Raw genomic sequence first — 72089 nt, 5'->3', positions numbered from 1 at the left:
AACAAATGTTTGAGGTTAAAAAAAAAAAAAAGATCAGAGATTTCCAGGATTTCAGGGGATGAGGGAGGGAGGAAAGAAGGGATGAGTAGGTGGAACACAGGATTGTTAAGGCAGCAAAACTGTTTTGTACAATACTCAAATGATTAATACTTGATAATATGCATTAGACAAAACCCACAGAACTTTGCATTACAAAGAGCAAACCCTAATATAAAATTAATTTAATAATAACATATCACTATCGATTAATAATTTTAACAAATGTGCCACACTAATGTCATGTCAGTAACAGGAGAAGCTGTGTATGTGGGTGGGGAAGAGGATGGAATCTATGTGTACTTCCGGCTCCTTTTCTCTGTAAAACTAAAACTGCTATAAAAATAAAGAAAAAATAAAAATAGCATTAAAAACCCCTCCAATTTCACTCAGAATAAAAACCAAATTCTCACAAAGGCCCACTGTTCCTCCAAAATTGGACCTCCAGTTACCTTTTGACATCCTCTCCTAAACACTGGCCTCTTCAATGTTCCAAAAACATGCCCCATCTTCCCCTTAACTTTGTTTTATAGACTTTTCAATACTCCTTACCTCACTGCCCTGTCAAGTTGTTCTGTTTTGTTAATCAACAACATATTCTCTATATTTTGCTTATTTGTTTTATCGTTTGTATCCTCCCACTATCTCTAACAGCAAACTGACTATCTGTAATTAACCATTGAGTGAATAGTTTTTACACTTTACTGTGTATTTGATATAAATCACATATGCCAGAGAATTTATATAATCACAAAGCCCATGTCTCACACGAATGTCTTTCCTGCATCAAATTTAAAATTGATTCTTGTTCCAAATTCAATTGAAAATCTTGGGACAATATTCCTCATGACAAAATGTCAAAAGAGATTGAGATTTGTTTGAATTCAATTCATCCCTCTACCTGCCTGCACTGAAAGCCTTCAGCTTCCTCAGATTCACTGCGTATTTAATATTTCTGTATCTAGAGCCTCCATACATCTCAACACAATTTACCCATAAAGATTTTAGGCCAAGCACATCCTTGCTCCTTCCATTAAATTGGTCCCTTTTCTTTCCTTATATCTGCTGCCACTATCTCAAGCAGAACCTGATGACTGAGACAGAAGAGGATGGAGGCAAAGTTCCATTCAGTCTGGTTCTCTGAGACCAGGCAATTGGCCCCAGAAAAGGCAAAAACCAAGCATTGCCCACCTCAACATGCATGACCTGTCTCATGCTGTCCCTATCTCTGTAGACTTGTTTAATGTACTAAAACAAAATGAAAACACGTGTAAATCCAAAGTCATCATCGTTCTGGAAACAGTGAAAGTAGGGTTTACACAATGTCAAACCATTCAATAAATTGAGTTAATCTAAAATAAGTACCACATTTGGGTGAACAGTTTTGCTAATGTCTACCGAGCTAGCTGTCTCTAAATTGAGAGATTCCATACGTGTAGAGAGTTAGAAAGTGGGAAATGTACATTACCCAAACATTATTTTAAGTCATGTTTCTGTTTATGTGGAAGCTTATAGCAACATCATGGGGCTCTAATAATCCTTTGTTTAATTACAAATTGAGCTGATATGAAATGATTTGAGGTATGTTTTATTCTAGTGTTTTGGCAATCTTATTGAAACTCACATGTATATGATGTTGTCTGAGCCTTACAAGTTGTAAAAATTGGACTCCAAGTCTCTCAAGTACAGCATTTGGCAAGTTTTATGAAGTTCTGGTTGAACTGTGAGTAAAGGGGTAGGTTTCCTCTATTGCCTCTAAAGAATTTGAACATCAAGCAAAATCTGTGTGTGTGTGTGTGTGTGTGTGTGTGTGTGCGCGTGTGCGTGTGCACATGTGCATATCTTGGTAACACTTTAGTAACTCCCATTGAAACTGTGTCACCAAAATTGGAATCAGCCACTTGACTTTCGCTATCTGGTCCAATATTATTTTCTTAGTAACATTAATCCTGAAGATGATCATTTTCTTAGTAACATTAATCCTGAAGATGAGGGATATGGATGTAAGATAGGGACACAGGCGAAAAACTTGAAAGATGTAATTTCTTGAATCTGCCCTCTCTCTCCTGAAAATAGAGCAAAGACAATAAGATATATAATCTTCCAAAGGACTTTACCAAAAATACCAAATAGAACTTTGGTAATTACGCCTTTTTAAATATGCTATCCAGTTTCAGAAGGACAAATACTGCACATGTCACCATCTAAAAGGTCAAACTCACACAAAGAAAGAGTAAAAGGGTAGTTGCCAGGGGCTGATGGGAAGAGAAAATGGGGAGCTGTTGTTCAATGGGAATAAAGTTTCAGTTACATGAGATGAATAAGTTCTACAGAATTACTGTACAATACTGTATTGCTAGTTAACAATACTCCATTGTACAGGTAAAAAGAGGGTAGGCCTCATGTTAAGTGTTGCAGCCACAATGAAAAAATTAATGATACTCTTTGACATCTGGTTTTGCACATTGTTGCTTAATAGCAAATCTGTTTCTTAACTGCAAATTAAAAATATTATCAAGTCAATATTAGCAGTCACCATGACAAGTAAACTAAATGGAATAAAGTGCTGCGACTTTAAGAAATTTGATGTAATATAGCCAAGAGCAAGGAAACCGGCTCATGCCACAGCGACGTTGCAATGAGAAACAGGTCAGTATCCTTTTCTAGCAAGATAAGACCCTCTTGAAGTCAGCAGAATATTTGATAATATGAATATTAAACTTGTAAACTATATGTTCCCCAATGCCTGGAACCATGTCTTACTTATTTTGTGTATAATGCTTTGTACAGTTATTGACATTCAAAAAACTTACTTGGAATAAAAAATAAATAATAAATAAAAATAATAAATTAAATATGCAATGTAAATGCCAGTCACTATTAAACATATATGCTTATTCTTTCCAAAAATAGTTTTATAGGAAAAGAATTATTGAATGGCTTTGATTGTGATAATATAATTTGATCACTAAGCGGATTATAATCTTAAATACGTGGAAAATTCAACAAATTGCAATCACTACATCCAGGTGGGGAAGCTTCTGAATTCCATTCTTTGTGCTTAAGAGGACAATAAAATAAGTAGCTCAGTGCTTTCATATGACACAGCTGGAAAAAAAAAAAAAAGGCAAAAAAGAGGATGATTCAATGGAGATGAAAAACTGCACCAGGGTAACAGAGTTTATTTTCCTTGGACTAACCCAGAATCGAGAAGTGAGCTTGGTCTTGTTTCTTTTCCTACTTTTGGTGTACATGACAACCCTGCTGGGAAACCTCCTCATCATGGTCACCGTGACCTGGGAATCTCGCCTTCACACACCCATGTATTTTTTGCTCCGTAATTTATCTGTTGCCGATATCTGCTTTTCCTCCATCACAGCTCCCAAGGTTCTGGTGGACCTTCTGTCCGAGACAAAGACCATCTCCCTCAATGGCTGCTTCACTTAGATGTTTTTCTTCCACCTTATTGGAGGGGTGGATGTATTTTCTTTGTCAGTGATGGCATTCGATCGATATGTGGCCATCTCCAAGCCTCTGCACTATGTGACCATCATGAGCAGAGACCGTTGCATTGGGTTAACAGTGGCTGCCTGGGTGGGGGGCTTTGTCCACTCCGTCGTGCAGATTTCCCTGTTGCTTCCTCTCCCCTTCTGTGGACCTAATGTCCTTGACACTTTCTACTGTGACGTCCCCCAGGTCCTCAAACTCGCCTGTACAGACATTTTTGTAGTTGAACTGTTGATGATTTCCAATAATGGGCTGCTCACCACTCTGTGGTTTTTCTTGCTTCTTGTGTCCTATTTGCTCATATTATTATTATAGGTCTCAATCAGAGACGAAAGGAGGAAAGCCATCTCCACCTGCACCTCCCACATTACTGTGGTGACCCTGCATTTTGTTCCCTTCATCTATGTCTACGTCTGGCCCTTCACTGCCCTCTGCACAGAAAAGGCCATCTCTGTCACCTTCACTGTCATCTCCCCTCTGCTGAACCCCTTGATCTACACTCTGGGGAATCGCGAGATGAAGTCAGCCGTGAGAAGATGCAGGAGAAGACTCCTGCCTTTGGAAAGGGAATAGACCAGTAGTTCCCTCCTTCTCACCACCTTTTAAAATATTTTCCTAGGAGGGATAAATGTATTTAGTAAGAGATTTGCAAATAATTTTTATGTTTCTACTTTTAAGACATAGAGAACTTTCAAAGAACCTGATCAACATGCCATAATAAGATAAAAAGATGGGTTTTGTGTCACAGAAGAAAGAAAATTGTTAGTAGAATATTTATATTGCTTTTGCAATACACTCTTGGAAGAAATAAAGGAAAAGGAATCAAAATACCCTCAGACATTCCCACTACTTTCCTGCACTGTTACCAGGAAGAGAGATGAGAAAGAAATGTGTATTAGATACTTAATGTTGCTTGGACATTGGGATTTCATTAAGGTCTTTCACAAACTAATTACGTCCTAATGAAGTAAACACACCCAAATTAAGTTCCTCCTCCAAATCTATAATATGAATAAATTCAATAACTATCACCTGGAAGTTTTTTTTTTTTTTTTTTTTTTTTTTTTTTTTTTTTTTACCTCAAGCCCACACTCCAGTGGTTTAGAGCAGGTACCTTAGAGTTAACACAGCTTCAGTTAGAATGTGGACCTCACCAGTTATGAGTTCTGAGACCTTGAGCAAGAACCCCAGGTCTACTAGCCATCCCTTCGATGTATTCCCTCAGCAGCATGTGCTTAGCTCTAGCATAGTACTCAAAATCCTGTTTCAAATTCCTTGTTATTTTTTTCTCCCATCTCCCCCAGTAGGATTATGCTTTATTTATTGTTTTATCCCCAGCACCTGGCACAAGTGGAATATAGGAGACATCACTAAAAATTGTTGAATTAAAACACTCAGTGAGTAAATATTTCCTCTCACTGATTTCTGCTCTTCAAATCATTGGAAAGGTATGGCTAAGAAAACAATTAATCCATTTTTATTCTCTGATGACATGACTTCCCTGATGATATGACAGAAGCTTCTTCAGACTATGCATATATATTCAGAGAGGCTGGAATAAAGTGAAAAACATTGTTCAATATGTCAACTTGATTTTTATTTGTTTGTTTATTATTCTATTTACAGCTGCTAGAAGTTTCCTCCCCATTTCTGAAGGTAGATTCTAAAAGTTATTAAAACTAGAAAAATGTTGGGGTACAAATCTCAGTCCTCAAAGCAGACATAAAAAGGCCGTGTGGTGGGGATATACTCAGAGGATTCAAGAAACAGCAAGGAGGCCATTGTAACTAAATGTGAGGAGTAGGGAGGAGAGATGTAGCAGCTGAGGTCAGAGAGATAACGTGACCCTGTAAGGAAGTCATTACACCTTGTAGACCATTGCAAAGCTTTTGGCTTTTACACTGAGTAAGATAGAATGCATTTGAAAGCCTTTGAAGAGCAGAATAACAATGCATATTTTAACAGGACTGCAGGAGCTACCACTATAAATAGACTGAAGAGGGATAAGTACAAAAAGAGGGAGACCAACTAAGAGCCTACTGCAATAGGCCCATGAAAGTAATAATGAATCCATGACCTATGGTACTAATGGCAGTGGTGGTGAGAAGTTTGAAAAGCTTTGAAGGTCAAGCTAGTGGGATTTGCTGATGGACCCCATGTGGGTTTCCTGCCTACATGTGTATCCTATGAGAACTTCATCATCTAGTTGGGTCATCAGCCCACTGAAAGCTCTGTCACTGTCATCTGCACCGCCCCTTCTGATCCAATGGCTCCTCCCAATACTTCTGTGTCACTCTTCAGAAATCACCCTGCATGGGTGAAACTGCCTAAGGCTGTTGTTCTGAATCCCCAAGAACATAAATTTATTTCCCGGCAGGAGCCAAATGTTAACCTCATTTAGCCACATTGTAGGCATCAGTGTAGCTGTGGAATTTTCCTAGGGACTTAAGCTACGCAGAAAGCATGCATATAGTCAAAGATGAAGGGGAAAAAACAGATGAAAAATAATAAAATGTATTTTTTTATATTTATTGGTAAATACTGTGCCTGAAAATGGTCAATCATATAAAATGTCAGTTTTTTGTTTTATTTTGGGTGTTATTTTTACCATTTATTTTTTTATTTATATTTCCAAATCACTAAATAAATATAATTTTTACTTAGATAAAACAGTTCCTTGGAAAAATAGCTGACTCTAGGGCTGGGACAAGGAATGTACAACCTGAGCCTGGAGCATCTTGTAGTACCAAAAAGCAAGAAAGAGTTCAAAGAATGAAACAGTGGAAGCATGTCAAAGAAACACAGGAGACAACTGAAAGAGCTCCCAAAGGCTGACGTTGGAACAACCCAAGCCACAAAATATATAATTTACTGTTGGATTATAACCCAAAGTATAAAATAAACATCCATGAGTCCGTACGGATATAAATAAATGATTGAATACATAAATAAATGGAGGATAATAGACAAGTCTCACATGCAGGGGAATTTCAAATAATTTATGTAGATTCTCCGCCCTCAAGAAGGTACAGCCTAACTTCCAGCTCCTGAAGTGTGACTTATGATTAGGGATCTCCTCCCAAATAATATACTACGGAAAGGAGGGGAAAATCCTCACAACTTTACAGTGGAGGAGCCTGACAAAGACCATCTCAGCCAGGTGTCCAAAGTTAACATCATCAGTGATAAATCATGTTAATGTTTGATATGATGTGGTGAAAATGGCATTTTCCCTCTGTGTTCTTTCTTCCAAAAACCTATAACCCCCGTCTAATTGTGAGAAAATCATCGGACTAACCCAAATTGAGGGATGTTCAATGAACTACGTAACCAGGACTCTTCGATACTGTCAAGACCATCATAAACAAGGGAAGTCTGGGAAATTGTTTGTGTAGAGGATCCTAGGGAGATGTGACGACTAAATGTAACGTGGTGTTCTGTGCGGGATCCTGGAACAGAAAAAGAACATGAAGTTAAAAATTAAGCAAATCCTAATAAAGTATGGACTTTATTTAATAATGATTTTTCAACTGTGTGACACGTGGACCATAGTAATGTTAACAGGGAAATTATGTGTAGTGTCTATAGAAACTGCAATATTCTTGCAAACTTTCTGTAAATATACCTTAAAATTAAAAGTTAATTTTTTTGAAGTGCCTGGGATACGGGAAGTCTCAATAAATGGAGTATTTCCTTCTGTATCAGGATGATTCTCTACACATTTTGTCTAAGTTTAGGATGTTTTTCTTCCTCTAAGGCCTTAGAGGGTGCGAAGAGGGTGGTTGTGGAGACTCTTGATTAATATCGCCAAGTAATATCCTGCCAAACTGTCACTGGGGGAACCTGAAGCAATTTCTACCTCACCATGTATTTATTTATTGAAGTTGGATGTTGGGATTTGTCATTTTGGAAGGGACCCCTTTACTTAGTCGTGCTGATATAAAGCAAATCCCTTCCTGTTGCAGCTGGGGAAGTTCTGAAGCAGCCATTCCAAACTAGTGCTGCATAGTTAAGTATTCTGTTTGGTAATCTTCACCAGGGACAGGGCTAGACATACTAGATTTTTAAAATGATTATTTAGATATACTAGATTAATTCTAGCTGTGGCTGGAGAGGAGCAGTTGGGTGTTGGTACTCAGTGAGGATGAGTTCGGGAAGATCCCTGCCCGCAGAAGGAAGCGGCACCATGATGCCTGCAGGCTGTCTGGGGTCCAAGGAGGGAGAAAGCCAACAGGCAGCCCTCTGTTGTTGAAGCATCTCAGAGAGACAGATGGAACCACTATAACCAATATTCAGTTTTAAAGGCCTTAAAGCTGTACATCTTAAAGATGGTCAAACAATATAGCTAGCTATCGGGTGGAATCACATTTCTCACCGTGTAGCCAACTTGGTGTCTTGTTTCATTTTACTTTAATTTTCTTGGTGTAGACAGCCCCAGTGCTGCTCCAAACTATGCCTGATTCAATCTCTTCCCAAACTGGGGGATTCCTTGTGAATACAGTGTTTGAGGTATGGAGAAGAAATCTGCCTTCCCCCAAAGTTTCATGCCCCTGGCATTTCCAGTTGTATCAGTTGTTAGACTTGGAAAGAGAATAGAGTGGAAGGATTTGGCAGGTATGTTCAGTTCCCTCATCAGCTGCAAGTCTGTCTGCATCACACGCATTCCCAGGAAAGGTGCCCTTTAATCACAGAAAACATCATTATTTGGGCTTTCTAAGAAATACACATGACCTATTTAAGCACAACCTTCCTTCCTATTGGGGCCAGAGGATGAAGGAATTCATTCTTTGTTTTACCTCTAGAAAATTTTAGACTCTAAACAAAATGTGTATTCCTAAGTGTATGTGCCTGAGTAATTTCTTAATTACTCCCACTGAAACAACCTAACCATCAGCAGAATTTTTCCACAGCTACATCCGTCTATATTCCCTCTGTTAATTCTCTCACTAGTTCTGAGATAAGGAATTGATACACGTGATGGGGCACTGTGAATCAGCATAGAAGAGCCAAGAACATATCACTCCCTGAGTCTGCCCTTTTCCATATCAAGAAGGAAGAGCAGCCACTGAAATCACTGGCCTTTGGAACTTTGTTTAACAGAATTTCCTGAAACTAAATGATTTCCAACATTCATGTGAACATTGTTTAAGACGCTGGAGTCCTTGAAGGGTGGAGATTCTAGGTAAGAGATTTAATTCTACATGAGTATGCCTGCCTGTACTGTGGGTGTCTGTGTGCAAAAGTGATAAAAGTTGAAATCTGAATGTGATCGTTAAGATTTATAAATACATTTTGATTACAAGTAATATAACATGTATAGAAGATGCTGCATTTCAGGGAGAACCTTCAGTAACAGCACATGTTAGAAATATTAACAAAGAGGACACTGAAATGAGGGAATACAAATGAGGTCAGTTTGAAATGGGGGAAGGGGCAGCTTTTGTCTCCTGGGACCTCTTGAATTGCACAGAGAAGAGATTTTTCCTCTGGATGGATCTCCTCAGGCTGAAATTGACAGAGGTAATTCTTTCCCTAAATTTAAACCTTAAGATAAAAATAAAATATTTCAAAACCTCAGAAAAGTTGAAAGACCAGTACAATTAAATCTACATGCTGTTCTTTAGATGTAGCAAAAATTTACAATTTTACAGTAATGCTTTTCTTTGAAATGCCTTTCCCTGCCTTCATGTTTGCATCCTTTTTCCCCCCAGCCATACTTTCCTATCATAGGCAACTTCCATATATTTGAATGGTCTGCTAAAGTCAGAGCACCCTTTCTCTCCATTATCATGTGCCTCAAACATAAATGCCACCTCCTCTGTGCAGTTTTTCTGAGCCTCTTAGTGAGAAGTCTTCCTCTTCTCACACTCAACTTTTCATCTGTCCTTGGATGGTCCCTGTCATTCCCATATAATTATTAGATTTCAATTCTTTTCCCATTGTGTTTGGGATCATATTTCTTTTTCTCAGATAACCTAGAACTCTGACAATGCTCCATCAATATTTGCTGAAAGGATTAAAAATAGTAGAAGGAGTGAGCAGAAGCTGGAGAATGCTGTCACTGAATTACCAGAGGTAGTTTGTGAACATGGGACCTATTCCTTCCCGATGAACAGGTCTGGCCTGGGGTCTGAGGTTCTGTCGACCCTCTACCCTTCTGTGTAGACCATACTATGCTGTTCCCATGGGGGTCCCTGTGGAAGACTTTTATAACTAAGTTGGGTTTTCTCAGGCAGCGACCATTTCCTCCCTCTTTAAGCAAGTCAGGATAGATAGTTCAGCTACAATTTAGTTGAACACACTCCACTACTGGTAAGCCTGCACTGTTAAGCTTACCCAACATAGCTGGAATTACAGCAGATAACCAGCCTGTATGCTGAGACCCTTACATATGTGAATTCACCCAATCCTCATAACTTCCCTGTGGGGTGGGTATTATCATTATGCCCATTCCAAAGATGAAGAAGTAGAGACTCAATGAGGTTGTGCACATGCCCAAATCACACACAGCAGCAAAGCCAGGACTTGAACCCAGATGGCTCTCACCCCAGAGCCCTTGCCCTGAACAACTTCTCTGGTCTGCTAAGAAGATGTCAGACAGGAAGCCAAACCCAGCAAACACACTTCTTACTATCATGCACTGTCACCGCCTTCTGGGACACTCATTGTCACTAGAAGAAAAATACCTCCTATTTCCCACAAAATACTGTGTTCTGATGAAGTTGTTTTAGGATACATGTTCTGGGAAACATACAAATCCCCTAAAAGATTGTCAGTATATTTGAAGAAGCTATGTGTCTATGAGAGTTATTAACCCAGTGTTTTTCTTTAAGGTAATACATGTACAATCACACCTTATTACAGATTAGGCAATGATCTAAGTACTGATGCTTTACATAGACTAATGCATTTAATCCTCACAAAAATGGTATGAAGGACATGCTGCTGTCTCCAAATTACTGATGCAAAGACTGAGGCCAAAGAGGTGAAGTAACTTGCTCGTGTTAGCATAACCAGTAAGTGCTCAGCTGGGATTCAAACAGGCTGTGTGTGGCCACAGTCCACCAGGTATCCACCTCTAAGCTAGGATTTCTCTCAGTAGCTTGTGTTTTACTGTTTAGTCTTCCATATTCAATAGATTTTGGACAAAATTGCAGGAGAAAAAAACTTGGAGGGAAGGTGAGCTAGGTGAAAAAAAGTATCTTCATCTGAACTGCAAAACACACCCCAAAATGGAACGAAAGTAACTTTTGCCCTTCTTTTGTTTCTGATTATGGGAGAAAAAGGGAGATAAACTGGAAAAAAAAGACATTAAGGCCCACTTCAAGAATTCACCAAAAAAGAAAAATGAAGGAATTCAAAAGCAACACGATGATATGGTAAGTTTATGTTTAACACTTTAAGAAACTGCCAAACTGTTTTCAAAAGCTGTTGTAGGGTTCCAGTTCTTGCACATCTTTGCCCAAATCTTAATATATCAGTCTTTCTTATTTTAGTTATTCTAATAAGTGTATACTGTTTCTTAATTTATACTGTGGTTTTAATTTACATTTCTGCAGTGACAAATGATGTTGAGTATCTTTTCATGTGCTTATTTGCTATCCCTGTATCTCCTTGAAGCATCAGTTCAAATTCTTTGTCCTTTTGTTTTTTAATTTTTTTTTTCATTGTACGTTTATGGGGCACAGTTTATTGTTTCACTACATGCATATATTGTATAATGATCTAGTCAGAATATGTAGCATATTTATCACCTAAACATTTACCATTTCTTTGTAGTTATAACATTCAAAATCCCTTTTTCTCACTATCTTGAAATATGCAATACAGTATTATTAGCTATTGTTATGTAGGGCCCCCGAACTTATTCTTCCTGTCTAACCATAACTTTGTGACTTTGTACCAGTCTGCCAACCTTTCCTCGGCCACTCTTTCTCCTCTCGTTCCCTGCCTCTGATAACCACTATTCTACTCTCTACTTCTGTCTCTTAAATTTATTTTTCTTTGTTCTTTGTTTAATTGGGTTGTTTGTTTTCTCATTAATGAATTTTAAGTTACAGCCATTCTACTCCTACGTAGTCACCCAAGAGAAATGAAAACATATGTCCACACAAAGACATGTACACAAATGTTCACATCCATACAATATGAAAGAACAAAATAGTGATGCACATAAACCCATGGATGAATTTCATGACTGAAAGAAGCCAGACAGAAAGAGAGTACATACACATATAGTGGGATTCGAACTATAGAAAATTCTAGAAAATACAAACTAATGTATAATGACAGAAAGGACGGGTAGAGGCAATAGATTACAAAGGATCACAGGACACTTTTTGGGTGCTAGATTGTTCACTATCTTCACGTAGCAATGGTATCATGGTTATATTCTTTGTCAAAATCTGTCAAAGTGCACATTTTAAATATGTGCAGTCAATGCACATATGTGCATTACATATTTGCACGTTACATATCTACTGTATTTCAATGACAGCTCGCTAAACAATTCTTAAGAAAGAAGTTAAAAAGTTGAAAAGAAGAGAATCTCTGAGTACTACTTTTATTTCCACAGCTGAGGAGCTATTCACCACCTGGGGATTTTAGTACCTACAGTAGTTTAAAGGGAGAAACAAAGAAGCCCATTTAAGGAAGAACAGAGCAATAGAGAAGAATTTTATGGCTTTAAAATTTTCTAACTTTTCATGGAATTAAATTTGTGATTTTAAAAGGGGAGAGTACTTCTGTAGAATTCAATCCAGAGGTGATTATTAGGTAGGCAGGTGTTCTTAAAAACGCTTACATGGAGCATCCAATATGGAAAAAAAGCAAAACTCCACCCCTGGGGAACTCAACCTGTTCTAGTCACACAAAATAAGCACTGTCTTAGTCACACACCAAACTAACTCCATTTGTGTATTTCTTATGACCCAATAGTCCCCTTCTGAATATTGAACATCCACCTCTTTATCATGAATACTTAAAACTTCTGTACTTAGGAACATTATTTTGATGCGTTTTCTAAAATATTTGTAATTTATACAAGCAAGAATAATTAAATGGATGCTTGTGTAAAATGATGTCATTTTGGACACACTAGCAGTAGCCTCAAAATAGCAATCCATGTGGTGATAGGACCTTACGAGTTTTCAGACCTAACACCTGACTCCAAATGTGAATCTGTTAAGGGGGGGTAAAAACTTTCTGAAATAACACTATTAATCTTTCCCAAATTATACAAGGAAGAGGAAACATGATTCAATGGAGTTGGAGAATGGCACCACCAGAGTAAAAGAATTTATATTTCTGGGACTTACTCAGTCCCAAGACCTGAGCTCAGTCTTATTTCTTTTCTTATTTTTGGTGTACATGACAACTCTGCTGGGAAACCTCCTCATCATGGTCACTGTGACCTGTGATTCCTGCCTTCACACCCCCATGTACTTCCTCCTCCGCAATCTAGCCATCCTTGACATCTGCTTTTCCTCCATCACTGCTCCAAAGGTCTTGGTGGACCTTCTGTCAAAGCAAAAGACAATATCCTACACGAGCTGCATGACACAGATGTTCTTCTTCCACCTCCTTGGTGGCGCAGACATTTTTTCTCTCTCTGTGATGGCGTTTGATCGCTACGTGGCCATCGCCAAACCCCTGCACTATGTGACCATCATGAGCAGGGGTCGATGTGCTGCTCTTATCATGGCCTCCTGGGTGGGGGGCTTTGTCCACTCCATCGTGCAGATTTCCCTATTGCTCCCTCTCCCCTTCTGTGGACCCAATGTTCTTGACACTTTCTACTGTGATGTCCCCCAGGTCCTCAAACTCGCCTGCACTGACACTTTCACTCTTGAGCTTCTAATGATTTCCAACAATGGCCTGGTTACTACCCTGTGGTTTATCTTCCTCCTTGTGTCCTACATGGTCATCCTAATGATGCTGAGGTCTCAGGCAGGGGAGGGAAGGAGGAAAGCCATCTCCACTTGCACCTCCCACATCACTGTGGTGACCCTGCATTTTGTGCCTTGTATCTATGTCTATGCCCGACCCTTCACTGCCCTCCCCACAGATAAGGCCATCTCTGTCACCTTCACTGTCATCTCCCCTCTGCTGAACCCCTTGATCTACACTCTGAGGAACCACGAGATGAAGGCAGCCATGAGAAGACTCAGGAGAAGACTTCTGCTGTTGGAGAGGAAATAGAAAAAAAATTCCCCAACTCTTCATCACCAAGGACTTCTTTATTATTTTTCCATAGATTCATGTTTGTACACCCAAGTACATTGTCAATAAACAAATGACACTTACTAGGTAACATTTCATTTTCCTATTTAAGTTAGTAGGTAAATGATAACCCAAGCTTGTGCTCAGCATGAAGTAACTAATGTTATAGAATTGAGGTGATTGATGTATTTCCACTCGAAGACCAAGGTAACAATATGTCAATTAAGACAAATATTTAGAAGGCAAATAGGGTGTTCAAGTCCAAAAATAGGGTTGGACTTGATCACCCTATTTGCCTTCTAAATAGTTGATAAGAAGATAATAGAAAATAGAAGGTAAGAAAATAAAAACACAGAGACATAAAGTGATTTGTTCAAAGTCTTATGTCAAGTTAATTACAGAGACATCTTCCAGTACCCAAGCCATTGATCCTTTGCTACATGAATGTAATTTATAATAGTGTTCTAGAAAACTCTCATGGTCAGTGCCTCTGAGATACACAAAAATGGGTATATATGACCTATTGCAGATTGAGAAATTTACCTTTGCTTGGTTAAATTCCATGTGGGCCCGTGAACTACTGAAAATTTCATAGATGCATAAAAATTATCTTCCTAGATTCCTATCAGGAATGAAGAAGCTTGGAAAGATTTCTCCTAACAGCTTAAAGGTATTTATCTTAATGTAGAACTAGACAAAAGAAACCAAAACAAAACAAAACTAAAGATGCCAGATACACATTCTTGTGACAAGTTTAGGCAAAGGCAGAACCTCATGGTTGCCACCGGGCAATTCATTTATATTCTGCAAGGACTGATTTTCTGGTTACAGCCTTAAGAAGGTCCATCTTGGCTTTGATTTACCTTTGAGAATTCACATTTATTCCCACTGAGGGGAGAGAGAGAGAGTGTTAAAGAAGATGAAACTCTAACTAGTCTGTTTCTCAAACTGTTGGCATTTGTGAAGAGGCAGTAAAGGCTAGTGTTACTGGGGAAAGCAGTGAGGGATGGTGATTGAAAGCTCTAACTTCAGAGTCACATAGACTTGGGTCCAGATCCCATCTCTGCCAGACACCATCTGTGTGATTTGGGCAAGTTATTTTATGTCTCTGGAGGTCACACAAGTACTCATCATAATATCCATCTCACGGAGTTGCTATGAAGGTTAAAATGAGATGGTGTATGTGAAGCATACGATGCCCGGCAGACAATGGATGCTCAATGAGAGGCAAATGTCACTATTAATACCATCTTTATTGCTGTGCCTAACACACCCTCTGTTCCCCATTGGCCTGTCACACTCTTTTCGTGTATGGCCCATACTCCTCAATGTTAGAAAAAAAACTGATGGAGTAGAAAATATGGGAATGTACATTAAATTCAAAACATCTCTCATCTTAAAATTTCTAGCTTACTATCATTAACACATGACAATAGACTTGCTTGTTATTTGTAGAGTCATCCTGAAGCTGGTGTTTCATATCAAAAGGAGATAATGGGTCAAAGATAAACCCTGGCTTTGAGACTAGCTATAAGGATCAGACCAAGAAGACAAGTCCGGTGGAGTAGAAGAGAGAGCCCAGGGAGAGTCAGTCAAAGCACAGTGAGTGCCAAAGGCAAACTTCACTCATGCCCCAACTGGATCTGGCCTGGCCCATCAGCATTCATTAACTAACTGGCTCAAATGTTTGCCATCTCCTGCCACCTGATCAACCAATTCTAACCTTTTACTACACTGACTTACTTCCCCAAGCATAAACATTCTAAGAACAATTCACACTTATCAAGTCACTATTTGTAGGGTCCAGCTACCTTTGCCCAAGTAGATTTGTTCTCAAGAGTTACAGGCTTACTTTATGTAATTGCCTGTGAAAAATGCACACCACAAACCACTTAGTAGACCATTTTGTGCAAATACATCCTTTCCTTTTCTTCCTGTCTCTTGTAACTAACTAAAATCAGGTTTTTATCTCTGTCAGAATCAGATGGAATCAAAGAATTATGAGGTCTGGATCACTGAATCTAAAAAGCGTCATCCTAAGGGGGCAAGAACCCAGGAATCCCTATCACATCATTGCCCCTGATGACTTCCTCAAATCATGTCTAATCACACAATAAAACCTGATTCGGCAACTCAGGACAGGGAAAGCAATTGCACCTGATCACACAAACATTTATCCAGATGACATAAAATCATAAGCTGGGCTGCATTTTTCTCATTTCAATCAATTTTTACCACCTTTATTGAAGCTTAATTGACAAATAAAAACTGTATATATTTAAGGTGTATACGTGATGTTTTGATATGTGTATACATTGTGAAATGATGTATTTTTTTTTAAGCTCTACTGCTAAGAACCAATAGAAGAGTCAAGTGACTCTGGACACATATGGCTTTCAAACTACCATTTATACAAACGCTCCCTGAATCAAATGTTTAAATGATAAACATTTCTGGGTACCCATGAAAAAATAACATAAAATAATTTTGAAGTAATTAAGTTGATAAATATCAAGAGCTATAACCATGTTACCTCCCTAAATTCTGAGTGAGCTATAGATCTCAGAGATGTAGATTAAAATAATTGTATAGGGGGGATGCACATCTGCTTTAAACAGAAATCATAGAAATAAATCTGCATAGTCCAGTCTCCAAGAGATGTTCTGACAGTAGGCACAGAGCTTTGAGTTTTTTCATTGTTATCCTTTCATCTAAATTTCATTTCTTAGCTGATTGCAAACAAAATGACTTTGGCCAAGAGGAAGACTGCACAGTCCTTGATGTTAATATAACACAACACTTTCTGCTTGAGTCAAAGGATGAAAAGCACTGTCTCATGTGCTTCCTGTAGAGGAAAGGATATGTCCTGAATGTGCACTGTTGCCGCTGCATGTAATTGTGAGATGGGACAGATGCGTGCCTGGTGACATTTTAACGACTCCCACAGGAACTACATTGCATTGGCCACTCAGCTTCCACACCCATATCCAGAAATATGCCCTTGATTAATTTCTGTATTGGGCTTATGACTGATGGACTAATACAGGTGGCTGAGGTACAGCAAGGCAAAATAGAAGAGTCAGAACAATGTGATTCCCTGAAGTTGCCTTTTCCCAACTGCAAAGGAAGGAGAAAACAAAACCACTAGCCTTGAGATAGGCTTTCTTTAAACATAGAATTTTCCGGTATTGACTTCTTCTAAGATGCAGTTTGGGCATCATAAGAGGATCAATTTCCTACATGGAGATTAAGCCAACAGTTAGTGTTAGTGTGTGTGAATTTCTGAAACTGAAAAGCTGTTAGGGTTGGATTTCTAGAAATGCTGCAAGTGTATAGAATGTTCCTATCAAAGTCAAATCTCTTAATGAAGCAAGCAAAAGTGGTAGCTTATCATTACTAGGAAGAGGAAAAGTATGGCTTGCAAAATATAGAAAGGTGTATTGGCTCCAAGAAACGTAGCTGCATTTTACTTGGCAACATATTGAGGTTCAAAGTATTTTGAAGGTAGTTGAGAAGGTGCTAATATTCCCAGCTCTCAGGAGGGTGACTACCTTGGAAAAACATTTGAGCAAACAATTCATGAGTTGAACACATACGGTCTGACCAGCTTTGCTTCTTGACTGGGAATGGAAGTTTGGGGGCTTTGAGTAATGTGTCTTAATGACTCATTTATCTGTGCTCTCATGTGCCACTGAACATAAATAATGATTCTAAGACTTTTAGAGGTTCAATGAAGAGTAGAGGATTTTCAAAATTGGGGAAGAGAAAACTGTGACATGAGGGGCATCCCAGAGAGTCAATTCAATGTAGAGGATGAGGCAGTATTTGCTTAGTGCGATGCTGGCATATGGGGGGAACTCTTAGTTTGAAGGCTCTGTCCAAGATGTGTGATAAGTTTAATTCCAATGGGTGGTCCCCTTTGGAGTGATTTCTAAGAAATCCTCATGGTTCTTATTTTGACCTTGCAAAGACATATACAATTGTATTTCTTTGTTCATTTCTCCACATTCCTTTTTATTGGGCATTTGTTTCCATGAAATATGCACAATTCTATACTTTCAAAGTATCTTTCCCACTCTGTAAAAACACCGTCCACATGACCCATTAACTTCATTATTTTCAAGGGCAGTTTCTCTTTGAGGTACTGTTACTCAGGACTCATTTCTGCACCTGGCCATTGGAGCACTATGTGGCTGATGCAGGTGCTTTGTGAAAGTGTCTCTAGAAAGTGCAAAGTCTTATTTTTCAAACTGTTTTCTTTTTTCAGTCACTTCTGACATCCTCTCATGCTAAGTAACTCTCAGCCACACTTCTCCATCACCAGATGCAGGCTTCTAATCCCCCCATCTCACGCCACATACTACTCTCACTTGATTTACAGAGGATTTTCCTGAACCCTTTCCTTTGCAGCCTTTTCTGGGAAGGACTGATCAACAATGGGAAGATGTATAGTTGCAGTAGTTAAGAGCAAGAGTCTTTCACCTCTCACCATATACCAAAATCAACTCAAAATGGATGAAAGAATTAAATATATGTCATGAAACAATAAAACTTCTTAAAGAAAACATAGGGGAAACACTCCAGGAAGTAGGATTGGGCAAAGACTTTATGAATGTGACCCCAAAAGTATAGGCAACTAAAGGAAACAAAAATGGGATTATATCAAACTAAAAAGCTTCTGCACAGCAAAAGAAACAATTAACAGAGCAAAAAGACAACCAACAGAGTGGGAGAAAATATTTGCAATATATACATCTGACAAAGGATTAATATCCAGAATATACAAGGAACTCTAACAACTTAACAGGGAATATGCCCAGAGGAATGGAAATCATCATGTCAAAGGGATACCCACATTCCCATGTTCTTTGCAGCACTATTTCCAGTAGCCAAGAGTTGAAACCAGCCTAAGTGCCCATCATTGGTTGAGTGGATAAGGAAAATGTGGTGTATCTATACAATGGAATACTACTGTGGTATATAAAAAAAAAAAAAAAAGAAAAGAAAAGAAGAAATACTGCCATTCATGGGAACATGGTTAGACTTAGAGAAAATTATATTAAGTGAAATAAGCCAGGCACAGAAAGAGAAATAACACATGTTCTCACTTATTTTGGGGAGCTAATAAAAATAAATAAGTAAAAATACAAAGAAGGGGGGAGGAAGAAGACACAACAATCCCAACAATTCCTTGATTTTGTTAAGACAAGTGAACAGATATGATGTTGATGGGGGGGGGAGGGGGGAAGGTGAGGAAGGAAAGGAGGAACTGGTAAACGGACATGAAAACCAACTACTTTGTATATTGATAAATTTTTTTTTAAAAAAGAGAAAGAGTCTTTGGAATAAGGCAAATCTTGTTTTGAGGTAAGGCTCTACCAGCTGGGAGACCTTGAACAAGTTATTTACTATTTCCATGCCTCAGTTTCATCATCTATAAAATCAAAATAATAATATCTATTTTTCCCAGACATTACAGGTTTTGGAAGAGATAAGATAAAGCACTTGGTACAGCACATAAGAATCATTCTATAAAGGCTGGCTGAAAGTAAGTAAAAAATTAGCAAAGCAGAGCTCCAGTCTTCTGCCTACATTTCTATGATGCTGAGACCTTGAAAATTGCAGGAACCCATGGGACCTATTATTCAGATGACTGGATTTCTTATTGAGGATTGTGGTTTGTTTTCTTTCTGTAAAGGTTTATAATATAAATATCTATATGTACAATTACATAGAACAGTAAATTTATTTAATTTATGAGTGTAAGCCGGTGTGTGAGTACAAATAGTCTGATTTTTTGGACATATACCTTAGTTTAAGTCCCTAAGCAAAGAAGAAAAACATCGCCACTAAAGAGATGGCATTTTCTATTTACCCGAAAATGTTGGGAAGAGAACTTTGAGCCACCGAGTTAATAGCAAGATTAGCCACTCTTAGACATCTCTACAGATCAACCCGGCATGTGTAAGGACAAAAGCACTCACCTGGGGCCTCTGAGCCTGGGTAGCCAGTGGTAAAATCAGATTCCTCAGCAACCTTTAACTTCCAAAATAGACAGTCAATCTTACCTGCTCCTTAGAAGCACACTGTGGATGAAGAAAGTCTTATTATCATGCTGTGGATAAATTATAATAGTCCATGTTGAGAACTGACTCTAAGCTATGCCTGTGTACCTCATAAATATTTCTCATGAGTTCAGTACTATCACTGAGTAACTTGACCAAGGTCACACCTGCTAGGAAGTGGTAAAACTCAAGTTGCATAAATGTTCCAGATCATTCACACATCTGTATCCAAGATGCAAGTGTGGGATATGATAGTTTGAGCATAGATCCTGGACAGCAGGGGGCTTACAAACATTATATGCCCAAATAGGACTGTTTTTTATATATATCACCATGATTTTGTACAGCCTCACCTTCTTTTCTGCTGATTACATGAGCTGGAATACTATTATTGTCTTAACTGAAGACTTCTTAAAGAAAGGAAGTATATTTGAGTCACCTTTCCCTCAAAAAGACTACCTCACTATCACGGACATGGTATATAGAGGGAGGAGATAAAGAAGAAGGAAAGAAAATAGAAAAAAATTAAGAATAGGAGAGAAGGGTTAGGGGAGAGGACAGGTGATACAGGAAACAGGTTTGTCACTGTGGTTTCTTGAGCAGAAGATTTAAAAACCACTGACTTGTCATTCCAATATCCAAAAAGAAGATTCTAGAGTGTGTTGCTGTCTTTAATTGAAATACATCTCTACATTTCAAATTAGCCAAAGACTCCTTTTTGGATGGATCCTCCGCTTTCCAGCCATGGTAAGCACAGTGTAGAGAATTCTTCCTTCCAGGTTTCTGGAGACTTGAAATCTCCTGCAATCATTATTTTGAACATTTATTCTTCCCACCCATGTTGTTGACCTAAACCCCAACAAGGGGGAGACTGGGATGAATCTGAACTGATGTCAATGGAAGGAGGAAAGGGATCTTATCTTATTTTTCTGTGAGTGAAAAGGAGAGCACTGCTTGGAGAAGGCTGGTCTATTAAGGATTATTTCCCCTAAGATTAGAACAGCAAAATGGAAAAAAATAGAGAGAGAGAAATTAAAACCAGAATCGGAGAACTAACAACATGTGGACAGCAGGGTCACCTACAAGGGTTTGAGGAGACCTGAAGCTGGTGAGTTAGTGGAAAATAAAAAAGTAACTCCCAGACTGGAGCTGGTGAAGAGTATAACTACATAACTATAAAGGTAACTTATGAAAGTAGTTGGGCCATTAAATGTTGCTTTAAATGAAATGTATTCTTCAGACATGAGATTAAAATGCTGTAAAGGAATTACAATATGTTTGTTATTTGTAGCTTTTTACTGAAATATGATATACTCACACACAGAAAAGTGCATTTAAATATACAGGTTAATGAATTTTTACACAAGCTGAGCATACCTTTGTAAACACCCTGATCAAGAAACAGAATAGTATCAGCACCTCAGAGCTTCCCTCAGGGTCTCTTCAGTTTCATATATATGAATAAAATAAGAGAGTGCATACTCTTTGCTGTCTGGATTACTTAGCACAATGTTATATTTGTGCGATCCACTTATATTGGTATGTATAATGTAAATCATTCTCCTTACTCTATAGTATTGTGTAAAGTTAACACAATTAATTTATCTTTTCTACTGCTGATGGGTTTTGGTGTCATTTTCCAGTTTTTTTTTTTTTTTTTTAATTTTATTTTGTCGATATACATTGTGGCTGATTATTGCTCCCCATCACCAAAACCTCCCTCCCTTCTCCCTCCCCCCCTCCCCCCCAACAATGTCCTTTCTGTTTGCTTGTCGTATCAACTTCAAATAATTGTAGTTGTTATATCTTCTTCCCCCACCCCCCAGTTTGTGTGTGTGTGTGTGTGTGTGTGTGTGTGTGAATTTATATATTAATTTTTAGCTCCCACCAATAAGTGAGAACATGTGGTATTTCTCTTTCTGTGCCTGACTTGTTTCACTTAATATAATTCTCCCAAGGTCCATCCATGTTGTTGCAAATGGCAGTATTTCATTCGTTTTTATAGCTGAGTAGTATTCCATTGTGTAGATGTACCACATTTTCCGTATCCACTCATCCGATGATGGGCATTTGGGCTGGTTCCCACTCTTGGCTATTGTAAAGAGTGCTGCGATAAACATTGAGAAACAGGTATACCTTCGACTTGATGATTTCCATTCCTCTGGGTATATTCCAAACAGTGGGATAGCTGGGTCGTATGGTAGATCTATCTGCAATTGTTTGAGGAACCTCCATACCATTTTCCATAGAGGCTGCACCATTTTGCAGTCCCACCAACAATGTATGAGAGTTCCTTTTTCTCCGCAGCCTCGCCAGCATTTATCGTTCAGAGTCTTTTGGATTTTAGCCATCCTAACTGGGGTTAGATGGTATCTCAATGTGGTTTTGATTTGCATTTCCCGGATGCTGAGTGATGTTGAGCATTTTTTCATATGTCTGTTAGCCATTTGTATATCTTCCTTAGAGAAATGCCTACTTAGCTCTTTTGCCCATTTTTTAATTGGGTTGCTTGTTTTCTTCTTGTACAGTTGTTTGAGTTCCTTATATATTCTGGATATTAATCCTTTGTCAGATATATATTTTGCAAATATTTTCTCCCACTCTGTTGGTTGTCTTTTAACTCTTTTAATTGTTTCTTTTGCTGTGCAGAAGCTTTTTAGTTTGATATAATCCCATTTGTTTATTTTTCCTTTGGTTGCCCGTGCTTTTGGGGTCGTATTCATGAAGTCTGTGCCCAGTCCTATTTCCTGAAGTGTTTCTCCTATGTTTTCTTTAAGAAGTTTTATTGTCTCAGGGTTTATATTTAAATCCTTAATCCATTTTGAGTTGATTTTAGTATACGGTGAGAGGTATGGATCTAGTTTCATTCTCCTGCATATGGATATCCAGTTATCCCAGCACCATTTGCTGAAGAGGCAGTCCCTTCGCCACTGAATAGGCTTGGTGCCTTTGTCAAAGATCAGCTGACAGTAAGTGTGCGGGTTGATTTCTGGATTCTCTATTCTATTCCATTGGTCAGTGTGTCTGTTTTTATGCCAGTACCATACTGTTTTGGTTATTATAGCTTTGTAGTATAGCTTAAAGTCAGGTAGTGTTATGCCTCCAGCTTTATTTTTTTTGCTCAGCATTGCTTTGGCTATGCGTGGTCTTTTATTGTTCCATATAAATGTCTGGATAGTTTTTTCCATTTCTGAGAAAAATGTCTTTGGAATTTTGATGGGGATTGCATTGAATTTGTATATCACTTTGGGTAGTATGGACATTTTCACTATGTTGATTCTTCCAATCCAAGAGCATGGGATATCTTTCCATCTTCTTGTATCCTCTCTAATTTCTCTCAGCAGTGGTTTGTAGTTCTCATTATAGAGATTTTTCACCTCCTTGGTTAACTCAATTCCTAAGTATTTTATTTTTTTGGTGGCTATTGTAAATGGGCAGGCTTTCTTGATTTCTCTTTCTGCATGTTCACTACTGGAGAAAAGAAATGGTCATTTTCCAGTTTAAGGAAATTATAAAGAGTGCTGCTGTGAATATTTTAGGGCATGTCTTTTGATGGACATATGTACGTATTTCCTAGGAATAGAAATATATATCTTTAGGAGATATATGCATATGGATATAGATATAGATCATTAGAAATTGTATATACACTGGTAGATAGATATAGTTTTAGCAGATATAAGTAAACAGCAAAGTTGTTATACCAATTTTACATGCTCAACAGAGGGGTATGAGAGTTCTAATTATTCCACATCTTCAGCACCACTTAGTATTTTTCATCTTTTACAATGTAGCCAATTCTGGTGTAGATTGGTTAATTACTGTAATTTTAATTTGCATTTCCCTGATAACTAATGAAGTTGAATTGGCATTTGGATATCCTCTTTTGTGAATTATTGGTTCTTATATTTTGCCATTTTTTGGTTGGGTCCTCTGGGTTTTTGGGGGTTTTTGTTTGTTTGTTTGTTTGTTTGTTTTTAAGCTGATTTGTAGAAGTTCTTTATATATTCCGGACGTGAGTCTTTTCTCAGATATGTGTATTGCAAATATCTTCCCCCTTTTGCAGATTAACTTTTAATTCTCTTAATGATGCCTTTTGTGAACAGAAATCTTTGTTATTTATTATTTAAGCAGTTTAGAAGTCAGATTTTGTAATAAAAGTAGACTTGAATAGGTTCACGGACCTGTGACCTCTGTTTCAGCAGCTGCAGTGATATAGCCAGTCTGCTTGGAGGCCTGAGTCGGAACCCTGGGTGATCTTTCACCTCCTGATGCCAAACAGAACTGCAGGCGCAGTGCACGCATAGGAAAGAACTTCTCCTGAGTCTCAACCAAAGCTTAAATGAAAAGACACCACCAGATTTCAGGACACATTTCTTAACTGCAGTTTTACTTCTTCCAGAAATGTACTTGAAATAGAATCTGTGATCCAATGGATCAGGGAAATCACACCAGAGTGAAAGAATTTATCTTTCTGGGAGTCATATTATTATTACTAAGGTCTCAGTCAGGGGAGGGCAGGCAGAAAGCCATCTCCACCTGCACCTCCTAGGACACTGTGGTGACCCTGCATTTTGTGCCCTGCATCTATGTCTACGCCCGGCCCTTCACTGCTCTCCCCACAGATACCGCCCTCTCTGTCACCTTCACTGTCATCTCCCCTTTGCTCAATCCTATGATCTACACCCTGAGGAATCAGGAAATGAAGTCAGCCATGAGGAAACTAAAGAAACGACTAGGGCATTCAGAAAGAATTTAAACAATGAGGATGGAATAACACCAATATTTAAAAATAGACATTAAATTTCACTCTCTCGACATGAAAAGAGATCACCTTAATGCCAAAAACAAAAGGATTCTTAAAAGAGGTTGACCCTCCAGTATGTGCTGAAGACCATATGGGGGACATTGCTTTAAGGTGAGACCCCCCGTTCATGTCTTCCACTACTCACTTTCAATTATTCAATCCACAAATATTTACAGAGCACATGCCATGTGTCTGACTGTGCTAATATTCAGATTGCTGAAAAAAGATTAAATACAGTCACTTTCTTTGAAACATAATCCCAAATCTTCAATAAACATACAATTGAAGTTCTGGGGAAACATGGTAGGCACTTGCCTTGAGAGTTTCCAAGGCATTTAGAAGTGAGTGGACCTTTTCAAGGGGAAAAAGGCAGAGAAGAATGATCTGAGCAAAGAAAACAGCATAGAGTGTGCCACGTTTGTGCAACAGTGGACTCAGTGTAGCCATTCTGTATGTGGTACACTCATGGGGTGAACACTAGTAGTTGACATTTGAGAGAAAAGTTGGGAAAGAAGAACTCCATTTGTGGCCCCCTGGACAAGCAAATCCACGATTTCTATTGGAGAGAGAGTATCACCAGATCACTGCAAGTCTATGACCTCCTCCTGGCAAAAGGAGGTGATGCTCTTAGTGGGAGTTTCCATAAGGAAGATCACTGATGGGTGGAGGCTCTGGACAGTTCACCCACTTGTGAAAGGCTTGAGCAAAGGCAGATGCTGAGCACTCCCATGGGAAGCAACAGACATTCACAGACTAGCCAGGCCCCGATTTCCCCTCGATTCTGCACAGAGACCTTTCCACTCAACCTTTAGAAGGTAAAGAAAGGGTAATAAAAAGCATGAGATTTAACCGGTGAATCTGAAAATCTGCTAGCATCTGTAATGAAAAAGAAGGTGACGATGCTAGGAGAAGGTTTATCCGACAATTCAGCTGCTATTTTGCTGGGATCTATTGACTTTACTGTACTGTGTTTCCCATCGTGGCAAAGCTCAAGCCACAGCAGCTGACACTCATGTATTCATCAGAGGAGGCCAACCATTGAAACAAAAATATCTGAAATCTAAGTAATGAACCACAACAAAAGTTTATTTCCTGCTCATGTCACATGTTCTGCAGCAAGAGGCACTGTGCCGTGCAGTCATTCAGAGATGCAGGCTTCTTCCATCTCAGACTTTATCTTTCTCTAGATCCTCAGAATGCTTCCATTCATGCAGCAGATGGGGAAAGGGAGAGAGAAGTAAGAATTATAGGGAGCGGGATGTCTTTAGCCTCACCTAACTGCAGGGGAGCCTGGAGAATGTAATCTAGCTCTGTCCCCAGAAAGAAGAAAATATGAGAAATGGTGAACTCTAGTGATCTCTTCCACACGTATGACTCACTGCCAAGAAATGACAACTGGGTTAGATTACTAGGATTAGGACACTGTAGGCAAAACTTTTAATACATAGAAATATTTTATGGAAGGATTATTGGAGCCTTGGAATACACAGATAAACTTAAATGAAGGAGATAGGGAGAAAAGAAATGCAGTTTAAAGGAAGGGGAAGGTGATCAAGGTAAGCCTGGGGATTTGATGACAGTAGGCTAGAAGGTAAGGCTCCTTAAGATAGGACACTGGAGTACAGTGCCCAAAGAAGATTGGCCAAGAGGATAACCCACAGAGAAGGCGATTTTCACTCGTTCCCATGCTTTCCACAGGCTAGTTATAAACACGTTTTATTGATGCAGAAGCACCTTTAGAAATTAGTGTCTTCGTCCTGATTATCCCTTTCTGTGTTCTGTTCTATTCTCCCCACTCAAAATGTTTGGAATTGTTTTCCAGTGGTAGACATACTTTTCCAAGCATTAAAATTCTCATAAAGACCTTGAAGGATTACTGTGAGACTAAATGAACTTCAGAAAGTAAAGTATACAGCAAAGTACCTCAGTTCAGGTGTGCTGTCTTTTCTTCCCTCCTGCACTTGAATGGGCCTAAATGTGACAATTTCCATGTCCCTTAGTTCTTAAATATGCTGTGACTTTGAATACAACACTGGTCCTAGAGTTGCCTGTTTCCTATCACCTGTATGGCTCTCCTCAATAACAGCCTATAAACCTGTCCATGTTAGGTATGAGACACAATAGGACTCATAAAAATATTCTAAATTTGTTTTTTAGTATATGTCTGTAGGAGTTTGAATACAGCATAGTTAATATATTGTAGAGTTGGACTTAGACTAGTTAGCCCTTATCTATGAACCATCAGTTAAAGGGACAAAGACAATGAAATATTTTTAAAAAATATTTTTTATTATTTCTTTTTCTGATTGCACATGGTTATTATATATATACATCTATATTCAAACAATATGAAGATTGTTATATATGTAATTGTTATGTCTTTTAGCAATAGGCAATATGTATAAACAATATGGTAATCCCCTCTAACATTAATTTTTAAGAGATTACTACTGTTAACATATTTGATCACTGCCTTGACACTTTTTATAAATAAACTTTTTTCCCATAAGTAAAACCTACTGTACATACTTTTCTGCAACCTGCTTCTTTCATGTAATATGTCATGAGCAATTTTTCTACTATCATGTAGAAAGCTACCTCCACCTTTTAAAAAGCTTTGTGATATCCCATTGAATATATTTACAAAACACATTTAACCAATACCCTATGGCTGGGCATTTCCTGTTGTTGTTATTATACACAGCAGTGAAATAAACACCCTTGTTAACATATTTTTGAAAACTTTATTCCTGTTCTCATTGTCCGACCTTGGACGTCAGGAAGCAGAAGATATAAATCCCTGTCAGCCGGTACCTGGAAGCGAAATTAGTTCTTACGGCAGGACATCAATGAGCCACAAACCTCTGAGACTGGGAAATGTTCCCGAGAGGGATTTCAGAGTCTCAGAAATACTGCTCAGCAAACACAGCTGCTCCCAAAACACAGGAAAAGGCTGAGAAGAAATGAGACCCTTTGGCTTCAATGCTGGAAGCCCCTGACCCTACAAAGACCAAAAGTTAAACAGCACTCCCAGTACAAGACCCAGTTGACCTCTGGCATAATATTTTTATGAATTGACTGTCTGATCCACTTCTGTAAAATTGTTTCCTTTATTTCTTTTGCTGTACATGCTTTGATTGCCTATTTGGATGCCAGCATCTTTGTACTTACTATACAGAGAGTGGAAAGATAAAAATTTTTCCATTGATTGGTCAAAATGTTGTGGGGTCTTATTTATTACTGATGTATTAGAAAAGGTCCCCTTAGTACTACAAGTTGTTAGTCATATTGTCATGCAGATGTTTTGGATTACTGTTAAACTGAGGAAAATCACTAACCATTTTTCTTTCAAATATGAGCTGTAAGATTTTAGGGCATTTCAAACTTTCTTGAGCAGTGAATAATCTTAAGTACTCCATGAATTGATGGTACTCATAAGCCACTTTTTCATCAGTGTCTTCCTTGCTGTGAGTTTCTTTTTACCTTCATTGATGCCACTATTTCAATTTAAATCAATAAAATAGGAATAAGGGTTGGCATAGATGTGGTTGGATGAAGCCACTCGGGGCCTAGGGAAGAGCATGAGCACAGGGATGGAAGTCCAGTTTGGAGGCAGCTCGCTGTAGAGGAAGGGCAGGAGCAGGCAAAGAAAAAGAGAAAAGGAAAGTGTGTTGGAACCAGATAGGAAAGTAGGCACTTGGGTCAGATGCTGGAAGTCAGCTGGAGTGACCTTAGCACAGCTCTAAGCAGAGGCATCCAAAGCCTATTGGTGAATTATTAAACCTATGAGTGTCAAACTCAGTTTGAATCTACTTCTGTTGTTTACTAACCTATGTAACCTTTGCTGTTAATACACAGAGGTGACTGCAAGTCATGCAAATACATGCTACTAGATTCAAAATATATATATAGCAACTCAACCTCACCTTAGCAGGATCCCCAAAATCCCTGTGACCTCTCCAGTGCCACCCAAAGTGAGAAGTGTGGTGGAAGGGAGGTCAGAGAAGAAGAATCAGGAGCCTTCACTGATTGTGGTTATAATATTTTTATATTTTATTTTATTATTTTGTTTTATATTTCTACTTTTGCGCACTCTGTAGAAACATACAAACATGTGAACATATTGCTAGGGCTTCTCCCAGGGCCTCGGAAGAGGCTCAGGCATGTGAGGGTCCCTGAGATTGAAGCCCATTAGCCTCATGAGAAACTGACTATAATGCTCCAGCAGAATAAGGTTGCCTCAGAACTGAAACCCTTGAGGCCTGAGTCAAATTTATTAACATGAGCTTGTCACAGATTTCTTCTTTCTAGAGTTTCATAGTATAGGTATCAGTGAAACACTGTGTAAACCGTACTCAAAAATAAGGTGTTTTATTTCTAGACAATTCTGACCTGTGACTATTGGTGCCAAGTAATCCCTCTAACAAACAAACTACATTTCCATTCAAAATGGCATCTGCAGAGGTGAGATGGAATTTTCCACTTGATCCTGGAATGGCAAGCAGAGGACCTTGAGCCTCAGGGGCACTAACCAGGCTGCTTCCCTCTAACAGAAGCCCCTGGGGATGAGAGCACTCAGCTGTGATCCAAAGTGCCAAAAGCTGAGAGTGTTTAATCTGCTTGCTCCTTCTTTACCTGTGGGAATTTCTAATTCTATGACTGTTACAGCTAATCCCAAGCTACCAAAGACCTTCCTTCTTTCCACACTCTGCTAAAAATCTTCCTTAAGCACATTCTTTCACTTTCCTGCTTTAGTAAATACGACACAATAAGTATCAATAATAACAATGACTAACATATATTGAGAGCTTACTGTGCACCAGGCACCTAGAATACGTGCTTCACATCCATTATCTTATTTTATCCCCCAGCAACCCTGGAGCGTAGGTGTGATTATGATCCTCATCCATAAATGAATAAACTGAGACAAGGACAAATAACTTGCCTGAGGTCACACAAACGATACGTAGTGAGACCAGGATTTGAACTCAAGGTCTGATTCCAGAGCCTGTGCTTCTGAAGCTTATTTTGGGTACTCAGGCATTTTGGGTATTTGTGGCAGCCAGCCTCCAGTGATCCCCATCACCTCATATTCACAACATGATGTTCTCTTCCACGGTCAACCAGGGTTACTCTGTGTGGCCTGTAGAATACTACACGAAGGATGGTGCATCATGTCTGAGATTAGGTTATAAAAGTCACTGAGGTTTCTGTCTTGGGCATTTTCTCTCTCATTCTGATCATCTGTTCTGGGAGAAGCCAGTTGTGTGTTTTTTTTTTTTTTTTTTTGTCGTTTTTTCGTGACCGGCACTCAGCCAGTGAGTGCACCGGTCAGTCCTATATAGGATCCGAACCCGCGGCGGGAGCGTCGCCGCGCTCCCAGCGCAGCACTCTACCAAGTGCGCCACGGGCTCGGCCCAGAAGCCAGTTGTGAAGAACTCTTTGGAGAGGCCCACGTGGTGAGGATCTGAGGATTGTTATCAGGATCCACATTAATGGCCTTGGACGTGAGTCCTTCAGTGTGGTCGAGCCTCAAGATGACTGTAGACCTGACTGACATTTCATCTGCAATCTCATGAGAGATCCTGAGCCAGAACCAACCAGCTAAGCTGTTCCTGCATTCCTCATCTTCAGAACCTGTGAACAAACAAATTTTAAGCCACTACGTCTGGGGTCATTTGTTACGCAGCCATGGATAACTTATGCAAAATTCCTGCAATGTCTCAGGGTAATTGTTTTAAATATCAGTGCTTAGTACATGGTACTACAGAGGTAAACTCAGAAGGTATGAGATATTTATGTCAGAATTCAAGCTGAAATAATAAAAACAGCTAACATTTACTGAAGAACATCTGGTATACTTCTAGGGTCTGGGTTGCAAAGCTCGTTTACTTAACCACCGCACTAAACTGCCCCTGAAAATTCTTGATCTTAGCAGTTTTTCTTGCCACTACAAATCAATTTAAAGTTAAATGTCAGGAAACAAATTCTGGTTAATTGAGGTTTAACTGTTGGTTAACTGTTTGTAGGCAATGGACAGAACACAATCTTTCCTAGTCACAAGACAATTAGGGACAACATTATTGAAAACAATTGAGTATTGAAGCTCCAGGGGCCTAGAAATCACCTGAATCAGTGGGTCCGTTTAATATTGTTATGTGCAGTGCAGAACGTGCCTACCTTCAAAACCACTTGGAAGTAGTGAATGCTCCCATTTCACTGATGAAAGACTGAACCTACTGGAGGTTAGGTGCTTTTAAAGATTTCAGCATTGGTCCAGGAAGGCATGGAGGCTGGCATTGAAAGACACCAAGCTGGTGTCTTTTCTCTGTACCATTTTACTTTCTGTTATAGTTTGATATAAAAGCAAACAAAACAAAACAAAACCAAAAAACCAAACCTCTTTGTGTTACCTAAAAAACTGTGTGTGTTCTTATTTTTTTAAAAAAGGCTTTGAAAATATTAACTCTGCTTAAAAAAAAAATAATGGATTTTATTTCTTAAAGCAATTTTAGGTTTACAGAAAAATGAAACAGAAAGTATAGAGAATTCCCATATACCCCCTCTCCCCTCCCCACCACAGTTTCCCCATTTTTAACATCTTTCATTAATATAGTATAGTAGTTAATAATTGGTGGACCAAAATTAATATATCATTATTAACTAAAGTTCATATTAAGATTCACTCTTTGTGTTGTATATTTCTACAGGTTTTGGTAAATGTATAATGTCATGTATCCACAATTACAGTATCATGCAGAATAGAGTCACTGTCCTAAAAATCCCGTGTTCCACCTGTTCACCCATTTCCTGCCTCAGTCCCCAGCTGTCCCCATACTTTTGCCTTTTTCAGAATGTCCCATACTTGGAATCACACAGTATGTACCTTTCAGACTGGTTCCTTTCACTCAGCAATAGGCATTTAAGATTCGTCCATGTGTTTTCATGGCTTAAGTGCTCATTGCTATTATCAGTAAATAATATTTCATTGTATGGAACTTACCAGCTTTTTATTATTTTATTTCATTTTAAATTTTAACATATATTATTATTTTTGTTTATTTATTTAACAATGTAGTTGACTTTCATGCTCTTTACCATTTCAACCCTTTCCCTCTCTGCTTCCCCCTCCCACCCCGATCAACATCATATCTGTTCACTTATTTTAACAAGTTCAAGGAATTATTGTGATTGTTGTGTCTTTTTCCCCCCAATTTATTTGTTTGTATATTTATTAATTTATTTTTATTAGCTCCCACATATATGTGAGAACATGCAGTATTTCTATCTGTGCCTGGCTTATTTCACTTAACATAGTTTTCCCTAAGTTCATCCATGTTGCTGTGAATGGAAGTATTTCATTCTTTTTTACAGCAGAGTAGTATTCGATTGTGTAGACATACCATATATTCCTTATGCACTCATCTGACAATGGGCATTTAGGCTGGTCCCAATGCTTGGTTATTGTAAAGAGCACTGCAATAAACATGGGAATACAGGTATCCCTTTGACATAATGATTTCCATTCCTTTGGGTATATATCCAGCAGTGGGATAGCTGGGTCATGTGGCAGATTTATCTGTAATTGTTTGTGGAATCTCCATACCATTTTCCATAATGGCTGCCCATTTTGCAGTCCCACCACCAGTGTTGAGGGTTCCCTTTATTCCACATCCTCACCAGCATATATCACTCTCAGTCTTTGGATATTAACCAGCTTAACTGGAGTGAGATGATATCTCAAAGTGGTTTTGATTTGCATTTCCCGAATGATGAGTGATGTTGAGCATTTTTTCATGTGTCTGTTGGCCATTCATGTATCTTCCTTCAAGAAATGCCTATTCAGCTCCTTTGCCCATTTTTTAAGCAAGTTACTTGCTTTCTGCTGTTAAGCTGTTTGAGTTCCTTGTATATTCTGGTTATTAATCCTTTGTCAGATGCATGTTTTGCAAATATTTTCTCCCACTCTGTTGGTTGTCTTTTTGGTCTGTTGTTTATTTTGCTGTGCAAAAGCTTTTTAGTTTGATATAAGCCCATTTGCTTATTTTTCCTTTGGTTGCCTGTGCTTTTGGGGTTGTATTTATGAAGTCTATGCCCAATCCTGCTTCCTGGAGTGTTGCCCCTATGTTTTCTTTTAGGAGTTTAATTGCTTCTGGAAGTATATTTAATTCTTTAATCCATTCTGAGTTGATTTTGGTGTATAGTGAGAGGTACGGGTCTAGTTTCATTCTTGTACATATGGATGTCCAATTTTCCCAGCATCATTTATTGAAGAGGCAGTCTCTTCCCCAGTGTGTGTTCTTGGCGACTTTGTCAAAGATCAGATGGCTGTAGGTGTATGGGTTGGTTGTCTGTTTTTATGCCAGTATCATGCTGTTTTGGTTATTATAGCTTTGTAGTATAGTTAAAAGTCACGTAGTGTTATGCCTCCAGCTTTTTATTTTTTGCTCAGATTGCTTTGGCTATCTGTTATTGTATGGCCTTTTGCTATTCCATATGAATGTTAGGATTGTTTTTTCCATTTCTGTTTAGAATGTTATTGGTATTTTGATAGGCATTGCATTGAATGTGTAGATCACTTTGGGTAATACAGACATTTTGGAATGTTAATTCTTCCAATCCAAGAGCATAGGATATCTTTTCATCTTCTTGTGTCCTCTTTAATTTCTCTAGGCAGTGATTTGTAGTTCTTGTCTTAGATATTTTTCACATACTTGGTTAAATTTATTCCCAGGTATTTTATTTATTTATTTTTTTTGGTGACTATTGTAAATGGGTTAGCATTCTTGATTCTTTTTCTGCTAGTTCATTGTTGGAGTATAAAGATGCTACTGATTTTGGGGTGTTGATTTTGTATCATGCAACTTTGCTGAAATCATTTACCAATCTAAATGTTTTTTGGTAGAGTCTTTAGGCTGTTCTATATATAGGATCGTATCACCTGAAAACTGAGACAAATTGACTTCATCTTTTTCAGTCTGGATGCCCTTTATTACCCGAATTTTAAACGCTAGATTTGAATATAGTTGCAATTATATCAAAACTATATACTTTACAGGAAAAGTATAAAAGTGCATTTTTTCCGGCATTTCCCAAATAATGTTGTATGGAAGACTAGATCTGTGAAATGTTAATAGAAGCTATATGAGGGGGGAAACATGGTTAGTGGTGAAACCAGGTTAAAATAAAAAGTCTCTTTACTTCCCCGAGAACTTCATGAATTTTAAAAAGGGATGCAGAATACATGAAATTTTGCTATCGTGAAATTTTTTAATAAGAATTTTATGAACATACTGATTTATGTGCTTAAAGTACACTGCTGGAAACCCACTCTTTGGTGTGCTCTGAGAGGACTCAAGAAACACCATCCATTGGGGACAGTTCACTGAAGTGTGGGTATCCTCGCTCAAAAGGGATTAATCCTAAAAAATAACTCCCAAAGCATGACTCACATTCCTTCTATTTTAATGATGTGCTTTCTATAACAAAAGTTCTTTCTCTCCAGGTGGTTAAAGAAGAAGAAACATGATTTATTGGAGTAGGGAAATTACACCAGGGTGAAAGGATTTATTTTTCAAGGTCTGACCCAGTCCCGAGAGCTCAGCTTGGTCTTATTTTTTCTCTTCTGTTTGGTGATACAGCAACTCTGCTGGGAAACCTCCTCATCATGGTCACTGTGACCTGTGAGTCATGCCCTCACACCCCATGTACTTCCTGCTCTGCAATCTCTCTGTCTTGGACATCTGCTTCTTCTCCATCACTGCTCTGAAGGTCCTAGTTGACCTTCTCTCAGGGAGAAATACCACGTCCTTCAGTGGTTGCTTCACGCAGATCCTTTCATCTCCTCGATGGCACAGATATGTTTTCTCTCTGTGTGATGACGTTTGATCGCTATGTGGCCATCTCCAAGCCCCTGCGCCATGTGACCATCATGAGTAGGGGGCGATGCCCGGCCCTCATTGTGGCCACCTGGGTGGGGGGCTTTGTCCGCTCCATTGTCCAGATTTTCTTGATGCTCACAGTCCTGTTCTGTGTACCTAACGTTGTTGATGGCTTCTACTGTGATGTCCCCCAGGTCCTCAAACTCACCTGTACTGACATTTTTGCTCTTGAGGTCTTGATGATTTCCAATAATGGCTTGATCTCTACACTGTGGTCCATCTTCCTCCTGTGTCCTACACAGTCATCTTGATGATGCTGAGGCCTCAGGCAGGGGAAGGAATGAGGAAAGCCATCTCCACCTGCACCTCCCACATCGCTGTGGTGACCCTATGTTTTGTGCCCTGCTTCTATGTCTATGCCCAGCCCTTCACTGCCCTCCCCATGGACAGAGCTGTCTCCACCACTTTCATGGTCATCGTCCCTGTCCTGAGCCTCATTGTCTACACTCTAAGGAACCAGGAGATGATATCAGCCATGAGGAGACTGAAGAACAGACTTGGACCTTCTGAAAGGGAAAAGATGCTATACAGTGCAGACTGGAAAGTCAGAACTGAAAAATACTTTCTCATACCACAGTAGAGGCCCCAATCAATAGACCATCTTGAGGCCAAAGATTTATATTTGTCCTACAGCTGAGTCCTCTCCCAAGGTTCTCCTGAGACAATCGTCTCTGCAAGGTTTTCTCATAGTGAGGTTGATGGCAACTTAGTCTCAGACCTGTAAATTCTCAGCAATTAAAGGTGGTCTAATGCTTATGTCACTTAAACACTTCATTTTACAGGGGAGAAAATGGAATCTAAGAGGATATTATCTCTCAATTCTTGAGTCATGGCCATACCATTGCCCAAGCGATAATGAGTAAAATGAGCTCCAGGGACCAGGAGTCAAGTCTGTAGAATCTAGCCACCTCTCCCTATGTGGAAATACGTTTTCCATTGGTAATCTTGGGGGGCTCAGGTTCCATTTTTCTAAGGAAGCCTGTGGATTTCCTTTGCAGAAGCTCAGAGAAGCTTCATGTTTCATCAAAGCTTTCCCAGGTAATTAACGGCAGAGGCAAGGCTAGATCTGAGATATCTGCCCATCAGCAATGTGCATGTTTTACTACTTCTGCTGCTTCACATAGGACTTGGTGGAGTCTAAAACAAGCCCATCTATAAAAAATTTCTCCCGTATTGTAGTGTCATGGAAGGCACTTCATTGTCCTCACCTAACCAAAGAATACAGACCGCAGGACATCAGGTCCTTCTAAGAATCTCAATGTCTCTTTATAGGCATCCTGAGCAGCCCTCCAGGGAGAAAGGAATCCTGTCCTGCCCACATCTCTAAAACATGCCTGACTCACAAGAAGCAAAGGCTTGAGGAAAAAACTGATTTTTCATCCTTCAGGGACTGATTAGTGAGAAGATTACAAATCAGTCCATTCCAAATTCCTCCTCATCTTTCTTTCTAGCATGCTCTTTAGCACCTGACCTTTAATCTGAGGGAACAGAAAACAAACTTAAATTCCAGTTGGTCTCTTGGCAACCTATTTATTTGTCAAGCAAATAGTTGAAATTGGCAATCAACTATTTTTTTTCTTTTTTTTGGCAGCTGGCCCGTACATTATCAACTAAAATTTGGACTGGATTCATTGATTGACCTGCAACATCTCAGCCTTCTCTCCCATGCAATCTGTGATGTGCATGTGGCTGGAGTAATTTAAGGAAAGTAAGGAGACACTTGCATAGTGAGGTATAGGGGGAAAGAGCAAGGGAAAGCTGCTCTAAAATACAGTCTATCCAACCAGCTGTATCATTGCCTACTGCTTCTCCTTGGTGCTGGCATGAAATTTCTGCTCTTGGAATGTTTTATAAATTAGACACAGTTCATGTAGGACATGCTAAGTAAAATGCCACAATTTCACAAATTAGATACAGCTGCAGAAGGTTATAGTATACTGAGCATATGTGGCGGGGGTGGGGGGAGTATCTCTAAATTCCTTCTCAGTAGTACCTCTCAAGGGATTAATTTCAGACGGTTTAGGTGACTTGTGGAAGGCCCTAGATGTCAACCCAGAGTGAAGGACGGCTGGCCAGTTAATTCAGTTGGTTAGAGCATGGTGCTGGTGACACCAAGGTCCTAGGCTTGATCCCTGTGCTGGCCAGCCACCATCACCTCCAAAAAATCCCAGATGTAGAACAGGAAAGCTTCAGTGGATGGACCTGAGGGGGAGTAAATCTAAGGCTGGGGTGTCAAAGGTAGCCTGCGGGACCCAATTACAGAAGGAGGAAACTTTTCAGCAGGCAAGGCAAAGAGACAACTACTGACAAAAGTCGCATTTGCTTATGTCTGATCCTGGGCATGTGGGTGCTTTACAACAGTTGAAAGATCTTTTCAAAATCTGCCTTTGCTTCTTTCTGGTGGTTGTTATTTCCTAGAATTAAAATCATTTACTACTCTTCTGACTCATCCTAGAATTTTGTATCTAATTACCCATGTAACAAAAATTTCAAGAACAATTCAAATTTCCCTTTGAACCAGGAATTACAAAAATCACATTCTGCTACATCCAGTTTGTTCCTTTATCAACAGTAGCAGATGTTTTCTTTCTTGTAAATTATTTTTATTTTTTTTAAAAAGGTGTGCTTTTCATAAAAATAAAACTTCCCTTCCTCATACTTTTTGCTTAGTTTCCAGAGACAAGCAATGAATTGAGAATCCACAAGACTATTAAGTTCCCCCCAAAAGAAAAAAACATAGATGTCTATGTATATATATGAGGTTACTTCAAAAAGTTTATGTAAAGATTCGTATTATCTTTTATTTTTTTATGAACTTTCTTAAGTACCCTTGTGTGTGTGAATATATATATATATATAATGTATATGCAAATATATTATGTGTTCTGTGTGCATATGTTCATGTTTACATATATAATTCTTAATATGAGAACATATATAGCATATATTTAATTTTTAAAATACTCACACATTTTTCTTTGGCAGCTGACGGGTATAGGGATTGGAACCCTTGACCTTGATGTTAACAACTCCATGCTCTGACCAACTGAGCTAACCAGCAAGCCCCAAATGTACACTTTTTACTTTAAGACTACCCCAGGGTACACACACACACACTGGGTTTCCTAAACCTATGGTACTTTGTGTATAAGTAGTATACATAAAAATCCATTTCCCATGAAATTGTCTTCCCTCTTTTTCAAGGTATAAGAACGTATTGCTTGACAACAATCTTTTAACTTACATATTCTAATACAGGATCATTTGAACTTTTGATAAATTGTTCAACATCTCTTACACTGGGAAGCTGAATTTCTCAAGAAACTTTTTTTTTGTATTAGGAGCAGTGTCTACTGAGTAGAATGTTTTGTATTTTTTCTTACCACTAGAGGAAGCCATTCCTTTTCCCTGTTTCTCCCTTTGACAGACCTTTAATAACTTAACAGATTTTTATTTCCAGAGATGAAGCTTCTAAACACTTGTCACGTTTGTATTCTCTCCCTAAAGTTTCAGATCTGTTTCTTAGGAATACAAACTGCTTGGGCTGGCTAGTTAGCTCAGTTGGTTAGAGTGCAGCCTTATAACACCAAGGTCATGGGTTCAGATCCCTGTGCCAGTCACCAAAAAAAAAAAAAAAAAAAGGAATAGAAACTACTTTACACATGAGCTCTTATACAGATCATCAAGCGGAGCAGCTCTGTAGTCATTTCCCTGACGTACATTCTGCTAGGGCATCACATACATTGGAGAACCAGGGACATTGGAGAACCATGACCAATACAGTCAGTATGTCAAATCCTACTGGTCATAGCAGGGATGAGGTACATGTTGTCAGGCTTCTAGAAGGCAATCATTGATCTGTCTTCTGTGCCTACAGTTTTCCCATTCTGAAAAGGCATGTGAATGCAATCATATAGCTCATAGCCTTTTGTATATGGCTTATTTCACTTGACGTAATGCTTTTGGAGCTAATCTGTGTTGTTGCATATGCCAAAAATTCACTCCTCTTTTTGTTGAGTAGTATTCAGTTGTATGGCTGTACCACCATTTATTTAGCTATTCACCTGTTGAGGACTTTTGGTTTGTTTCCAGTTTTTGGAAATTATAAATAGAATTGTTATAAACATTTACAACAGGTCTTTCTGTAAACACGTGCTTTCATTTCTCTTGGATAAATACCTAGAAGTGGAACTGCTGGATCATATAGTACGTGTTTTTATTTTTAGTTTACTTTAAGAAACTTCTAAATTCTTTTCCTTAGTGACTGTGCCATTTGCATTCCCACAAGCAACGTATGAGAATTCTAGTTGCTCCACACTGTTGTCAGCACTTGGTATTGTTAATTTTATGTTTTTGTTTTTGTTTTAACTACTCTAACAGGTGTATAGTGGTATTTTACTGTAATTTTAGTGCCCTTTGTTTTTATTTTAACATTGACTTGTACATGTTTGGGGGTACAGTGTGTTGTTTCAATACATGCATACTGCATAACGATTCACTTAGTTTTGTACCATTAGTTCACCATTTCTCTTCTCTCTGCGCACCTCCCTGCCTGGCCTCTGGTTATCATTATTCTGTGAGAACCACATTTATTTTTTCAGTTTGCACATATGAGTGAGATCATGTGATATTTGTTTTCCTGTGTCTTATTTCACTTAACACGATGGTTTCCAGGTTCATCCATGTTGCTACAAATGATAGGATCTAATTTCTTTATATAAATGGATAGCATTCCATTATGTGTATATACCACAGTTTTTTTATCCATTCATCTATTCATGAGCATTATGTTGATTCCTTCTCTTGATTATTGTGAATAGTGCTGTGATGAACATGGGGATGCAGGTGTCTTTTTGATATATTGATTTCATTTTCTTTGGATAAATACCCTGTACTGGGATAGGTGGATCATAAGGTAGATCTGTTTTTAGTTCTCTGAGGAACCTCCATACTGTTTTCCACAATGTCTGTACCAATTTACATTCCCACCAGCAATGATGCCTTTTCTCCACAGCCTGGCCAGCACTGGTTATTTGCTGTCTTGTTGATGATAGCCATTCTTACAGGGATAAGGTAAAATCTCATCATTGTTTTAGTTTGCACTTTCCCGATGATCAGTGATTTTGAGCATTTTTCATGTGCTTATTGACCATTTGTATGTCTTCTTTTGAGAAATGTCTGTTCAAGTCCCTTGCTCATTTTTCAACTGAGTTATTTGGTTTTTGGATATTGAGTTGTTTGAGTTCCTTATGTATTCTGGATATTAGCCCCTTGTCTGATGTGCACTTTGCAAACACTTTCTCTCATTCAGTAGGTTGTTTCTTCACTTTGTCCTTTGCTGTGCAGAAGCTTTTTAGTTTGATGTAGTCCCATTTGTGTATTTTTGCTTTTGTAGTATGAGCTTTTGGTGCGACATGGAAAAAAGTCATTGCCAAGGTCAATGTCAAGGCGATTAACTTCTATGTTTTCTTCCAGGAGTTTTGTGGTTTCAGGTATTATGTTTAGGTGTTTTCTACATTTTGAGTTAATTTTTGTGTATGGTGTAAGGTAAGGGTCCAAATTCACTCTTTTACATATGAAAATTCAATTTTCAAAGCACCGTAAGCACCATTTATCGAATAAAAGATCCTTTTCCTTTTGTCTTCTTGGTGCCCTTCTTGAAAGTTTCAGGACCATATTTGTTTGAGTTTATTTCTGGGCTATTCTGTTCCACTGGTCTATGTATATCTGTTTATGCCAGAACCATTTTGTTTTGAGTACTACAGCTTTGTCATATAATTCAATGCTTTGTAATCTTTATCCAATTTAATTCTCAATGAAGAGTTACTCTATATATTGGCTACTACAGTTAGTGAAATTTTATATGTGAAAATACTGAGACTTGAAGAGGTTAATTTGCTTACAATCTTAGAGCCAGGAAATGGCAGAGCCAGATATCAACCCAAATTGTCTCATACCAGCAGTCATGGTCATAACCATGATAAGCTGTGGCTCTGTCATAAATTAGTCTTACTATATTTATTTTTATGTCATAAAGTATTATATTGTATTTCCTCATGTATAGCAAGTAATGCTATATTGTCCTTAAAGCTGCTGTGATGATTGATTCAGGTCATATTTGACAAAATGTGTGTGCTTATCTATCTAAAATGAAACTGCTTTGTAAGCAGGGAAGTTACACATATCTAATTTATTATTATCAAGCCATATTACTGTTGGCTGTGTTATCTTGAGCAAACCACTTAACGCTTTTGGGCTTAAATTCTTCTAGAAATGAGAGTTTGAACTAGTTTTGTAACTTTTCAGCTCACATGACTCCAAGTTCAGTAAGAAAAGCTGCACGTCTGAGACCATAATAGGACCACAGGGAAGTAGGGAGTTGATCCACATGGCAAAGTGGGCATGAAATCAGTAGGGACAAAAACTCCATGACAACAGTGACACCAGAGACCAACACCTAAAGCATTTTCTCCCTGTAATTAGCTTTTGTCCTTTCACCTCTGCTCTCGCACATTTCAGAGGATCCCCTGTTGTTACCAGCTTTCCTGCTGTGAGTGGACAGTCAGTTGCGGGGCCAACAGCACCCATTTTGACCCCGATTTTTCAATAGGGGCTACCTGGAAAATTCCTTAGAGAAGAAAATAAGCACTTTCAGTTTTTGTCAAGAACTCTGTCTTCTTGGGGGATCTGGGTCAATGTCAGAAAAGAAAGGCTTAGGAAGAACGGTAAATTCTGTGCTGTCTCAATCTCTGTATGATGCTTCCATCGGACCTATGTGGAACAAAGTTGATCTTCCTCAGTCTCTTTTTCTTCCATTATCTCTCTCTCCTTTCCACACCCTCCACTTAGGGCTTTCCTGTGGGTTCCCTTATCTTTACTTGAATTCTCTATATTCGAGAAAACGTTAGTCTCAAACATAAAATTACTGGTATTTCTCTGGGAGGGATGAGGAACAGGTGTTGACTTCTACCTGTCCAATTCCTTAAGGATGTTACCTAGAATTCTGCTACCTTGAGTTTTTTGTTCTTAATTGTGTAATGTAGAAAATAGCATCATCCAGACTCAGATGAAACAGTGTCCACAAAGCCTGAATAAATAGAAGTCAATAACTGAGAGCTGAAACAAAATAATAATTGACTGAGTTTCACTGCATTTCCTAAGATCAGAACAAGATTGTTTATATTTAACGATTTTCTACATCCTAAGGACCCTTTTAATTTAATTTCTGCCCTCGAGGGTTATAGTTTTAGAAATGATAATAATTAATTTGATTTCCACCTAAATACACAGCTTTGATTAAAAATTTCTGAATAGGAAGATACAAACCCTATCACCAGATAATGTTATAAAAAGTACTCATTTACTGTTAGTTCTTTTGAAATACATGAAGTAGCTCTTTACTGTTATCTTTGTAGACAGGGTATCAGGAGACACTAGTCTGGGTGGCAGAGACCTCAGAAATATCCACTCCAAGGAAAGTTAGTGTTCAACTAAATGTTCCCTTTAATCTTCTTTTACTTATATTCCCGGCTTCCTGTCCTGATTTTGTACCCTGCACAGGTTCTCAGACTGACCACGTTGTTATTTTTTCAGAATTAAGAAGGGTTTTTAAAAATTAGGTCTATCTAGTCAAATCCCCAATCAATATTTACATCAGTCACCTTTTCTTATCCCAATTGTCTTGGGAGATAGTGAACACGTGCAAAAAATTAGTCATAGAGAGTAAGTTTATTGGGGATTTTTTTCCTTTTTCTCTAGTTTACCAAATTTTAAAATGATGAATTTTCGGGATAAATTTTATCATGAATAATAATAATAATAAAAAGAAAAGATTCACAACTTTTCCCTCTTTTTTGGGATTGGTAGGTGACACAGAATACATTTAATTATGGCTGCCCAAATCGCCAGAAGATAATAAAATTCAAAAATTTTAGTGCGGTCGATAGGTGAAGAGTTTGACTTATTTTCACTGAATTGACCAATTACAGTGGAGTTTGGGGGATGTTGTCTGTGAAAGTTTGTATTTCCAAAATATTTTTATTAACTCTATCTCATAGTGAATATATATCTGAGAAATAATATTGGCTACACTCTATTCTAATAGTCAACAGAAAGACTTCCAAGTTCATAAAACTGTAATTGAAATAAAACAGAAACAAGATATTTATTTATTACTTAAGAGATTAACAGAAAAAATTGTATATATTTATCGTGCAGTTTCACATCCAAATCTGGGCAAAAAAACCCCATATATTTATGTATGAAACATATATTTATTGAATTTGCAAACCTTAGTACACACGATGTTTAGCATTGAACAGTAAAACACCTGCACTAGTCCATATACTGTATATAGTCAGTGTTGTCAGGTAGGGGGTACTTGGTGGTGGTAGTACATAAAAAGCGACATCAGGAATTATAATCCGGCTGGGTGGGAGATAATGGAATAATGCAAGATAGAAATAAACACAAACATTTGTTAACAGTATTCTAGGCTTAGAGACCATCTAATTTAAAATAATTTTATTAACAGCTCCTTGATACTTCAGTATTAGTTTTTTCTTTTTCGTCTTTTTTAGAGAGAAGTGATGATGGGAATGCTGATTGCAAACATATATTGAGCCTTTACTGTTTTAAGCTCTTTATGTCATTCAGTCCCTGCAACAACCCTGTGAGGTGGAAACTATTATCATCTGCACTTATAGATGAGGCAACCAAGGCATGGACAGGTTAATAACTTGTTAAAGTTTATACAGCCAGTAAGTAAATGTTAAGAAAATTTATTATATCTCTCTTTGTCTGTCTCTGTCTCTTTCTTTCCATACACACTAAATATTGCATACTTATATTCCTCAATAATTTTTTTTATTATAAACATAGAAGTTGTAGAAAATTGAGAAAATACAGGTAAGTACAGAAAAGAAATGGTATGAAAATCATACCATTCATTACTTTTAACATATGTCATTTTTATGGCTTAAGTGGGGTGTGTGTGTGTGTGTGTGTGTGTGTGTGTAAGAGAGAGAAATTATACACAACAAAATTTTTCTCCACAACCACAGAACCATTTTGGGCACTCATAAGTGGTTTATTTATAAAATATCTTTCTATTAAAAGCATTATTTAAAAAATATTTTGTGGCTATTTTTTCCCAGATCATTAATTGTATTTCAAATGTGTTTTTTATATTTAGATATTTCTCTTATAACCAAATTAAATTGCCTTTTCTTATAATATTTTTTGTTATGTTTCAAAAATATCTTTTTTATTCTAGGATTATATAAATGTTTATTTATTTATTCCTTCAATTCTTTTTATCCATAGTGAGTAAGGACTTACAGACCATTTATAGAAGAGTTTATCTTTTCCCTATTAATTTAAAATAGTAACTTTACCATATACCAAGTTTTATTTTTTTGACAGCTGGCCTGCACATGGATCTGAATCCTTGATCTTGTTTCATAACACTGTGCTCTAACCAACTAAGCTAATTGGTCAGCTTGTATATTAAATTCTTACCAATACTTAAATTTACTCCTGAAATTTCTATTTCTTCTTTTGACACTTTTCTATTATTGCCAGAATAGTGAATTATTGAAGTTTATAATACTTTTTAATATTTGAAATCTCAAGTTCTTTTTAATTATTCATTTTTTCTTCAAATTTTTTTGTCTGTTTTCATTAATTTATTCTTTCAATCCAAGAAAGAACAGTTTGGGTATGAAGCATAGCCAATAGGTGCTATCTACTATGAATCTGAAAATGAGCTCCAACTTGTTGAGTGTATCTACAAGAAAAAACAAATCATACCTCTGTAGTATTTGAGGACTGAAAAGTTTACTTTGACACTTCGTCTCCATCAAAGCCAATCATAACCTGAAGCTGGTTATCCATTAATACAGAGTACCCAAAGAAAAAGAAACTAAATAGAATATGGTTTATGTGGCTGATACCTTCATGGACCTGGGTGGTTAAACCTGCTTGAACACCAGGTCTGAATCTACATCTGCATAGAGGCAATGATGCCTGACTGTCTGTGGGGCTTATGATGTCTCAGGAATTTTCTCAAATGAACCCCGTAAAAATCTAGCACCCCTCACATTCCTACATACAAGTATAGCTGCCATTCAAGGTTATCTTTCAGAAATCATTGATAATAATAGTCAACATCTACTGAACAATTACTATGTGCTGAGAATATGCATGAATTTCCACTTATAACTCTCCCAGCAAACTCTTTGGAGAAAAAGATTGGCACACATGAAAATGGTAATGTTATTATTTCATCTTAGAAAGCAATGTATTCTTTTGTCTTTTTCTGATATTAGGAGCATCGAGCCAATGATTGGAGGTGGAAATATTACAGAGGTCACCTACTTCATCCTGCTGGGATTCTCAGATTTTCCCAGAATCCTAGAAGTGCTTTTTGTCATATTCCTGTTTATCTACATTATGACTCTGACCTGGAACCTAAGCCTCATTGTTTTGATAGGGATTGATCCTCACCTCCATACACCCATGTATTTCTTCCTCAGTAACCTGTCTTTTATAGATGTCTGCTATGTCACCTCTACAGTCCCCAAGATGCTCTCCAACTTCTTTCAGAAGCAGCAAACCATCACCTTTGTGAGTTGCATTGTGCAGGACTTTATCTTTTCAACGATGGGACTGAGTGAGTCTTGCCTTATGATGGCCATGGCTTATGACCGCTATGCTGCCATTTGTAACCCATTGCTCTATTCATCAATTATGTCGCCCATCCTGTGTGTTAGGATGGTGTTGGGAGCCTACGTGGCTGGATTCTTTGGTACTTTATCGCTATCGTGTTCTTTGCTTCAGCTCCACTTCTGTGGGCCTAATGTCATCAGACACTTCTTCTGTGATATGCCCCAACTGTTAATGCTATCCTGCACTGACACTTTCTTTGTGCAAGTCTTGACTGTTATATTAACAATGATCTTTGGGATAGCAAGTGTCTTAGTTATCATGATATCCTATATCTATATTGTCATCTCCATTTTGAAGATCACTACATCTAAAGGCAGGTCCAAGGCATTCAACACCTGTGCTTCTCATCTGACAGCTGTTTCCCTCTTCTATATCTCAGGTAACTTTGTCTATTTCAGTTCCAGCTCTGGTGGTTCCTCCAGCTTTGACAGATTTGCATCAGTCTTCTACACTGTGGTGATTCCCATGTTGAATCCCTTGATTTACAGTCTAAGGAACAAGGAAATTAAAGATGCCTTGAAGAGGTTGCAGAAAAAGGCAGTGTACTGCTAAGGTCACAAATTCTGAGAATTCTACAGATTAGATCTGTCAGAATTTCCTTAACTCACAATAATATGCACATACATGGAATATAACAAAAATTCTTTACTGCTTTTGGACAGAGAAACCTGAATTTGACACAGACATATGCCAATATGGCCCAACAGCTGACTCAATGCCATGGAAACACAGTATCTGTAAGTCCCGGAGGTCCCTTATTTTCACCCTACATTCTGGACAGCCTCGTCATTTACAAATCTATCCACAAGTAATTGTGGAACAGCAAGATTTAACAACTTTTTGCATCTTTTGGAAATCTTAGGCCTCTACCCCTAGAGAAGAAATGCCTGGGGGAGGCTCAGAGGAGTCCAGAGACCCATCTCCTAAATGTTCTGATGCAACCTAATAAAGACACGGTGGTAATAACTGATTATTGTGTTTCTGAACAGTTAGGAGTGAAAAGACAGGGTTTCCACTATTGAAAAGAAATAAACCTGTACATTGGCTTGGTTGTGCCTCCTGCAAAGACCAATCTGAGATAGCTAAGGTTTGTCTAAGGCCCTCTCAGTGCTAATAGTCTGATAAGTTTTTGTTTATAGCCTTGTGTCCACTTCCTTAGCTGTAGCATAAGGAAGGTAATTTGAATGATCAAAGGTGACGGAAAGAAGAATACAGTCGATTCAGTGCCATTTATTTATCAGTCTGATGGCTTAATTTCTTGCATCCCAGTGGAGATTTATGATGGGAGATGATATTCAAAGTCCACCCATGTCACAGTCAATAACAATATCTGATATTGTGGAACTCAGGTCTCTCTTTCTCTCTCCCATGAATCTGGAAAACCTACTCTACACTGACAAAGCCAATGGGACCACACTACCACGCTGTTTTTAATATTTCAAGCATCTGTTTATTTACGGTTACTGTGAGGAGACCTGGGTGAATTTAATGTAGTAATAGAGTCACTGAATATTCAATACTGCAAAGATTAAGGACAAATATGAGGAACTGGTTTACAACATGTTTGAACATTGCCTGTGTTCAAGATTTCGTGTTCTAGAGTAAAGCCAAGAGAGGAAAGAGATAGTAGTATAGACTGGGTTCTCATTTCTTGTCAGTTTTCTTTATCTTAAGAAGGAAATAAAGCTCGTGGTTTTAGCTCAGGTTTAAAAGAAGACCAAGATATGTAACAATGCTGACTATTGATTTTCTGGGCTTCCCAGACATGGGCAGATGAGAGAAGGGGGAATGTAGAACCTCGGATGAATATGAAGGCTTGTCTCTTGCCAAGGAATCAATGCAATATGAATTGAGGGTGTGTGGACTCCTATCCAGGCATAGGTATGTGTTTTGATGCCTTGTTTTTTAAGGCATGTAAAAATGTATGAGAAATCTGTTCCTAAAGTTCCATGAGGGTTTCAATAGGAAAAAAACCTATGTTAAGGGTTATTGGAGGATATTTCAATAATATTGCCCAGATCCACTGCTTGATGGGCTCAGATGAGCTCAAGGAGGTGATAAATAAAAACTGCTGCTGGGAACTGGAAGTTAGTGCTCTGGGAGCTGCAGTGGATGGGTAATTTTACTAGGAAATTATGCCTTTTATGAACTGCCTCCATGTACTGCTGCTGAGAAGCATTAGCTATAGGTACTGATGGGTATTGTCTTTAAAGCATTGTTTTAAAAAAGAAAACTGGGGAAAATAGAAGCACAGTTATTCAAACTTGTTCCTGAAGAACATTTAGACCAATTGTACATTTCAGTTTCTACTCTTAGCTAAACCACATATTCTAATGCAGGCTAGTCTATGGGTATGAAATGATAATTTAGTTTGCCCACAATAATTTCACTAAGATTTGGCAATGTAATGCTTTCAGGGGAATAGTCAATCTGCCATCAGATTGACCTTAGCCATCTTGGCTAGACCTTAGCCATCACTAAGGTCTTTCTAGATAATTGTGTCAAGATGGGTGGTAAAGATGAAAAAGGAATTAAGAAAGGGTTCCTGTCTTCATAACTATTTAGGAGCCAGAGCCATATGTACAATAACAAATTCTACATTTCAGGGGTAGTTCAATGAAGGATGATTGAAATGAACCTACAGACCAAGGAAGGTGAGAAGAAGTAAAAGTTCAGTGAATTAGTAGGAGGTTAATAGAAAGTTTAGTCAGGAGGAGGACCATGAGCTCAATTTCACAAGATTAATTTGAGGAAACAGAAACATATTCCTAGTAGGTGAGTAAGTAGCAAAGTTGAGTGGGCTGTGTGTGCAGAGGACATAAATAAAGAAAGTTGACCAAGAATTTAAATGTAACAACTTGAATTTAGTGAAGAGTCAATGAGTCAGAGCCATTGAGGCCTTAGAGACTGATCCTTTCTACACATTCTTATAACTGACCTCTTGGCCCAAATAATCTTACTAAAAAAATCCTAACAATCTCTCTAGGGTACTAAATACTTTTGTCTATTTTAAAAACTTTTATTCATGTTCTGCTATTGATATTTACAAAAGAATGATCAAAGTCATTATTCATTAGGATCGAGAAATTAGTTATAAAAATGAGAAGAAATTTGAACCCCAAGAAAGTCTGGCATCATTTGATTTTGGAATCTCACTTTCTCACAGACGCTGACAAGGTCAAAATAATAGAGAAGGAAAAGCAGAGCTTTAGAGGAGGGTAGAACTCATTTGAGACAAGCATATTCTGCACTTAATGGATCCCAATTCTCCAGACTTTTAGATCTTTCTGAAAAATGTAGCTAGGTCTGTGCACACCAAGGTGAGAATTCAGTTGTTAGTTGTCTGGGGGAAGGGATGATTAAAATTGTGCTTTCTCCTGCACAATTTATATTTTGTTAACTCCAATTCTTCCAAGAGTGTCATGTAATTTGTTTGGAAAGTGTCTCAATGACACTATTGGGAGGATTAGAGTTAAAAAACTATAATTTAAATTCTAATCCTAACAATGACAACTCAAAATTGGTAAAGACTTAAATATAGGACTTGAAACTATAAAACTCCTGAAGAAAACATGGGAAAAACTTCAGGATATAAGACTGGGAAAAGACTTTATGAATATGACCCCAAAAGCATGGCAACAAGAGGAAAAATAAATAAATGGGGTTATACTAAACTAGAAAGCTTCTGCACATCAAAAGAAACAACTAAGAGAGTGAAAAGACAACCCAAAGAATGGGAGAAAATATTTGCAAACTACACACACGACAAGGGATTATTATCAAGGATATGCAAAGAACTGGAACAACTCAACAGTAAGAAAACAAGTAACCCAAGTAAAAACTGGGCAAAGGAGCTAAACAGACATTTCTCATATGAAGATATACACATGGGAAACAGACACATGAAAAAATGCTCAACATCACTCAGCATCAGGGAAATGCAAATCAAAACCACACTGAGATATCATTTCACCCCAGTTAGACTGGTTATTATCAGAAAAACAGAGAATAACAAATGCTGGCAAGGATGTGGAGAAAGGGGAACACTTCTACAGTGTTGGTGGGACTGTAAATTAGTGCAGCCATTATGGAAAACAGTATGGATGTTTCTCAAACAATTACTGAAAGAACTGCCATATAACCCAGCAAACCCATTGCTGGGTATATACCCAAAGGAATGGAAATCATCATGTCGATGGAATACCTTCACTCCCATGTTTATTGCAGCTCTATTTACCATAGACAAGAGTTAGAATTAACCTAAATGTCAATTAACAGATGACTGGATAAGGAACATATGGTATATATACTGAATGGAATACTACTCTACCATGAAAAAGAACAAAATTCTGCTATTTGTAGCAATGTCGATGAACTTACAGAAAATTATGTTAATGAAATAAATCAGGCACAGAAAGAGAAATATTACATGTCCTCACTAGTGGGAACTAAAATAAAGACAGGAGAGAGAGAGGAAGAGAGAGAAAGAGAGAGAGAGAGGGGAGAGAGGGGAGAGAGAGAGAGAGAGAGGAAGAAAGAAAGAGAAGAAAAAAATAGAGAACAGAACTGTGGTTATTAGAGGTGCGAAAGGGGGAGGGAGAGGAGGATTGGTGAGAAACTAGTTAAGGGTCACAAAGATTGATTAAGTATTGTAAATATGAGTATACTAGTTATCCTGATTTGATCATCACATATTGTACACAAGTGTTGATATTTGATTCTGTACTACACAAATATATGTAATCCATAAAAAAAAAATTAGAGATATGCACTGGAAAAACCCAAACTGTAATTTACATTAAAATCATTTTATAATTTTGGAAAACTAAACATGTGTTGTATATTTAAAAAGTAAATGTTAGAAATTTATTTTATTATTGATTGATTGATAGATTGATTTTGTATATTCATGGGGTACAAAGCTGACCATCACCACCTGTGCCCAAGATGGATGATCACATGGATACTATACTATCAGCACGCACCTTAGCACAAATTGCAATTATTCCCTGTGTTCTCCACCTAATTACTCCCTGACCTCCCTCCTACTACCCCCCATCCACTCCTGGCAACCTAAGGTATGCTTTCTCCCTCTGCAAGTCCAACCCACCATTGTGGTCTTTCTTTCCTTCCTTTCTCTCTTAGCTCCCACTTATGAATGAAGACATGCAGTACTATGCACTCTGTATCTGGCTTATTTCACTTAACATAATTTTCTCCAAACTCATCCATGTTGTTGTGAATGGCAGTATTTCATTGTTTGTTTATGGCTGAGTAGTATTCCACAGTGTATATATACCACATTTTCCTTACCCAGTCATCTGTCGATGGACATTTAGGTTGCTTCCATATCTTGGCTATTGTAAACAGAGCTGCGATGAACATGGGAGTGCAGGTATCCCTTTAACTTGATGATTTCCATTCCTTTGTGTACATACCTAGAAGTGGGATTGCTGGATCATATGGTAGATCTATCTGTAGTTGTTTGAGGAAACTCCATACTGTTTTCCATAGTGGTTGTACCAATTTTCAGTTCCACCAATAGCGTAAGAGCATTCCTCTCTCTCGGCTTCCTCACCAGCTTTTTTTATTCTTAGTATTTTTGATTACAGCCAGCCTAACTGGGGTGATATGATCTCTCAAAATGTTTTTAATTTGCATTTGCCCAATGATTAGTGATGCTGAGCATTTTAAAAATTGTTTGTTGGCCATTTGTATGTCTTTCAAAAAATGTCTATTCTTTGCTCATGTTTTAATTGGGTTTTTTGGTTTTTTACTGTGTACTTGCTTGAGTTCCTTATATATTTTGGATATCAATCCATTGCAGGATGTATAGTTTGCAAATATTTTCTCCCACTCTGTAGGTTGCTGTTTTACTCTGCTGATTGTTTCCTTTGGTGTGCAGAAGCTTTTTAGTTTGATATAGTCCCATTTGTTTATTTTTTCTTTTGTTGCTTGTGCTCTTGGGGTCTTATTCATAAAGTCTTTGCCTGGTCCTACTTCCTGAAGTGTTTCATCTGTATTTTTTATTAGTAGTTTCAGGTCTTATAGATCAGTCTTTAATCCATTTTGAGTAGATTTTGGTATATGGAGAGATGCAGGTCTCATTTTATTCTTCTGCATATGGATATGCAATTTTCCTAGCACCACTTATTGAGGAGGCAGTCTTTTCCACAATGTATGTTCTTGTTGCCTTTGTCAAAGAGCAGTTTGCTGTAAATTTGTGGGTTCTCTATTCTGTTCCATTGGTTCATTTGTCGATTTTTGTACCAGTACAATGTTGTTTCAGTTACTATAGCTTTGTAGTATAATTTGAAGTCAGGTAGTTTTATGCCTCCAGATTTATTTTTTCTCTCAGAATTGCTTTGGCTATTTGGGGTCTTTTTTTGTTCCATATCAATGGTAGGATTGTTTTTTCTATTTCTGTGAAGAATGTCACTGGTATTTTCATGGGTATGCATCGAATCTATAGATCTTTTTGAGTAGCATGGACATTTTCAAAATGTTAATTCTTCCAATCCAAGAACATGGGAGGTTTTCCCATCTTTCTGTGGCCTCTTTAATTTCTTGCAACAGTGATTTGTAGTTTTCATTGTAGAGATTTTTCACAACATTGGTTCAATTGATTCCTAAGTATTTTGTTTTTTGGTGACCATTGTAAATGGGCTAACTTTCTTGATTTCATTTTTTGCTAGTTCATTGTTGGAGTATAAAAATGCTACTGATTTTTACATGTTGATTTTGTATCCTGTAGCTTTACTGAAATTGTTTATCAACTCCAAGAGGTTTTTTTTGTAGAGGTTTTAGGCTTTTCTCCACATAGGATCATGTCATCTGCAAGTATGGACAGTTTGTCATGTAATTTGTTTGGAAGTTGTTTCAATGACACTGGTGGTAGGATCAGAGTTAAAAAAAAAACAACTATAATTTGCATTAATGCCACAGCTTCCACTACTGTAGTTAAAATTGCTCTCCTAGTTGAAGTCCAATCTGACCTCACTGACTGTAGTGATAGGAGTTGGAGTAGGAGAATTTGTTGTCCATGGTTATAGCCTCTTTGCTTCCACGCACACTTTTTTGCTAAAAAAAAAAAAAAAAAAAATCTGTAGAAGAATTATCTAAATGTGCAGACTGTGTCAGTACACTTCAGCATAATGTGGCAGGGGAGGGGCTGGAAAACCTTTGGCTCATTTGATTGGTGTTTGAAGAGACACAACATAGACGTAGGAGAATAGTTGTGGTTTACTTCTGAAGGGCCTATACTACCTGATTTGTTTCATTTAAAAAAGTTAAATTTGCCTTTGGCCAGAAGCTGGCTAGAGAACATGCCTGCAGTCTTGGCAAGGAGCTGAGGGCCACAGACCCCTCCACCAGGAAGTAGGAAAGAGAGCATGCCTAGGGTCCTAAGCAAGGAGCCCAGGGCCACAGCACCCCCCCACACACACCCAGAAGCAGTCAAGAGAGTACATCCAAGGTCCCAGGCAAGGAGCCAAGTGTTGCAGCACCCCTCACCTGGAAGCAGGCAAGAGAGCATACTCAGATTCCTAGGCAAGGAGCTGAGGGTGGTACCTCCCACCTGAAAGCAGGTAAGAAAATATGCAAGAAAAACCACTGCTGCATGGGTGGCTCATCACAGCCACTACCACAGTCATGGAGCAAAAAAAAGTGGCTCAACACCACAGCAGCAGCCACAGCCACCATGCAGGCAGCCCACCAGAGACTTGATTGCATTGACACAAAGAGAGTCACCAGGGGAGACTGGGAAAAGAAGAGGACATCTCTCTCCTCAAAGCCCATTCCATATTAATAGAAGAAGCAACTGCTCTATCAGATGATCAGACATCAGTATAGAGATAAAAGAAATACAAAAACCCAGGAAAATGTGACACCACTAAAAGAATACAGTAATTCTCAAATACAAGACCCTGTAGAGCAAGAAACCCTTGAAATGACTGAAAAGGAATTCTGAGCAATTCTTAAGTTTTCTTAAGGAAACTCACTGAAATATGAGAAGACTAAGACAACATAATGAAATGAGTAAGAAATATATCCAGGATTTGAAAAAAGAATGTAGCAGAACTTATGGAACTGAAAGATTCACTCAATGAAATAAAAAAAGCATCAGGCTAGAACAAGTATTGAGTTTTTTGTCTTGGTATTACTGAGTTGCAAGTGTGCTTTATGTATTTGGGATATGAATCATTTGTCAAGTAGAATTAAAAAATAAAAATTTAAATTTGAGTAGTCTATAAAAGATTCTACGGGAAGTATTTTTCCTGAAGTGTGTGGATCCAACACAGCTTTGATGAACATGTTAAGTTCTATAGGAAGTAAGGGACCACTAGTCAAGAATAAATGTAATACTTGGTCTTCTAAGACTGATCATGTCCACATTGTTTCTAGTAGAAAAATTTCTTCAGGTTGATTTGCTGGCCTACAGTATGTTGAGCTTTTTCAAAGTCAGCTAAATAAATATTAGGAAGGGCTGTGGCTGAAGTATCTTAAAGGAAAGGAGCATGCGAAAGGGGACACTTTTTGTGGTATCTTTCCATATCCCTTTTTTCATTTGCCTTGCATGGTTAAATGGAGGTAAGCATGGGGAGAAGTTATATGTTATACCAAGAATGGTGTGAGAAAGAGCTGAGGAAGAGAGCCAAGATAAGCTCTATCCCAAAATAAACTTTATCCAACAGAAAAAGAAAGCTTAGGAGTCCTTGATAAATAAAAGGCAATGAAAAATAATGTTTAATCAGAAGTGGTAGAATCTGAGATGGTTGTGAAAAACAATATGGAAATTAAAAGGTGCCTTTAAGATTCTCACCAATATCACTGCATTAATATATTTATTTGTGTATGGCAGGATTTGCTGCAGTAATTATATCTCTTAGGTGTCTGTAGGAAAAAGCTTATCAGTGGTTACCATCTAAATGCTAAGATCCCTCTTTCTCTCAATTATACCAGGAAGTTTTGCAAAACATTTTAATGCATCATCATTTTTTCTTCCTGGAAGAAGATGAATTCTCCTTCAGTTTGTCTCACTTCCTTGTCAAACAGGCAACATTACTGCTTTTCTGTTTATTTCCTGAAAGAACATCTATGTAAAGAAATATGGGGATTGTGTTATTGACAACATGTTCAGTTACATTGTTCTTGCCATGCTTATTTGTACAATAATGTCTCTGAAATAGATTTTGCCATTCTAGAGACCCTTTAAATAAATTATTGCAAAGAATGTCCAGTAGCCTTCTGTGGTCTCTAACTTCCTGTTACATCCAGTTGGTGATTACCCACAGGATTTTATCTCTGTCTTTCTCGTGTCACACACCATCTCATGCTGTATTATGTCTTCACAGGCACCTTTCTCATCTCACTGGTCTATAGGCTCCTTATGAGATCCTTTGCCTCATGCAAGCCACAAAGTGTAGTGCTTTGTACTCTGTAGAGGTTAGAAATAAGATTAATGGGGCTGGCCTCATGGCTCACTCGGGAGAGTTTGGTGCCGGGAGCTCCAAGGCCGCGGGTTTGGATCCTATGTGGGGATGGCCGGTGCGCTGACTGGCTGAGCGTGGTGCAGACCACACCGTGCTGAGGGTTGTGATCCCCTTACCAGTCAAAAAAAAAAAAAAAAAGAAAGAAAGAAATAAGATTAATGTAGTAAATAGTACATTTTAGTGAGAGAGTGAAGAGCAGTATTTAAGATGTGGCTCTGGAGCTGGAGCATCTAGATTTTAATCTCAGCTCTGTCCTTCATGGGTTTTGTAACCTTGGGCTATTTACCACTCTGACACACAGTCTCCTTATCATCAAGTGGGGAATTATAAGACTACATAAGTTACAGGGCTGTTGGCCAAATTAAAATGAGATAAAATATAAAAGGATTCAGAATAGCACCTGGAATAGAGTATGCACTCAATAAATGTTAGCTATCTAATACCATGCCTTGTCTCCATGCAAATTTAATCAAATTATGAGCAAAAAATACAATCAAATCAAAGAGCTTGGGATGCTTAGAAAAAATGGCCAGTGATAAGCTTATATAAAAAATAGTGTTTATAGACATGTTTCTGAGAATATTGTGGATTACACATTCACGGAAACCACTAAGAAAGCTAGGTAAAGTCTGAAACACTTTTTAAAATGACTCAGCCAGTGAGAAAGCAAATGAATTCATGTAAGTACAAAGATGACAAGAAAACACAAACTTCAGAAAGTAGTGAACTGGGGCCAGCCTGCATTTTCCCAGGAGGGATCTACTAAACTCTGGTGACCTAAGGCTTCGGTTTTAATGGACATATGTATGAGGGGTAGGAAAAAAAACACCGTGTGTGGCTGGATGAGAGACAAACCCCCATGCCACTGAAACAGGGGCTACCAAAGGATGACACTCTCCTGAAAAAGTTAAAAAATCTTGCATCACAAAATGAGACAGGAATATGCACAACTCTCTCAGTCTTAGATGGGAGACAGAGAAAAAGAAAAACATCTCTTGTTAATTCTTAACCTCAAACCTCTACTTATTTAGACATGTAGCCTAAATCTTATTACTATGGCGACCCTGCAAAACCCCAAGTCATAATTTTTGTTTAAGGGATTTGGGTTAGTGTTACCTCCCTGGTACCTGACAGAAGTAATATAATTCATTTCTGGAAGAACATATTTTAAATTTAAGCTTCAATTTTCCCTGCAGATAAAGTCAAAGGAACATGAAATTATGGTGAAAATTCACTAAACACACAGGTAAATAATGCATCTTGACTCAGAGTCAACCTAACAATAAACTGTAGAATCAAACTTGCAAAACTAGGTATTTAATTAATAAATGACAATCTAAATAGGTATGCTTCATATGTTTAAATAAAGGACGCTACTGAAAGTATGATGAGAGAACAAAAAACTTTCAAAACTGGCTATTTGAGAAAAGAACAAAACAAAACCTCTGGAAGAGAAAACAAAACCATATGATTAAAATGTGAAACACAAGGATGGGTTAAATGGCAAATTATCACACCTTATGATAGAATGAAATTATTGGAAGAGAGATCTGTAAAAATAAAACAGAATAGAGAAATTCAAATAATGGATGTTTTAGTGATGTGGAGGATAAAGCAAGAAGATCCAACGAACATCGAATTTTGGCTCCAGAGACATACGATAGAAATTTAGAGGCAATTTTCAGAATGCTAATACCTTGTTTGGTAAACAGCACACCAGGCCTAAGTTTACCATATTGAATGAGTGGAAATTACTGTAAGTTGTGCATATCTTCATGATTACGAGGATAAATCATTATATATTGTAGCTGCTTAATAACTATATTTTGGTGTCATGATTGTTGGTGATGATAATGATGATGAGAAAAAGAACTGAATAAAATTACCTGCTCTCTTTCCGCAAGATTCTCTCTATTCAGTCTCACTGTGGACAGAATCATCCCCTCATTCTGGGATAGTAAATGATTTTCCTGTCTGCTACTGTTCTGCCCTTCCATGTTGATAGCAAACACCTTCACCTTGTTCTTTGACTAATCACCTCGTTACTTCAGAATTTGTCTCAGAAAGTGCACCAGGAAGCAATGAGTGATCTGATTTTGGAAAAAGAACACTATGAGTTTACTTTTCTGAGTAGAGTTTTTATGGGGATTTTTTCTTTTTATTCATTTTTGTAAAGAGGAGACTGGGAAATGGTTGGAGAGAAGGAAGATATTTTGGATGGCCGATGCTGGCAAATACTTTTAGTTCATAGACATAGTTTATTCCATGAATGTAACAGCCTTTCTCAAGAGAAATGTTCAATCTTTGCACTTCTACCTTTAAAAAAACTCCCAAGCTATATTTGACAGCTTCTTCCACTTCTCAAGCCTTCTAATGATTTTGTTTATAACTTGAGTTGATCTGAATAAAAACATGTCTGGGTTAGGGGATGTTCTAATGACTACCTAGAGAGAATGACAGCTATAGTATCTTCAAGAGAAGTCATAGTGGCTGATACAAAAATCATGGAAATATTTACTAAATTACTAAAAATGTATGAAATTTACTAAAAATAGCTTTACTAAATTTACTAAATATAACTAAAAAATTTTGTTTAGTTACCATTTGGCCTGAAAGTCAGTGCTTTACTTTCCCTGAACTGGCTACAATGTGGAAAAAGAAACGAACTTCCCAAAATTCTGCCTCAGTTCTCTAATCCCCATGTAATTGCTTAAGTATCTTAACCTTTACATGAGTTCAAGTCACTCGCCCTCATAGAAGAAAAGTTATTAAGGTGGACAACAAGGGTAGACATGAAGGTAATTGAGAATCAAACAAACAAACAAACAAACAAACAAACAAACAAACAAACAAACAAAAACTGTATGCAAGAGTGGTAAGTAGTTGCAGTTTTCTGGGTAGAGGGTTCAGAGTTTCAAAAAGCTTTTTTTAAAAGAGTCATTGACCCAAAGAACACTAAGAATCACTCTCCTAGAACATATACCTCATGAATATCAATGATTTGAGGAAAAAAAATATGCACCGGAAAGGAAGGATCCTAATAGCTCTTTCTACCATCTATTTTGTAACTTCTCTGGAGTTTTCCTAGTCAATGCATTGGTTAAATCACTTCCATTTACAAACTGCTTTCTCGCATAAGACTTTTTCCACCACCCTGCTGCATTATTCTTTTATCTCTCCAGACTATATGAAAGGAGAAAGGCAGTTATAGAATTTTCAACACTTCCTGATTATAGATTAATTGAATGTTAATTGTTGAAGATACTGCAAAGAGCACCCATTCCAGCATCGTCATTTTACCTGAGAGGCCCAGCATAATTCAGGGGTGTCCCTAAGCATTGAGTGACTAACAGATCCATGTCTGAGCAGAATTGTCCCTGTTTTACCATATAGAGAAATGACAGTATTTTCTCACTTGGCCTATCTCCAAAGTCTCATATATATTTGCAAAACCTGGCATGGGAAAACATAAAATTAAGACATTTTAGGTGCTATCATATAGTCATGATTTATTGTCTTTTGTCCCCATAGACAGAGTGATAATATTTATTAAAGAGATTTTTAAAGTTACAGTTGTTGATTGTACATGGACAGCACAAACTAACTCGACCTTGATGATTCAAGGTTACATATTTAGCCAGCAGCCTGACTGAAAAAAATTAAGTGTATTTCTCTTTTCTTTTTTCAGAATAAAATCATTTCCTTCTCTCTCCTTTTTTTCCCAGCAGGTGACACCAAGCACATCTATTGAAGGAGATGGAAACCACACCTCTGTGGCCATGTTTGTTCTCCTGGGACTTTCAGATGAAAAAGAGCTGCAGCTCATCCTCTTTCCAGTCTTCCTGGGCATCTACCTTGGGACCCTCATCTGGAACCTGGGTCTTATTCTCACTAGGATCAGCTCTAAACGGCACACACCCATGTACCTTTTTCTTAGTTCCCTGTCATTTATAGATATCTGCTATTCTTTTTCCATCAGCCCAAGGATGATGTCACATTTCTTAAATGATGAGAAAACAATTTCCTTCGTTGCCTGTTGCACTTAGTATTTTGTGGCTGCCTGGATGGGTCTGGCTGAGTGCTATCTCTTGGCAGCCATGGCCTATGGCAGGTATGTTGCCATTGGTAGCCCTCTTCAGTACTCAGCCATCATGGTCCCTGGCCTCTGTTGCAAGATGATTGCTGTGTCTTATGGTAGTGGTTTTCTCAGTAGCTTAGTTCATGTAGTCCCTTGCTTTCATCTCTCCTACTGTGGGCCAAATATCATTCAACATTTCTTCTGTGACATACCTCAGGTTCTTTCTTAGTTTTGCTCCAGTCCCTTCATCTGCCAAATGATTGCTTTTCTGGTAGCTACTTTTGGGGAGGTAGGTTGTTTGCTTGTTGTCCTCTTGTGCTATGGTTTCATTGCAGCTTTGATTCTGAAAATATCCTCACTTAATTGTAGTTCAAGGCCTTCAACACCTATCCCTCCCACCTGGCTGCTGTGACACTCTACTACAGCACAGCCCTGTCTGTGTACATGCATTTCAACTATAGCCACTCCATAAAGCACAAGGTGCTGTCCAGTTTTCTGTCTTATCGTTGATCATGTGTTAAATCTTCTGATCTACAGTCTGAAGAGCAAGAATATCAAAGAGGCCCTCAAAAGGTTGACAGATAAAAAGGTGGCACATTTATCTCACTGAGAATAAAAATTGGGCAGCTATTATTATTGCTATAAGGAAAATGGAAGTAAGATATGTATGTGACTATTTGTAGATCACAAGAATAATGAGGTAAAGAAAAGTGGGAACCTGGCTTCCTTGATTTTTGTTGTCATTGTGTTTAGCTGCCCCCACCAGGTAATGTGTCTCAGCAGTGCCACCAACATTAAATAGCATTTAGAAATCCAGTTTTTGTGATTAGAGCCCAGGTAGATTAAACCTTAAAGGTGATTATATCTTTGAAAACAGAGATGCCAGTAGATACTATACGTCAAGAAATGATGAGAACTTAGGACACAGCACAACCTGTTTTTTCTTCCCTGATTTATTTTATTTTTTAAAATTTCTTAAATGTTAAACATTTATTTGCATTCTAATAAAAATAAAAGCAAATAATGTATAAAATTAAATATATGATTATTAAAAATAAGTTTAAAAGGAACATTTCATAACTTTGGTCTTAAGCAGAGACACAGAATGAGAGTGTGTGAGTGAGAAGAGAGAAATTGAGAGAAAAAAAGAAGAGAAATGAAGAAAGAGATTGAAAAAGAGAGAGAGAGAGCAGGAGGTGGGCAGTATTTGTCTGTGTTTACTCCCAGATGACCTTGTTCCTATAACCCTGGCCCTTGAGCCTGGGGAAGGAAGTCATTTGTGGAAAAAGAACAGAAGGCAAGGATGGTAGTGGGAAGGGGTCACTTGTAGGTTAATGATTGCTCATATTTCTTGAGGCTATAAAGAAGTCAAAGTCAGCAATTTCTGGGAATAGGTGGGCCTGGAGCATACGTGATGCTACCTTTCTAGAGACCATGCAAGACCTCAGAAATCATAGTTGTCATATGCGTCTAGAGAGGCAGGATTCAAGTCCCAGAGACCTTAGCCTCATTGCAGTAAAAGTACAACACAACAGAAAAGATCAACAAAACTAAGTGTTAGTTTTCTAAAAAGATAAACAATATTGAGAAAACCTTAAATGGACTAATTAAGAAAAAAGCAGAAGACTCAAATAAAAAAATCTGAAATGAAAGAGAAGGTGTTACATATGATAACACAGAAATACAAAGATCATGCAACTATTACTATGAACTATTATATACCAATAAATTGAACAACCTAACAGAAATGAATAAATTCCTAGAAATGTATAACATACTAAGAATGAGTCACAAAGAAACTGGAAATCTAAAGGACAGTAAGAAGATGGAATCAGGAATTAAAAGTCTCCCATCAAAATAAACAAACAAACAAACAAACAATCAAAGCTCAGGATTTGATGGCTTTATGGCTGAATTCTATGAAACGTTTAAAGAAGAGCTAACACATTTTTTAATTCAAACTACTCTAAAAATTGAAGAGGAGTGAATACACTCAAATTCATTTTATGAGACAGGATCACCCCTAATAGCAAAGACAAACCAAGACACTACAAGGAAAGAAAACTACAGGCCAATATCACTGATGAACACAGATGCAAAATCCTCAACAAAATTCTAGCAAGCCATATTCAACAGTACATTAAAAGAATCGTTCACCATGATCAAGTCAGACTTATTCCTGGCATGCAAGTTTGGTTCAACATGCACAAATCAATAAATGTAATATACCAGATTAAGAGAAAGAAAGACAAAAACCACATGATCATCTCAATAGATGCAGGGAAAGTATTTGTCAAAATTCAACATCTTTTCATGATAAAAACTCTCAACACATTAGGTGTGGAAGGAACATACCTTAACACAATAAAGGCCATGTATGACAAGCCCACAGCTGACATTACACTCAACAGTGAAAAGTTGATGTCTTTTCCTTTAAATTCAAGAAGACAAATGTGCCCACTCTCACCACTTCTGTTCAACATAGTACTGGGGGTCCTAGGCAGAGCTATCAGGCAAAAGAAATAAAAGGCACCCAAACAGGAAAGGATGAAGGGGAATTATCTCTGATTGCTCACCACATGATATTGTATATAGTAAATCCCAAAGATTCAATCATAAACTGTTAGAACTGATAAACAAATACAGTAAAGTTTCAGGATAAAAAACCAACTTACTAAAATCAGTAGCAATTCTATGTATTAACAATGAATTGTCTGAAAAAGAAATCAAGAAAACAATTCCATTTACAATAGCAAAAAAAAAAAAAAAAACCTCTGAGGTAAATTTAACGAAAGAGGTGAAAGAACTGTATATGGAAAGCTATAAAACATTATTGAAGAAATTGAAGACACAAATAAATGTGTTCATGAATTGAAAAAATTGGTATTGTTAAAATGCTCATACTGTCCAAAGCAATCTACAGATTTAATGCAATCCGTATAAAAATTCCAGTGTCATTCTTCACAGAAACAGAAAAAAACAATTCTAAAATTTGCATGAAACCACAAAAGGCTCAGAACAGCCAAACAATCTTGACCAAAAGGGACAATGCTGGAGGCCTTACACTTCCAGATTTCAAAATATATTACAGAACACTAATGTAATATTGAGTTAATAATAACATTATTGGTTCATAATTGTAGCAAATGTACCACACTTATATAATTTGTTAATAATAGGAGAAACTGTGTGGAGAGAGTATGGTGGTATGTGAAATATCTACTTTGTACTCGATTTGTATGTAAACTTAAAACTTCCCTAAAAAAATCTATTACTTAGGGAAAAAAACAAACAAGATGTAATATAAAGCTCTAGTAACTAAAATGGCATAGTTCTGGCATCTGGCATAAAGACAGACACAATGACCAATGGAATAGGACAGAGGGCCCAGAAATAAACCCACACATTTATGGTCAATTGATTTTTGACAAAGGTGCCAACAACACACATTGGGAAAAGGACAGTCTCTCCAATAAATGGTATGGAAATATCCAGCTTTTGCAAGTGCATAAACACAAACAGAGCAATGAAAATAGACTCATCTCATCCCCTGTATAAGAATCAAATCAAATTGAATTACAGACTTAAAAGTAAGACCCAAAGCCATAAAACCAGCAGAAGAAAACATAGGGGAAAGCCTTATGACATTGGCCTAGGCAGATATTTATTGGATATGACAACAAAAGCGCAAGTAGGAAAAGCAGAAAAAGACAAATGAAGTCACAGCAGAGGAAACAACAGAGTGAAGAGACAATCTATCGATTGAGAAAACCTAATTAGAAATTATACATTGGATAAGGGACTAATATTCAAAGTAAAAAGGAACTCGAGCTATTTAATATCAAGAAAACAATAAATCTATAAAAATGGGCAAAGATGTTGAACAGACATTTTTTAAAAGAAGACATACAAATGACCAACATATTTATGAAAAATGCTTAAGGTGTAATTATTATAAAAATGCTAATTAAAGCCACGAGATATCACCTTAGACTTGTTAGATTGGCTATTATCAAAAAGCTAAAGGAACAAATGTTGGCAAGAATGTGGAGAAAAGGGAACATTTAAACACTGTGGGTAGGAGTGTAAATTAGTACAGCCATGGTGGAAAACCCAATGATGTTTCCTCAAAAAACTAAAAATAGAATAAACAAATAATCCATCAAACCCACTACTGGGCATATAGGCAAAGTAAATGATATCAGCATGCCAAAGGGGTGTCTGTACTTCTGTGTTCATTGCAGCATTATTCACAGTAGCCTAAATATGGAATCAACCTAAGTGTCTATAAACAGATGATCAGATTTCAAAAATATGATATACACGCACAATATAATACTATTCAGGCATAAAGAAAAAGAACCCAAAATTCTGCCATTTGCAACAGCATGGTTGGAACTGGAGAACATTAGGTTAAGTGAAATAAGCCAGGCATGGAGACAAATACTGTACACATCCATCAAAATACTACTTTGTACCCCATAAAATACATTTGTCAATTAAAAATAAACTAAAACTAAATTTTAAAAAATGGCAAGGACATAGTGAGATAGGAGGTGCACAGATTCCTTGGGTTCATAATTCAAGAAACACATCTGGGTCTCAAGCCACTCTCCAAGGTTTCAGGTTCCTCCTCTAGGCCTTCCCTTCGAGAAGATTTATTGTTGGTGGTTACAACTGGTTTTGGTACCAACACACGGAGATTGAGGCCAAAAGGGGAAGACTGATGCAAATCTGGTATCTGAGCATGCTCAGTAAAAGGAATTTATATAGGCTTATATGACCCCAGTGAAGAAACAGGCTCAGTGGAAGCGAGTTTATCCTTTGAATGACCTTTCATTAGGAGTGCTAAAGAGCACAGAATACTCTTGAATATGCTCTGTGCAATTGACAGAATTTGACCAATGAATGTGCCCTAAAAGGAGACCAGTTGATCATGTTCAAGAGTATTTTACATATCTGGGAACCATCCCCTTAAATATTCATCAGGTAGCATGATTATATATTAGAAAGCAAAGTTATAAAAGTGGAATCCCGACAGAAGGTGGAGTTATTGCTCACTTTCCTGGGGCCAACCTGCATTTTTCTAGCTGAAGTTTGTATGTTTTCCTTTTTTTTTTTTTTATTGATTTTTCTTTTTAGGGATATAATTGCACATATGTGTGAGGTACAGCATTTAATACCAGTGAGCAATATGTGATGTTCAAATCAAGAAAATTACTGTATTTCACACTACGCATTGTAATTAATTTTTGTGGCCCTTTACCAATTCCTCCCTTAACCCCCTCCCTCTCCCCACTTTACTGTTAAGTTGTTTGAGTTCCTTGTATATTCTGGATATTAATCCTTTGTCAGATGAATAGTTTGTAAATATTTTCTCCACTCTGTAGGTTGTCTTTTTGCTCCATTAATTGTTTCTTTTGCTGTGCAGAAGCTTTGTAGTTTGATATAATGCCATTTGTTTATTTTTGTTGTTGTTGTCTCTGCTTTTGGGGTCATATTCCTAAAGTCTTTGCCCATTCCTTCTTACTAAAGTGTTTCCCCTATGTTTTCTTTTAAGATTTTATAGGTTTAGTATACATATTTAAGTCTTTAATCCATTTTGAGTTGTTTTTGGTATATGGTGAGAGGTACGGGTCAAGTTTCATTCTTCTACGTGTGGTTGTCTAGGTTTCCCAGCACTATTTATTGAAGAGGTAGTCTTTTCCCAACTGTGTGTGCTCTTGGTGCTTTTCATCAAATATCAACTGGCTGTAAGTATGTGGGTTAATTCTGGAGTTCTCTATTTTGTTCCATTGGTGCATGTGTCTCTTTTTATGCCAGTACCACGCTGTTTTGGTTACTGTAGCTTTTAGTATAATTTGAGCCAGGAACTGTTATGCCTCTGGCTTTATTTTATTCATTTTTTGTTCTATGTTACTGTATCTACCTAGAACCAATGCTCAAACACTCCACTCGCTGATAGTCATGAAATACATCTACAAGAGGAACCCCCTCTCATCAAAGCCCACTCTGGAGTACTAGAACAAGCAACTGCTCTACCGAATGACTAGACACCAATGTAAAGGTGCTAGAGATATGAAAAAAGAAAACAGCCAAGAAAATATGACACTACCAGAGGAATATAATATTTCTCAAGTATCAGACCATATAGAGCAGGAAGTCTTAGAAATGATTGAAAAGGAATTCTGAGCAACATTCTTAAGGAAACTCAATGAGATACAGGAGTACTCAGATGACACAACAAAATGAGAAAAAGTATCCAAGATCTAAAGGAGAAAATGTACAAACAGATTAATGCTTTGAAAAAGAATATATCAGAGATACTGGAGCTGAATCTTCATTCAATGAAATAAAAAACACAACTGGGAATTAAAACAGCAGGCTAGAGCAAGAAGAAGAAAGTATTTCTGATCTTGAATATGGTCTTTTCAAAATAACCCAGGTAGAGAAGAACAAAGGAAATAAAACAAGAACAAAATCTAAGAGATCGTATGCTTTACTTTTGTGTTAAGCTTACTTTTAGCAGATGGCTGCTCACTTTCTTGAGCTAGCCTGCATTCCACTGAACTTTAAGAGTGTATTTCTTACTTTTGGGTTAAATTTGGTGTAGGCCCTGCTCAGTCTCTGAAACTAAGCCACAGTCTCTGTGAAATCTGTACCTCCTATTTCCTACATTAAACATATTCTTTTTTTTTTCTTCTTCTTTACGTGATTGACTTTATTTTCTTTAGTTTTATTTTTAATTGGCATAATAATTGTACATACTTATGGGGTACAAGGTGATGTTTTGATACATGTATATATTGTTTAATGATCAAAATAGGGTAATGAGCATATCCATCACCTCAAACATTTACATGATCCACATTAATAAGTACATTGTACATCTTGGTCCAATACACAACTGCATATATAAAAGTACTTAAAATATTTTCACAGACTAATAGTTATCCTTTCTGTGTGCAATGCTATACAATGTTTTCCACTTTATACTAGCGTATTTCCTTTTTTTTTTTAATGCTAGCTGTAACTCACTAAATTAACTTCCCAGTCCACCCATGAGCAGCATCCTGAAGTTTGAAAAACACTGATCTAAAGAATGCCTAGAAGGATACACAATAGAGTATTCTCACTTTCTATTGCTACTTTGCTTTTGAATTTTTTCCTGTGGTGAAGTCTAGAACCTGGAAGAGGACAGGCTGGGTTGAGGCCACCCACTGGGCCTACTCAGACCCGCTCCTCCAGGATCACTAGGATGCCACACAGCCTTATTCTTTTCTTCACCTATTTCTTTATTTCTCTTAGTTATTTTTAATTGTAAAGCATTAATTTACATTCCAATGAAATGTAAAATAAAATAATGAATGAAATTAAATTATATAAAAATGGAAAATAAATTTTTGTAGAGACCTTTCTTTTTCATTTATTTACGATTTTTTATTTTTCACTGACATAATAATTGTTCATTTTTATGAGGAATAATGAGATGTTTCTATATATGCATACAAGGTATAATAATCTAATTAGGATATTTGGCTTATCCATCACCTCAGATTTATCATTTCCTTGTGGTGAGAACATCCAAAAGCTTCTCTTCAAGCTATGTTGAAATACACAGTATATGAGGGTACTTCAACAAGTTCATGGAAAAAATGGAATTAAAAGAGGATATGAACATTTCCATGGACTTTGTGTGTGTGTGTGTGTGTGTGTGTGTGTGTGTGTGTGTGTGTGTGTGTGTGTGTGTGTGTGTGACCGGTAAGGGGATCACAACCCTTGGCTTGGTGTCATCCGCACCGCGCTCAACCAGTGAGCGCACCGGCCATCCCTATATAGGATCCGAATCCGCGGCAGGACTGCTGCTGCGCTCCCAGTGCCACACTCTCCCGAGTGAGCCACGGGGTCAGCCCTCCATGGACTTTTTGAAGACCCCCGGTATTGCTGCTGACCATGAGTATAGTCATCTTACTGTGTAATGGAACACTAGAATATGTTTCTCTTACCTTGCTGTAATTTTGTACCCGGTAACCAAACTGTCCCCATTCTGCCTTCTCTTTTCCCCTTCCTGGCTTCTGGCAACCACAATTCAACTCTCTACTTCTATGATTTCAGGACTTTTTTTTGTTGTAGTTGTTTCTTTTTTTAGATTCCACAAATGAGTGAGATCATGCGGATTTGTCTTTCTGTTCCTGGTTTGCTTTACTTAGCAAAATGGTCTCCAGTTCCATCTATGTTGCTGTAAATAACAGGATTTCGCTCTTTTTTTTTTTTCTTGCAGACTAATGATCTTTATTAAGATATATGAAAAAAAAAGAAAAAACTTAACAAAATACGAGCAAAAAATATGTGGAAAAATAATTATCCAACATGACCAATTATTATTTATTACAGGAATGCAACGGAATCTTTTAAAAAATTTTTACCTGTTCTTATCTCTGTTTTATCTTCTTTTTTCATTAGTTATGAATACTCATGAGATACAACGCTGATCGTCCCCCCTTGTGCCCTAGCTGGGAAGGCCAGATCCGTACTGGTGGCAAGCCCATTATCACAAATTGCATTTGTACTCGGTGTCCCCAACCAAATTATCCCCAACCTCCCTCCCCCTCCCCCTTTCTCCAACTCTACTTTGTATCCCTAGTTATGTTCTCTCCCTCTGCAAGTCCAACACACCACTGTGGTCTTTCCTTCCTTCTTTCTCTCTTAGCTCTACTTATAAGTAAGTACATGTGGTATTTATCCCTCTGTGCTTTGCTTATTTAACTCAACATAAGTTTCTCTAGGCTTATCAATGTTGTTGCAAATGGGAGTATTTCATTCTTTTTTTTATGGCAGAGTAGCATTCCATGGTGTATATATACCACAGTTTCCTTATCCAATCATCCATTGATGGACATTTAGGTTGTTTCTATGTCTTGGCTATTGTAAACAGAACTGCGATGAATGTGGGAGTGTAGGTATCCCTTTGACATGATGGTTTCCATTCCTCTGGGTATATACCCAGAGAGGGATTGCTGGATTGTACGGAAGAACTATTTGTAGTTGTTTGAGAAACCTCCATACTGTTTTCCATAATAGTTGTACTAATTTACAGTCCCACCAACAGTGCAGGAGCATTCCCTTAACTCTACACCCTCACCTGCATTTGTCATTCACCATCATTTTGATTATAGCCAGTCTAACTGGGGTGAGGTGGTATCTCAATGTAGTTTTAATTTGCATTTCCCTGATGACTAGTGATGTTGAACATTTTTTCATGTACCTGTTGGCCATTTGTATGCCTTCCTTTGAAAAATATCTATTCAGCTCCTTTGCTCAGTTTTTACTTGGGTTATTTGTGCTTTTCCTGGGTAATTGCTTGAATTCCTTGTATATTATGGATATTAATCCCTTGTCAGATGCATAGTTAGCCAAAATTTTCTCCCACTCTGTAGATTTTCATTTCACTCTCCTGATTGTTTCCTTTGCTGTGCAGAAGCTTTTGAGTTTGATATAATCCTATTTGTTTATTTTTTCTTTTGCTCCTTGTGCTTTTGGGCTCATGTTCATAAAGTCTGTGCTGAGACCTAGTTGCTGAAGTGTTTCACCTATATTTTCCCTTAGTAATTTTACAGTTTCAGGTTTTATGCTTAGGTCTTTAATCCATTTTGAATTGATTTTAGCATATGGTGAGAGATGCACATCTAGTTTCATTCTTCTGCATATGATATCCAATTTTCCTAGCACCACTTGTTGAAGAGGCCATCTTTTCTGCAATGTAGATTTTTGTTGCCTTTGTCCAATGTCAAATGGCTATAAGCCTGAGGGATGATTTCTGGGTTATCAATTATGCTCCACTGGTCTGTCTATTTTTATGCCAATACCATGCTGTTTTGGTTACTATAGCTTTGTAGTATAATTTGAATTCAGGTAGTGTTATGCCTCCACCTTTATCTCTTTTGCTGAGGATTGCTTTGGCTGTTTGGGGTCTTCCCTGTTTCCATATGAAAGTTAAGATTGTTTTTCCATTTCTTTGAAGAATGTCATTGGTATTTTGATGGGGATTGCATCAAATCTGTAGATCACTTTGGGTAGTACAGACATTTTCACAATGTTAATTCTTCCAATCCAAGAGCATATAATATCTTTCCATCTTTTTGTGTCTGTAATTTCTTTCAGAAGCAGTTTGCAGTTCTTATTGTAGAGATCTTTCATCCTTGGTTAAAATGATCCCTAAGTATTTAATTTTTTTGTGACAATTATCAATGGGCTTACTTTCTTTATTTCTCTTTCTGATAGTTCATTATTTGAGTATATAAATGCAACTGATTTGGGGGCATTTATTTTGTAACCTACAATGTTACTGATGTTATTAACCAGCTCTAGGAGTCTTTTGATAGAGTCTTTAGGTTTTTGTATATATAGTGTCATGCTATCTGCAAATAGAGACACTTCAACTTTGTCTTTTCCACACTGGATTCCCTTTATTTCTTTCTCTTGCCTGATTGCTCTGGCTAGTACCTCCAGTACTATGTAATAAAACTGGTGAGAGTGGGCATCCTTGTCTTGTTCCTGTTCTTCAGGGAAAGGCCCTCAGTTTTTCCCCATTCAGAATGATACTGGCAGTGGGCTTGTCATAAATGGTTATTATTGCATTGAGGTACTTTCCTTTTATACCTAATTTGTTAAGAGTCTTTATTATGAAGGGATGTTGAATTTTGTCAAATGCTTTTTCAGTGTCTATTGAGATAATCATATGGTCCTTGACCTTGAGTTTGTTGATGTGATGTATCACATTTATTAACTTTTGTACATTGAACCATCCTTGAATCCCTGGGATGAATCCTCCTTGATCATAGTGTATAATTTTTTAATGTGTTGGTGTATTCTGATTGCTAATATTTTGTTGAGAATTTTTGCATGAAGTTTCATCAAGGATATTGGCCTGTAGCTTTCATTTTTTTGTGTCTTTATCTGGTTTTGGTATCAGACTTATGTTGGCCTCTTAGAATGAGTTTGGTAGAGAAGCTTCTGTTTCAATTATTTTGAATAGTTTAGGAGAATTGATATTAACTCCTTTTTAAAAGTTTGATAGAATTCAGTTTTAAAGCCATCTGGTCCCAGATTTTTCTTTGTTGGAAGATTGCTGACTACTGATACAGTTCTGTGGCTTGTTATTTGTCTGTTCAGGTTTGCTATGTCTTCTTGGTTCAGTCTGTGTAGTTTGTATGTGTCTAGAAACTTATCCTTATCTTCCAGATTTTCATATGTGTTGTCATACAGTTGTTTATAATAGTCTCTAATGATTCTTTGTATTTCTGTTGTATTGGTTGTAATGTCTCCCTGTTAATTTCTGATTTTTGTTATTTGAGTCTTCTCTCTTTTTTTTGTTAACCTAGCTAATGGTTTGTCTATTTTATTTTGCTTCTCGAAAAACTAAGTTTTTGCCTTGCTGATTTTTTCTATTTTGGGGGGGGGGGTCTCTATTTCATTTAGTTCTGCTCTAATCTTAATTATTTCTTTCTGTCCACTACATTTAGGTTTGGATTGTTGTTGTTTTTCAAGTTCTTTGAGGCATAGTGTTAGGTCATTCATTTGAAGTCCTTCCATTCCTTTGATGTAAGCAATTGTTGCAATAAATTTGTCTCTTAGTTCTGCTTTTGCAGTATCCCACAGGTTTTGGTATGATGTCTCTGTATTTTCATTAATTTCAAGAAATTGTTGTTGTACATGTGAGGTTTGGTTTCTGGATTCTCTATTATGTTCCATAGGTCTACATATCTGTATTTATGCCAGTACCATGCTGTTTTGGTTAGTATAGCTGTGTAGGATAGTTTGAAGTCAAGAAATGGAATGTCTCTGGCTTTATTTATTTACTTTGTTGCTCAGGATTGCTTTGGCTACTCGGTGTCCTTTTGGTGTTCCATATTAATTTTAGGATTGTTTTTTCTATTTCTATGAACAATATCATTGGTATCCACATTAAGGGGATTGCATTGAATCTTTAGATCACTTTAGGCAGTATGGACATTTTCACAATGTTAATTCTTTCAACCCATGAACATGGAAATTCTTTCCATCTTTTGGTGTCCTCTTTAATTTTTTCAGCAGGGTTTTGCTGTCCTCATTGCAGTGATCTTTTACCTCATTGGTAAATTGATTCCTGTGCATTTTATTCTTTTGTTAGCTAATGTGAATGGGTTAGTTTTCTTGATTTCCTTTTATGCTTGTTTATTTTTGTTATGTAAAAATGCTACTGATTTTTGAACATTGATTATGTGTCCTGCAACTTTACTGAATTTGTTTATTAGCTCTAGGAGTTTTCTGCTAGAGTTTGTAGGTTTTTCTATATAGAGGATGATGTCATCGGCAAACAGGGACAATTTGACTTTGTCTTTTCCTATTTCAATGCTGTTTATTTCTTTTTCTTCTCTGAGTGCTTTGGCCAATACTACCAATACCATGTTGAAAAGGAGTGGTGAGAGTGGGCATTCTTGTCTTATGCTTGTTATTACAGGAAAATATTTAAGCTTTTTCCCATTAAGGATTATGTTGGAGGTGGGATTTTCATATATGGCTTTTATTTTGTTGAGCTATACCTACCTTCTATACCTAATTTGATGAGAGTCTTTATTAGGAAGGGATGCTGAATTTCATCAAACCCTTTTTCTGTGCCTATTGAGATCATCCTATAGTTTTTGTCCTTGATTTTGTGTATGTGGTGTATCATATTTGTTAATTTGCATATGTTGAGCCATCCATGCATCCCTGGGATGAATTGTAATTAATCATGGTGTATAATCTTTTTTGATGTGCTTTTGTATTCTATTTTTTAATACTTTGTTAAGGAGTTTTGCACCTATGTTCCTCAAGGATATTTGTCTGTAACTTTTTGTTGCTGTTGTCTGATTTTGAGGGTGAGGGTGACCTCATGGAATGAATTTGGGAGATTGGCCTCTGTTTCAATTTTTTGGAATAGTTTGAAAAAATTAGTATTAATCCCTGTTCAAAGCTTTTGTAGAATTCAGCAGTGAAGCCATCTGGTCCTGGCTTTTTTTTGTTGGGAGACTGCTGTTTACTGCTTGCAGATTGCTTCTTGTTAGTTAACCTGTTCAGGTTTTTAATATCCTTTTGGTTCATTCTTGATATTTTTATGTGTCCAGAAATGTATCCATTTCCTAAAGATTTTCAAATTTGTTGGTATATAGTTGTTCATAATAGTCTCTAATGATT

At 37.5% G+C, this 72089-nt stretch overlaps 2 protein-coding genes and 3 pseudogenes across 3 annotated transcripts; all 5 read left to right on the top strand.

The window, feature by feature from the left end:
- The first annotated feature begins 3183 nt into the window (after positions 1-3183).
- On the top strand, positions 3184-4116 carry LOC134375818 (olfactory receptor 4D10-like; annotated as a pseudogene).
- Positions 4117-12804: 8688 nt separating this feature from the next.
- Positions 12805-24588, top strand: LOC134375750 (olfactory receptor 4D11). 2 transcript variants are annotated; one of them, XM_063094434.1, is made up of 2 exons: positions 12805-13542; positions 24382-24588. In XM_063094434.1, exons 1-2 carry the CDS (start codon positions 12805-12807, stop codon positions 24586-24588), a joined length of 945 nt encoding a protein of 314 aa, XP_062950504.1. The 2 variants fall into 2 exon arrangements, with proteins under 2 accessions (XP_062950504.1, XP_062950505.1); XM_063094435.1 differs by lacking the exon at positions 24382-24588 and having other exon boundaries at positions 12805-13743.
- A 5739-nt stretch (positions 24589-30327) lies between these two features.
- LOC134376649 (olfactory receptor 4D11-like) lies at positions 30328-35157 on the top strand (annotated as a pseudogene).
- A 9758-nt stretch (positions 35158-44915) lies between these two features.
- On the top strand, positions 44916-45857 carry LOC134377095 (olfactory receptor 5AN1-like). Its single transcript, XM_063095709.1, has one exon. It carries the CDS (start codon positions 44919-44921, stop codon positions 45855-45857), a length of 939 nt encoding a protein of 312 aa, XP_062951779.1. The 5' UTR covers positions 44916-44918.
- Positions 45858-57588: 11731 nt separating this feature from the next.
- LOC134376648 (olfactory receptor 5AN6-like) lies at positions 57589-59484 on the top strand (annotated as a pseudogene).
- Positions 59485-72089: the final 12605 nt, after the last annotated feature.

Source organism: Cynocephalus volans, chromosome 4 (genome assembly GCF_027409185.1).
Source record: "Cynocephalus volans isolate mCynVol1 chromosome 4, mCynVol1.pri, whole genome shotgun sequence".
Classification (NCBI taxonomy): Eukaryota; Metazoa; Chordata; class Mammalia; order Dermoptera; family Cynocephalidae; genus Cynocephalus; species Cynocephalus volans.
Note: the sequence above shows the minus strand (reverse complement) of the source record. Positions and strands in the feature narration are given on the sequence as shown.

Bases quoted from the DNA above. Each gene is read 5' to 3' on its own strand.
- LOC134375750 (XM_063094434.1), top strand. From the start codon at position 12,805: ATGGAGTTGGAGAATGGCACCACCAGAGTAAAAGAATTTATATTTCTG. The intron at 13,543-24,381 runs GTGGTGACCCTG...TGCACCTCCTAG, and splicing joins CTTGCACCTCCCACATCACT to GACACTGTGGTGACCCTGCA.
- LOC134377095 (XM_063095709.1), top strand. From the start codon at position 44,919: ATGATTGGAGGTGGAAATATTACAGAGGTCACCTACTTCATCCTGCTG.